A 70,321-nucleotide genomic window follows, 5' to 3' on the forward strand; every position below is an offset into this window, starting at 1 on the left:
GGGAGATCGTGAGCTGTGGCTTCAGTGGAGAAGGCCAGAAGTGAGGGAGCGAAGTAATTCATATCCCGGGGTAACAAAGAACTGGCCCCAGTCTGCCCACCCACACGAGAGGCTGCTTCCCCACTCCGCTTTTCCTGCAAGCAAAGAAGTTTCCAGACCAAATAAGGCTGCAGCTTTTGCTATGCTCCCAGCAGTGACCGCAATTCCTTTTAAGTGCCAGGGTTATAATGTGGGCCTAAAACCTCCCAAAGCAGTGCGGTGCCCATCAGCCCACTCCGGGATCCCTCTGGGCAGCTCCAAAGAAACCAAGGTAAACAGAGCAGGCCTGCCCAAGGCCCGCCCTTGGCCCACTCGGCACAGGGCGGGGGCGAGCTGTGTTGGGTGCAAGGAAGCCAGGCACACCTGCACCAGGGGACCCACGACCTCCACCAGCAGCCAACCGGCGGGCTCGTGGGGCCTGGGTGCTCTCGCCTCTGTCTCTGGTAGGAAAGGTCATTTGCTGCACCCCTTCTATGGGCGGCACGTGCCGTCTCGTTCCTCTCCATTCTGCTTTGCCAGATGACGAGGACGGCAGCACATTTGTTAGGCGCCAGGCGCCGTGCCCAAGGCCTTGTGTGTTTGATCATTTCATCTTCACAGCTGCCCTGAGACAGGTCGTTACTTCTCCATTTTACAGAGGAGGAAACTGAGGCCCCAAGGCATGCAGCACATCCCAAGTAAACTCAGGAGCAAAGCCCAAGGCAGGCAGGGGCTCCCACCTGTGCCCACTGCCCTGCCTGGCACCCCCAGAAAGGAGCACATGGCAGGGCTGCCTCAGGGGAGCTGCACAGGTGGAGGTGGGCAGTTCCCCTTGGGAGGGAGTCCTCCACTCTGGGTGGTTCCGGCCCAGCTGGGCTACAGCCTGCAGCTACCGTCAGCAAGACCGTACTCCGCTGGCCAGGGAGACGTTTGGCTCGGGATATTTTTTTCTTTTTTTGGGTTACCCTGTCCAGGCCAAACTGTAGGGTACTTTTCAAACAACCAGCTACAAATATTTTCCTAACAAGGTCTCTCTGGGATGAAAAATGGAAACTTTTTGTTTTGCAACCTTGGGTTCTGGCATTTGAACAATGCATCACCAAGGGCTGTGGTGGTCAGCAGTGGAGGAGAGAAGGCTCTATGTGGGGGGCTGGGGGGCACAGCCAGGGAGACCACGAACCCGGACCCAGGCCCTGCAAAGGCGTGATGCTGCACACCTCATTTCTTCCACTTCTCAGCACAGCTGGCGCGGCAGCAACTGTTCCCGTTCCACTTCACAGATGACAAACAGGCTCAGTGAGGGCAGGCAATTTGCTGAGGCCACACCTCAGGGGATGGTGGTGCTGGCTGGCGTTCAGACTCAGGTCCCTCCAATTCCAGAGGCTTCCACCCCGCACCCACCCCACCCACCACTGGCGCTGGCTGCCTTCCTCTACTTCAAGCTCCTCCTGGTGGGACGGTCCACAGAACACCTGGATAAAGGTACAGGCCTTCTCTAACAAGTGGGGCAACACTAATTCCGCACTGCCTCCATGCTGGGAGGGGTATACCCGATAAGATATACAGATGTGGGCATGACTGGGTCAGCAAAGATTCTTTGGCAGCAAGTGACAAAAACCCAAGGCAGATTTCTTCAGCTAAAAAAGGGGATTTACTAGTTCAGGACACCAGGAAGAATGGGGTGGAGGTCAGGCACGGCTACATCCAGGTGATCTAACACTGTCATCAGGTCACTCTTCCACCCCCATTTTTGGGTCTGTTTCTCTTTGGCCTCCTTCTTACCTGCAGACAGGCAACCTAGGAGGCAGGGAATGCGGCTGTCGGCTGTCTCCCACAGAAGAGCCAACATCTTTCGGCATCCGTGTCAACCCCGGGGCAGGAGTCTGATCAGCTGTTTGGATTCTGGGAAGTCAGGGAGCTTAAGCAGGCACCCCCACCCCCGCCCCCGCCCCCACAGGAGGAACACCTGTCCCCGTGTGCTGTGTCAACCGAGATGCTTCCAATGATGCCCTCATCCCCCATAAGCATCATTACACGCACGCCTCCCACAGCCACGGGTCCTCTAGGAGCATGAGAACTGCAGCCTCCTGTGCACGGTGCTCAGCCTGCCTGCAGGAGCGGCACTCTACGCTTACAGAAGCATCCAGATGAACTCTACCGCACTTGATACAAAATGCAGTAGAGTCCTGGTCCCCTTCCCAAACAATTCAGTCCAAAAGCCACTTGACGGGAGCAGGCAAGGCAAGCGTCCAGGACAGGGGGGAGGAGGAGGGGCCCGAGGGGCCCAGGGTGGGGCGTCAGCCCGGGAAGGAGGGGAGAGTGGCCCAGGACCAGCAAGAACAGGGCAGTCAAAGCATGCAGGCCTGGCTTGAGGACACACTAGCCGAATGCACTGCGTAAGTGGCCTCTGGGGGACAGTCACCCTAGGTGCAGGTCGGGGAAGCTCAACCTCACTCAGAACCATCGGGGACATAAAAGGACATGAATGGGATTTACAGAGAGAGGAGCCTGCACTGGGAGAGTCTGTCGCAGAGAGGTCAGAGGAAGACGGGGCTTGAGAGACGCGGCAGGGAGGGCACAGCAGCCGAGCAAAACCGGCAAAGGGTGCGCCCCTTAGACCCGCAGCAGACACACTGGAACAGTGCGCAACATTTTCATTTAATGTTTGAATAATTTATATCCCTCTGAAACAAAACCCTGAGGCTAAGGTACATCGTCTGAGGTTCTCTTAAATAGAAGAGTTGGTACAGGGCACCGGGGAAGGCCGGGAGGCTCTGGATCCGTAAGTGCTGATGGTGCTGAGGCTGTGGGACAGCCGGCTCACCTGGTCTCCATGGCGAGGCGCAGCAAGGAGGGGCTGGCACAGGCCAGGCGCCCTTATAAGCCAGAGAGGCGCACAGGCCAGAAAGAGGTGACCCCCAGACTCACAGGAGCCCTGTGGTGAGGGGGCAGGGGAACGCTGCAATCACCAGCGAATGGCGGACGGAATGAAAGTGGCCCTAGCCTCTGGCTGCACGGGGACATGGGGACGTGCAAGCCAAACGCTGCTCCCTGCTCCCCGCCTGAGCGCCATTCGCAGAGTCTTATTTCCTGTTTCCTCTCAGCACCCTCATCCTAATGGGCTGAGCTGGCAAGTACCAGACACTGGAGGAGTGACTTCAATAGTTTGAGGCCCTGGATATCCTCCAAGGGACTGGAACCTTCCCCAGGATCCAGATGCTGGGATGTGGGTTCTGACGGGGAGTGAGGAGAAGGGACGGGGAGTGAGGGGAAGGGACGGGGAGTGAGGGGAACGGACAGGAAGTGAGGGGAAGGGACGGGAAGTGAGGGGAAGGGACGGGGAGTGAGGGGAAGGGACATGCATTTCCCGAGCCCCACCTGCATGAGCACTGTTGTCCCCCAGGTGCTTTTCTCCACATTTTGACATTGGAAAAGTTCATCCCAGGGTCCAAAAACCCAAGCTTCCCCCACAGGCCCCTCCGCTCTTCCTCCCTGGTGTAGGCAGAGCGTGGTCTGGTGGCGCCTTGGGCTGGCATGGAGAGAGCTCCGCGGGGCCTGCGAGGATGTGGCCGGTCACGTCCCCCTCTCCTTCCTCCGGCTGGTCCTCTGGTTGCTGAGCTCGCTCAGCTTCTTATCCAGCCTCCTCTGCAGCTGGGCCCTCTTGGCTGGGTCCAGGGATCTGTCCTTGGTCCCGCTGCCGGCATAGAGGATCCCTTCCCGGATGATTCTCTGCCGGGCGTGGGCGCGAGCCCTCTCACCACAGCCATGGATCTGGGGAGGACACAAGAATCAGCGCTGAGCTCACTGGGACAAGGAGACAGACCCTGCAGCTCTGCCCATCAAAGAGGTGGAGGGCCACAGGCACCCCAACAGAGAAGACCACTCCTCCTGCCGTGTCAATCCTTCACCCTGCAGGCTGCTTGGCAGGAGGGCAGCAGGATGGTCTGTACCCTGGTGTGGCGGGAGCTCCCGAGTGTGCACACAGGAAATGGCACCACCCTGACTGACCACACAGTCCCTGCAGCCACTTCCCGCTGCCTCCCAGCCTCCACCTACCTAATCCATACTGCAGCCAAGACCAGTGACATCACAGCCCTGCTGACACCCTCCAGGGTACCCCACTGCCTTCAGATCAGGCCTGACGCCTGCAGGCAGCTTGCCAGGCCTTGCCTAGCTGCAACTCCAGCTATCCTGCCTTACACGCTACTCCCAACTCCCTGACTGTGCCTGAGGCCTTATGCATGTTCTAAGGGTAGATAGCCTGCCTGCCCACCCGCCATTGGCCCTGTTCTCCCTAGCCCAGATCCCACCTTCTGGACCACAGGTCTCAGCCCCAGTGTCACTTCCTCCAGGAAGCCCACCCTGACTGCTGCATCTGGGTTGGTTCCCTGCTGCCATCTTGGCCCTGGGTTTCCTTCCTTGGAGCACTCAATACCTGGTACTGTATACTGGTCTCTTACTGAGATCCCCCACCAGGCCCAGCATCCTCCAGGGTAGGGACAAGGCTGGTTCAGACCTCAGCTTCCCACAGGAGCCCACACCTGGTCCCGGGGGTTCTCATCGACCCAGGCTCAGAATGAACGACACAGCAGCCAGGCCATGGCCAGTTCAGACCACGGGCTGCAGGCTCTGCCTTCCACCTCCCCTATCCCAAACAGACCAAATTAGGCCACTGACAGAACCCAGGGACACTGGGACAAAATTCCCTCTGCCCAGAATTCCCACTAACGTGGCTGCAGCTCAGCAAATAAGGCATTTTGTTTGCTTATGCCCTGATGTGCTCAAAACAGATCATGAGTCAGTGTCTGATTTCTGTTTCCGAAGGTATCTGGAGCTCGTTAATGAGCTAATTGTTCCGGGAACAAGTCTGCCCAGGGTCTGCTTCCTGGAGACGCACCCCACCACCCCTCCCCACTGTCTAATCCCAGGAGCGGAGGCCGACATACCTCGGGCAGGTGGTGGCTGAGGCAGTAGCGGCGGCTGCAGAGCTGGCAGAACTGGCCCAGGGCTGTGACGCTGGCTGTGCACTTGGCAAAGCCACAGGTGTTATCAGCCTTAATGGCGGCAGAAACCAGGGTCTCAAAGTCCTCCTCCGTGGGCAGATCTATGGCCGGATGTCCTGAAGAAGACCCGTGTCACTCAGGCAAACGGAAAGACAACAATGCCACACTGACCCCTTGTTTAAGGTTTCAAAAGCAATTCACAGCTGCGCACAGTGGTTCACACCTGTAACCCCAGCATTCTGGGAGGCCGAGGTAAGAGGATTGCTTGAGGCCAGGAGTTCAAAACCAGCCTGGGCAACATAGAGACATAGTGAGACCCCGTCTCTATTAATTCCCAAAAAAAATTAAAAAGCAGCTCACGTGTCTTCCCTCTGCCACCCTGTGGGTGCCTGGGGGCAAGGGTGGCACCAGTCCTGTCCTCTAGCACAAAGCGCGGTATACAGTAGCCGCTCAGGAAGGGTTTGGAGTGAATTCCTCTGGAGCCCCAGGCTCTGGGAGGCCCCTTTCAAAGCCATGCATGTGCTGGTGGAGCTTCGCTTCAGGAATTCAATGAATCAATGCGAGCTGGAACTCCTGCATGGTCGTGCTGAGGAAAATGGCGGCAGCAGGAGTTCCCCAAGACCGATCAGGTCTACAAGCTCGGCCAGCGTATGCCTGGCCAACTCCCAGTGCATGCCTGGCCAGCTCCTGTGGGGTGGGCACAATGCAGGATGTGGGGTGGGCACAATGCAGGATGCGGCAAACGGAGCAGTGCCCACTCAGGGACTCCGCATGGCCAATGGGCAAGAATGGTTTTGCGCTCAGCCAGCTCCTGTGGTTCTGAGCATTTTGCCCAGGACGACTTCCAGGCAAAGTGCACCCCGTCACTGTGCAAGACCCCCACCCTCCAGGACCACCGTGGTACAGGAGCCCGTGACTGCTCCGTTCCCAAGGGGCTCCAGGGAGCCGTCCACGTCTGCTCTTCCAGGCCCCGCCCGCTGCCGTAAACATGCTCTGAGCGCTGCCTACTTGCCGAGTCCCACACAGGCTCCGGGACAAGAAGGTGCCTGTGACCTGATCGCCGACCTAGGGGGGCCCAGACGGAGCTGGGAGTGGCATGACTGAAAATAAAGCTAAAATGACACAAGCATGGTGCCACCCGGAGGAAGCCCTTCCTTCTGTTGATGGTGGCAGGCAGGTTCCAAGTGGGGCCAGCACCCCAGTGAGGGGACACTGCCCCATGTTCTTGTTAGTTGACTTACCTTTGGTTTCTTTTTTCTTTTTCTTTTCTGGAAGTTTCTGCTGCCCTGAGGCCTGCTGCTCCTTGCTGGCGGGCTGCCCCTGCACACTCCTGACCCTCTGCAGTCTCAGATCAGGCTGGTCTGGGCCACGCTGCTCTCTGGGAGGCTGCTCCGTCCGCGCAGGGCTGGGGGGCACTGGCTGGAGAGGGGCTGGGCCACCGGTCCCTGCTGGGGGTCCCGGGGCTGCTGGGGGTCGCGGGGCCGGCGGGGCCCTCTTGCTCACGGTGATGAACCTCCTCTTCCCTTCCCCGGAACTGTCGTGCCTCAGCCCGTGCTCCTCGGCTATTTGGTGGACCCGCAGCCTGTCGTGGGAATTGAGGGAAGGTGGAAACTCCAACTGCGTCTTATCACTGGCCATGAACTCCGCAATCATGGCCCGGAAGTGGTCCACGCCGTCTTGGCTCTCCACTCCCTCCAGGCTGCCTCCGTTGAGGCTGGGCTGAGATGGGGCTTCAGCAGCCAGAGACTTTCCAGCTGGCTTCTTCCGGCCCTGTCTGGCAGCTGCTGCAGACTCCCGGCCTCCCTCCTGCCGCTGGCTTCCAGTCCTGGTGGATGTAGCAGGGCCCTGGGGCTTTGTGGCAGCATGGCTGGGACCCTGGGAGCTCTCATGGGAATAGTTTTCTGGGACAATATCATCAAGATACTCAAAGGCTGTGCGTACTTCCCCATGCTGTGTGAAATACTCCACCAGGGTCTTCAAAAATGCATGGTTGTTGACAGTACGGGAGTCACAGATGACCGCCACGTGGCGCCGGGCACGGGTGACGGCCACGTTGATCCTCCGGTCCTCAGCAAGAAAACCAACTTCACCTACAAAAGGCCAGAGGGGAGTGAAAAGCAGGTTTCAGACTAAGAAACAGAGTCAGGCTCCTATGCTCTTATCAGTAACCACCACCAAAAGTGTGGTCCCCTGCACGTGGCCCACCATCTACACAGCTGCCCAGCCACGCATGGCACCGTGATACCACATCTCCCCTGGCATCTGGCTGCCACAGCTGACTGAGTGGGGCTCTGGGGAACCCAACTGGGTTCTGTCGCTCCTTTCCTTCCATCTAAGCCCAGACTCAGGGACTGTCTGGGGTGTGGCTGCAGGTGGCACCCGGGAGAAAGCACAAGAAACCTTCCAGCACCTTCCCCGCTTTCCCCCATAGCTTCTAGGCAGGCCTCATCTGCTTTCTGCCTTCTGAGAACGTCTCACAAAGCCCATTCACTAAACCTGCTTCTGGGAACAACCCTCGTCCCGAATGGAAAGCCCACAAACCACAGCAACACAGAACCCACAGCCACGACCACTACGCCCCGCGGCGCTGTGCACAGAGGCTAAAGGCCAGCTCTGGGCTGGAGGGGCTCCACCTCCTCAGCAGGGTGAACCGGTCATTCCCAGTCCACCCTGCGCCCCCAGCTGCCACCCCAGCCACCTGCTCCCTGACAGCACACTCACGCCTCGGAGCCTCCGCAGACTCTCTTGCCTATGCTTTGCCTGACGTGAGCTTACTGAGGACAGAAGCTGCACCATGAGTACGCTGGCAGAAACCAGTGTGGCACCCAGCAGACACCTAATATGCCCCTGAATTAATAAATTCACTTCTGCGCTGTCCCCAAAGGTCTCTGGCGAGGGCTCCATACCTTTCCTGTTGGACCTGACGAAGGACAGTATCACGGCCTCCTTCTCTCGGCCTTGGAAGCCATCGACGGACTTGATTTCAAGCTCGGGGTGCCTGTGCGCGAGGCTCTGTCTGAGCAGGTCCACCTGAAACAGCAGCCAGGCTGTGGCTTCCTCACCCCCATGCCAGCTCGGCAAGACCCTGCCCTTCAGCTCAGCAGAGGGACTCGTGCCGCCCAACAGCCAGGACCTGGGGAGGGGAGCCTGCAGGAGCCCCACGGGGAAAAGCTGCCCGTCCGCCCACCTCATGGGCACGCATGATGCCAACACGACACCCTGTGGCTGGCGTTTTATCATTTCTTTCGGCTCATGACAGCCGCCAGCCTCAGACAGCGCTGTGTGTGATGCCCGCACACCAGGAAGGGGTGATGGCCACTTCCACAGACCCTCCCCACACTCCCGCAGGTACGTTTTTCCTGCCAGATGAGACACGCATGGGAACACGACCTGAGCCAGACCAACAAGGTTCAAGGCTGAGGCCCCTGAGGGAGATGCCAGAAAAGGACAGGGTGTTCTGCTAGGGCTGCCTGTGGAAGGGCTGTGTCAGCCTGAGGCTGCTGGGGTCACCCGGGAAGTCTGGCCAGAACACAAGCCAGTGCAGAAGGCTGGGGCACTGGGCAGGGCAGGGCAGCTGGGGCAGGGTGGGGCGGGGCGGGGCGGGCAGACGAACACGCAGAACGGCCCCTGACGACATCATGTGGGTCCTGGATCCAGTCACAATAAGGTCGGCCCTACCCCTGAACTTTTCAGTCACCACAGCCAGCAAATCACCCTTTTCCTTTCAGCCTCTAGGTTGTGTGAGCCCCAGCTGCTCTGCAGAGGGACAAAAGGAGCCCCTCGCACCTGGAGGTTGTATGGCGAGACCACGGCAACGTCACGGGCTGGAACACCAGCGTCCACCAGAGCCTGGATGTGCAAACTGACGAGGCGGACTTCGCCTGGAGGGAAAGAAAAAACGGTCGAGGCAGCACAGGCTCGCCCCGAGCGGGCATCCATCACCAACACATGTTTCGGGCACGTTTCTGTCTATCATGGCCAGCTGATCCTCCACTGTGCCTCAGGTGGCTTCCTGGGAGCTAAACATCTGTGTCCCAGGGCCCCAGGACCAGCCATGCCCAGCTAACTTGAATTTCACATCAGCAATGAAGGCCTTCTGACTCCTATGGCCGTGCATCCTGTTCAACGTGGAACTGGGGAGATGGTGGTGTCAGCTGAGCAATGCCAGTTCCCATGGCCAGACCAGCCAGGCAGAGCTGGGCCACCATTCAGGAGAAGGCCATGAAATGCTGCCAGGCCCATCTCACCCAGTAGCGGGCTGCTCACCCTGGAGAACACAAAGCTGCTCAGCCTCTTGGAGTGTGGGGCTCTAAACCTTCCACCGCCATCAGCAACTGCTCTCAGCTCCTCCCGGAATTAGGCAATTAAAATGCCTTTAATTTTTAAAGAGCTCGAGGAACGTTTAAACAAAAAAGCTGGCCGTCTGCAAGCAAGCTCACCAGGGTTCCCTTTCGACTGTTCGTCCTCTTCCTCCAGCTCAAACAGCCCGCAGCCGGCGGTGTCCACCAGGAGCAGGGGCACACCCGTCTCTTCTGTGGCAGCCACGCCTGGGAGGTCCCTGGCACACAGGTAGAGAGGGAGCACATCAGGGGGGCCACAGTGCAGCACTGAGGCCCCACCCAACAGAACCGACCCCTCCCACGAGGAAAAGGCTTAGGCGGGGGAGGACAATGAGCACATCAGGACATCAGATGGGAGCCAGCGGGCCTGACCCAGCTCTCCAGGGCAAGGCCACCTTCTCTTCCAAAAAGCTAGCCTCAGAGTCGACTTTCATGCAGAAAGCTTCACTTTAGCTTGCTGTGTAGAAACAGGTGACGCAGAGGATTAGCCAGGGCAAAAGGATGGGGCGGAGGGTGGGGCCGAGCTACTCACCTCAGCAGGTGCCCCGCCACAGAAGGGTGGGCCGTGAGCTGCCCGTGGTACATGGTGTCAGAGGCCCAGCGCATGATGGCCTGGTGCATGCGGTACTGCACCGTCAGCGTCCGCACCGCCCTCGCGCCATACTCCTCGGCCAGGCGCTCCATCAGGCTGAGCGACAGTCCAGCCAGTGCGGCCCTGCACCCAGGAGGGAGAAACGGGGAAGGCAGGCCTGAGCCCCAGAGTCCAGGTGTCAACCACGGCAAGTGAGGAGGACAGGCCCCAAACCTCAGGACCCAACTCTCCCCTGGGTTCCAACCCAAAAGTCACCAAGGAGCGGAGTTGGCTGAATCACGGCCCCAAAGGCACCTATATCCAATCGCCAAGGCCTGGGAATGTTCCCTTATAGGACAACAGGGACGCTGTAGCTGAGCTGAAGTTAAGGATCCTGGGATAGGGAGGCAACCCTGGATGACCCGGGTGATAACCCAAGAGTCTTAGAAGAGGGGCATAGGAGGGTCAGAGACAGAGAAGGCCACTGAGGGGAGAGATTTGAGGACGCAACACTGCTGGCTTCATAGACAGAGGAAAGGGCGACAAATCAAGCAGTGGCCTCTAGGAGCTGGAAAAGACCAGGAGATGGGTTTTCCCCTGGACCCTCCAGAAGAAGCAACCCCACCCGCACCTCGATTTTTTTTTTTTTTTTGAGACGGAGTCTCGCTCTGTCGCCCAGGCTGGAGTGCAGTGGCCAGATCTCAGCTCACTGCAAGCTCCGCCTCCCGGGTTTACGCCATTCTCCTGCCTCAGCCTCCCGAGTAGCCGGGACTACAGGCGCCCGCCACCTCGCCTGGCTAGTTTTTTTTTTGTTTTTTTGTTTTTTTTTTTTTCAGACGGAGTCTTGCTCTGTCGCCCAGGCTGGAGTGCAGTGGCCGGATCTCAGCTCACTGCAAGCTCTGCCTCCCGGGTTCACGCCATTCTCCTGCCTCAGCCTCCCGAGTAGCTGGGACTACAGGCGCCCGCCACCTCGCCCGGCTAGTTTTTTGTATTTTTTTAGTAGAGACGGGGTTTCACCGTGTCAGCCAGGATGGTCTCGATCTCCTGACCTCGTGATCCGCCCGTCTCGGCCTCCCAAAGTGCTGGGATTACAGGCTTGAGCCACCGCGCCCGGCCCCGGCTAGTTTTTTGTACTTTTTTAGTAGAGACGGGGTTTCACCGTGTTAGCCAGGATGGTCTCGATCTCCTGACCTCGTGATCCACCTGTCTCGGCCTCCCAAAGTGCTGGGATTACAGGCTTGAGCCATCGCGCCCAGCCCGCACCTCGATTTTAACCCAGGGAGACTGATTGTGGACATCTGATCCCTAGATTGACGTTTCTGGAGGTCAGAAAATCTGTTGTCAGACACTAAGCTTGTGGTCATTTGTCACAGCCACAGTAGGGAACGAACACACTCCAGCATGCTCCTGCTGTCGGCAGTCCACTCCCAGCAGGGACGGCTGCAGCGGCTGAGCGCTGCCCAGCGCCAGGCACTGCTGGGTGCGCCAGATGGGGATTCACTCCCTTCCTCCTTGTAACAACCTCATGAGGTGGCTGCTGTTATGACTCCCCTGTTACACATAAGAAGGGTGAGACAGAGAGGGAGGCCACCAGCCCACAGCTGCCCCACTAGTGAGCTGCAGAGCCAGGACCTGCCCGGGCCGCCTGGTGCCAGAGCCCACCCTCTGCACCACTACAGCTCACCAAGCCCACCAAAACCCTGGGGCAGTGCCACCCCCACTTCAGAGACCTTCCCGCTGGAAACTTACAAGACCTCTGTGATTAACCTATTTTTAATTCCAACAAAGTGAGAACAGCACGCGATCATCAGTACCGACCGCAAACCCAAAACCCCCAGCACAACGCCACCCAATGTGTTCCCCAAAACCATCCTACTCTCTCCAGGGAACACCACCCAACATCTCCCCAAAACCATCCTACTCTCTCCAGGGAACGCCACCCAACGTCTCCCCCAAAACCATCCCACTCTCTCCAGGGAACGCCACCCAACGTCTCCCCCAAACCATCTTACTCTCTCCAGGGAACGCCACCCAACGTCTCCCCCAAAACCATCCCACTCTCTCCAGGGAACGCCACCCAATGTGTTCCCCAAAACCATCCCACTCTCTCCAGGGAACGTCACCCAACGTCTCCCCCAAACCATCTTACTCTCTCCAGGGAACGCCACCCAACGTCTCCCCCAAAACCATCCTACTCTCACCAGGCACACAACGGGGTCCCTGCCCAAGGGCACAGTTCCAAACTTCCTCCACCCAAAGGCTTTCCCGAGGACGAAGACCTCCTTTAAGGACATCTTGAGAACCTCTCCTTGGAAGAAGCCACTGAATAAGCGTCCTCCCACGCCTGTCCTCCCTGCTCCTAGGGAGGTTCTGATGGCAGTGGCTGTTGCCATCATGCCGGCGCAGCAGGGAACCCTGGCTGTGGCTGCACACTCCATGGAGCCAGTGGGAGCCCCGCCCCTCTGAGTTGGAGAGGTCACTGCAGCCCAGACAGCCCAGACCCAGGCCTCCTGCTCCAGGAGGGCGGGGCTACAGCTGCCCAAACTGCAGCAGCTGTGGATCTGAGCCTTCCCATGCTCTTAGGGGAGCCGGGAACAGGCAGGATCTGCCCTCCCGGGTGCAGCTGCAGCTGCCAGACCTGTGGCTGCAGACCTGGGCTTCCTGCTCCACGAAGCAGGCAGGAGCCGGGAACAAGCAGGAGCCCGGCCTCTTCTGAGGTGGTGGGGAGGGAGCTCCTGGGTGCAGCTGTAGCTGCCCTCCCACTCTGCAGCCCGTACTCTCAGGTGCCCCAGGAAGGACAACCCCCCACCATCCTTGAAGGCTCACGGGTGTCTGCTTCCACTGCCTGGCCTCTCTCGGCTCCCAGCACCCACTCCGACCTCAGAGTGGGATTGTGGCCAAGCCCCGGGGCCATGAGTGGCAGCAGGAGGCAGACAAGAGTCCTGGGTGGAAGAGGACGGTGGAAGGCCAGGGAGGGCCTGGGGGCTGAGCTGCCAGTCCTGTGGACCAGAGTGAGAATTCATGGTGCCTCTTCCAGGCCCGCCCATGGCCACCCGAGGACCTACTGGCATGTACTTCCTTCCCTCTGAGGTCCATAAAAGCCCTGGGCTCAGTCAGAGAAGGCGAGAGGATGGCCAGAGGACAGAGAGGGCAGAGAGACAATAACAGGGCACAGAGGAGCGAGACTGCAGAGATGTCGGAATGACGTGCCTGCAGACAAGAGCCGCCCTCTCCAGGGCTTCCTCTCTGCTGACAGCTGAACACTGGACAGGATGACCTGCCTACAGAGAGGAGCGGGCAGCTCTGAGCTGTTCTAACACTAAATAAAACTCTTCTTCACCCTTCCCTTATCTGCATACCTCATTCTTCCTGGATGCAGGACAATAACTAGGGCAAAGGTGCTGTGGCCACAGAGGTTTCCAGCCAGAAAAATCGACACCCGGAGATCCTGTAACATTTCCACTCTAGATCCCCACGTGTCTCCTGTCAGGACAATCCTTCAGAGCACCTTTCCCCAGCACTCCCCTTTCTTCCACCGTCTTTATTTCCAACATCTTCCTCCCAAAGCTCACTCTCAAGCAGTATTTTTGACACCTCTCTCTACATATCCACCAACGCCTGCGCCGCCCACTCCCCTTTGATGAGATTCTACTCCACAGGCTTTCTTGCACGTCTTTTTCTGGTCCTCAGAAACAGTGGAAGTTCTGAGTTCATTGCTTCTACACACCCACAGTGAAATAGAGAAGTGCTTCAAAAGGCAACAGAAATCAGAAGAAACCAATCTTCCCCCAGTGGAAGTAAGGGCCAGGATGCAGGAGTCTTGAAGTGTTTCGTTCCTCAGGGACAACTTTCTGAACAGGGACTTGTCCAAAGACAGCCCACGTACCAGGGCCTGTTCACAGGCCTCGTGTAAGGGCAGTCAAGGGATACCATGCAGAGGGTTCATGTGGAGGGAGGGCACGCCCACCACACCCAGGCGGGAGTGGCCCAGGCAGAGGGGCCAGCGAGGCCTGTGTGGCTGGAGCAGTGAGCGCAGGGTAGTACAGGGAGGGGTGAGAGGGGGCCAGGGGTGGGCAGCACTTTCTCCATCAGGACAGCCTGGGCCAGGCCACTGCATCAGGGCTCAGGTGTCTCCACAGGGCAGAATTGTGGTTTGCTGCGTCTCTGCCCTGGATGCCCTCCATCCAGGGATGTGTCTACAGATTGAAGACTAAAGAACCTAAGAACCCACATCCATCCAGAGGCCAGTTAGCCCAGCCCACGGCTCTCACGGCACTCTACCATCAAACTTGCCTGGTTCGTGAGGGGCTATTCAACTCAACAAGCAGGGATGGAGCACCAGAAACGTGCCAGGCCCTGTGTCCAGTTCTGACGCTACAAAGATGAAGGTGATGCGACCCCACCCTCAGGGAGCACATGACCTCACAGATCTGACGTCCAGATGAATGAATGCTGTAAGACGGGGTAGGAGCGGTGCCGAGAAACACGCCGAGGTGGCACCGCAGGGGCTCCTGGTGAGCCTGGGGCTTCTGGCTGAGCCTGGAAGGACTGCATCAAGGGGTGGCGAGCAGGGGCAGAGAAAGGCACGTGCGGCAAAGGGGTCTTACTTGTGAGAGACTACGGTGGGGGGCAGTTGCTTGTGATCGCCCGCCAGGATGCACTTTCTGGCCTTCAGCAGGGGGATCCAGCAGCTCGCCTCAAGGGCCTGGGCACACTCATCAATGACCACCACGTCGAAGTGGCTCTCGGGCAGCAACTTCAGGGGGCCGTCGGCAGACGCACCTGGTGGAAACAGGGAGCCAGGAGTCTCCAGGGGCACGGCTGCTTCCGAACAGCTGCAGCCACACCAGAGGAGACACCACCAAGCCGGGGTTTCATCGAGGCTTGTATTACAACTGTGTGGGATACATTTGTATCTTGTAATAAAAACTTGGCCAAGACATTTTAGAACTCATGGTTCCAGCTCACCTGTGTTTTAAGCAGTGGGTCCTCTGGCCACAGGCCCTTCTGACCTTCAATCGGCAAAATTAATCACCCTTCGGGGCTGCAACCCCGAGCCCAAGGGACGCTGTCTGAGTTCTAAATATTGTAACTCAATTATTTTCTAAATGTAGAACCTAATTCTCCTCTAAGGTGACTTTCTTGGACATACAGAACAATCAACTGCTGGCCGCTCACCCAGAGAAAAGCCTCCACGCATTTGGCAACACAAATCCACTGTGGCAGCTTTTCCTTCCTGGGACGTGGAGCGGCAGAGTGCAGAGTTCAGCCGGTGAGCAGGACTCGGGCCCACGCCATCTCCAGCAAACAGCGTGGGGCCCTAGGCGAGCCTCCCACCCCCAAGCCTGTTTCCTCATCCACAAACACGGACAACGGCTGCATGTCATGCGACTGCACCACAAAGGACAACATATATAAAGTGCCCGGCACAAGAAGGCAGGTTTCCACAAATGTGATCGATGTTAGTTCCCACCCTTTCTGTCTTCCATCTGAGTGATAATGATATGTACATAATGCCATGATGAAGACAGACACTGAGAAATTTCTGAAGATTGACTCTCCAGAGATGGCTAGCAAAAGCACCCACAGGGGAGACAGAACTTGACTGGGCTTTGGATAATTGAGAGACATGTTTAGGTCACAGTCATGACTTCACAGTCCAGAGAGAAACCAGACTTCGTGACGGAGAAGCACTTCCAGGAATTCACTCTAGCTCCCCAACAACCAGGAGGGAACAGAAAGGCCACACAGGCCACAAGCTGACCTTGTGGGGCTCTGGGGGTGCCTCCTGATTTCCAGCAAGTGCTGTCCTTGAAGCCAGAGAAGGATGTCAGCAAAGAGATTCTCACAAGCTCTGAGAATTCTCTCCTCCACGAAAGCAACACGACATCGGCAAATGGTCAGAATCAACTTTCTCAGAACTCTGGAAACTCGCCAAAGGCTTGCAGCAATCAGGGAAATGTTCATTCCAGAAAAGCGTTTGAATCCCCGTCAGCACGGGAGCTCCGTGACACTGAAACCTGCCCTATTCCCAGCCATCCCTCCCCATCCTATGGCAGCCTTGAAACCCTCAGCCTGAAGTCAGGGTGAAAATCAGCACTTGGCAGCCCCGGGGGTGCAGAACACGGTTGGCATTCTTGCAAATCCCCACTCCTGAAACTGTGCTTATCTTATCTGTCTGGGAATCCTCTGGTAGACCACACTCAAAAGACTTTATCTGAGCTCATGTGATGCAAACAGCCTTTTCCCTGGTGGTGTCTGTCAAAAACAACCAGAGGTAGCTGCTGAACATCACAGTTTTCTAAGAAAGGAAGTAATGGTTGGAGCAAATGATAGGATAACCAAACAAAGTTTTAAGCTGGGGAATGAGATATCCTCAGGGGGCTTTGAAAAGCTCCAACATATTCCTGGGAATCTAGAAGACCACACACATGCACAGGGCTCACGAAAGACCTCAGGAGGCCCTCAGCTCTCACCTGTGGCTCAGCTCAAGGCACTGCACAAACAGGAAGTGAAAGCTGAGAGTCACGAACAGCCCGGCTCTGTGGTGGGGGTATGCTCAAGCACACACACAGAGCCACTCAGCAAAGACTGGGGCATTTATGGCTCCAGGAGTTCAGGGGGACTTCTGTCTCATCACTAGCTGGCCACTAAGCTATACTAGATTTTAGTGGCCACAAAAGACAAAAAATACAGATTTTACAGAATTAGTCCAGAAAAGTCGCTAAACAAACAACAAGTGGCAATAACACCAAACCCTGCGGTGGGAAGAGAACCTGACCTCCAGAGTTGCCACACTCTATTAGTTAAATGATTCATTTTCAACAAGAAACTACAAGGCACGTAGAGAGTCATCAAAATATGGCCAATATACAGGGGAAAAAAGGCAATCAACAGATACTTGAGGCCAGGAGTGGTGGCTTATGCCTGTAATCCCAGCACTTTGGGAGGCAGAGGTTGGTGGATCACCTGAGTCGGGAGTCTGAGACCTGCCTGGCCAACATGGTGACCCCATCTCTACTAAAAATACAAAACTTAGCCAGGCGTGGTAGCAGACGCCTGTAATCCCAGCTACTCGGGAGGCTAAGACAGGAGAATCACTTGAACTCAGGAGATGGAGGTTGCAGCAGGCTGAGATCACACTATGGCACTCCAGCCTGAGCAACAGAGTGAGACTCCATCTCCAAAAAATTAAATAAATAAATACACCGGATACTTGAGAAAGCCCAGATGCTGATCTTACTAGACAAAGACTTGAAATATCAGCAATTCTAAGTATGTTCAAACAGCAAAAGGGAACCAAGTCTAAAAAAATAAAGTATGAGAATACTGTCTCACCAAATAAGAGAACATCAATAAAGAGACAGGAATAATTTTTTAAGAAGTACCACACAGAGGCCGGCATGGTGGCTCATGCCTGTAATCCCTGCACTTTGGGAGGCTGAGGTGGGCAGATCATGAGGTCAAGAGATAGAGACCATCGTGGCCAACATGGTGAAACCCCATCTCACTAAAAATACAACAATTAGCTGGGTGTGGTGGCACACACCTGTAGACCCAGCTACTCAGGAGGCTGAGGCAGGAGAATTGTTTGAACCTGGGAGGCAGAGGTTGCAGTGGGCTGAGATCACGCCACTGCACTCCAGTCTGGTGACAGAGCAAGTCTCCATCTCAAAAAAAAAAAAAAAAAAAAAAAGTACCGCACAGAAATTCTGGAGTTGAAAAGTATAACTGAAATTCACTAGAAGGATTCAACAGGACAGAACGATCAGCAAACATGAAGAGAGATCCATTGAGAAGATCCAGCCTGAAGATCAGAAAAAAAAAAAAAAATTGGAGGAAAATGAATAGAGCTTCAGACACCTGTGGGGCACTATCAAGTGAATCAACGGATTCATAACGGGAGTTCTAGACGGAGTGGACAGTAGAATAAGGGCAGAAAGAATACCTGAAAAAATAATGGCTGAAAACTCCCCAAATTTGATGAAAAACATGAATCTAAACATCCAAGAAGCTCCACAAACTCCACGTAATTTACTCACAGAGATCCACACCTAACACATCATAATCACACCCTCAAAAGACAAAAGACAACACTTGAAAGCAGCAATAGAGTAGCAACCTGTCACATATAAGGAGCCCTCAATGAGAGCAATAGCTGCTTTCCCATCAGAGACTGTGCAGGCAGTGGAATGACACGTTCAAAGGGCTGAAAAAAAAACTGTCAACCAAGAATTCTATACCCAGCAAGACTATCCTTCAAAAATGAAGGAGAAACTAAGACATGTCCAGATAAAGATGAGCTTAGAGAATCTGCCACAGCAAACCTGCCCTTCAAGAAACACCAAAGCGAGTCCCTTGGAGATAGTAACTCAAATCTACATGAAGAAATAAAGGCAACTATACATGGGTAAATATAAAAGACCCCATAAATGTATTTTCTGCTTGTGACTCTTTTTCTCCTGTCTGATTTAAAATACAACTGGATAAAGCAATAACTATAAAGCCAATTAGAACCTAGCCAGGTGTGGTGGCTCACTCCTGTAATCCCAGCACTTTGGGAGGCCAAGGTGGGCAGATCATTTGAGGTCAGAAGTTCGAGACCAGCCTGGCCAACATGGTGAAATCCTGTCTCTACAAAAAAATACAAAAAAAAAAAATTAGCTGGGCATGATGGCATGTGCCTGCAATTCCAGCTTCTCAGGAGGCTGAGGCACAAGAATCACCTGAAACCGGGAGGCAGAGGCTGCAGTGAACCAAGATTGTACCACTGCTCTCCAGCCTGGGTAACAGAGTGAGACGCTGTCTCAAAAAAAAAAAAAGAACCTGGACTCTGTTCTTTAGAGCAGTCCACCAGTTGAGAGGTTGTTGCAAACAGACTCTAAGGCAGGGATATGCAATCTTTTGGCTTCCCAGGGCCATATTAAAAGAATTGTCTTGGGCTACACATAAAATATGCTAACATTAACAATAGCTGATGAGCTTTAAAAAAAAAAAATCACACACACACAAATCTCATCATGTTTTAAGAAAGTTTACAAATTTGTGTTGGGCCACATTCAAAGTATCCTGGGCTGCATGCGGCCTGCAGGCCTTCGGTTGGACAAGCTTGCTTTAAGGTATGCCCCAGGATCCTGGCCACTGGTATTCACATCTTGCATATAATCCCTTCCCCTCGAGTATGGGTGGGACCTGAGACTTGCTTCTAATCCACAGAATAGGGCAAAGGTGATGAGATGTGGCATCCTCAATAACATTACATTAAGACGATAACCCACTGTGCTAGGAGACTGTGTCTCTTGCTGGCTTTTAGGAAGCAAGCAGCCACGTTGGCAAGGCCTACGGGGCAGGCAGCTAAGAGCGGCCTCCAGCCAACACCCAGCAAGAACCCACAGGGAACTGAATGCTGCCAACAACCACATGAGCCTGAAGGCAGATCCTTTCCAGGCAAGTTTCAGATGAGACTGCAGCCCCCACTGACACCTGGATCGCAGCCTCATGAGATTCTGAGCAGAGCACCACGTTCAGCCGGGCCTGGGCTCTCCGCCCAGAAAAACTGTAGAATAATAAACGTGGGATGTTTTCAGCTGCTACCTTTGTGGTACTATTATCACACAGGAACAACCCAGAGGTCTCACAAACACATTCCTAAACCCCAAAAGGGCAGCTGACAAGATTCCCACAACAGTCACAAGGCGCGCGGCTCTGTAACGGGAGTGCTCTCTCCCAGCTACGAGAGAGTGTGTGTCCTCCACCTCTGCCCTGGATGGAGCAGCAGGGACTGCATTTACTCTCCCATCTCAAATAACACCCCCTGCCCCCGCCAGCTATTTAACATTTTTTTAAATAACCGAAACCACACCCTTCAGGACACTAGACAACAGGTAACAAAGAAAAGTAACCCCTGACTAACGACAGACAAAGGAGGTGAGCCCTGGAGTTGCCCCCGTTTTCTGCCTCGGGTTTCCAGGAGAGAGTACAGAGAAGGGGCAGCCAGGTGGAGCCTAGAAGGCTCCCTGAGTTGAGGAGACAAGGCTGAGCATCTGTGGAGACCAATGCAGGCAGTTTCCAGGACAAAATGCCAAAGAGATTTCCACACAGAGAGAAAAAACCCTAGCGATCTGCAGACAGGCTCCCTCGGGTATTGTGATTAGCACATGCTTACAAGAAAACTACTCCAAGCCTGGGAAAAATACCATCCCAAACAATGAGAGAAAAGCGCCCAGTGCTCACACGAGGCTGGGAATAGCACCTAATCCCATGAGTCAGACTCGAAAATCTCATGATGCAGGGTGTAGTGGGGAGAAAACTCAAAGGGTCTCACCTAGGTACAGGGGAATATTAACCCTGGACTAAGCACTGATCCAGACCCTAACACATCTCAAAAGTTAAAACTCAAAAGGTTTAAACTGTTTACAAGCAAATTTACTGCTTCCTAAAACCAAGCGCAAGAATATTATAGAAGACTGTGCGTGGTGGCTCACACCAATGCCAGCACTTTGGGAGGCCGAGGCAGGCAGATCACTTGAGGTCAGGAGTTTGAGACCAGCCTGGCTAACATGGTGAAAACTCACCTCTACTAAAAATACAAAAATTAGCCAAGCATGGTAATGCCCGCCTGTAGTCAGAGCTACTCTAGAGACTGAGTTAAGAGAATCACTTGAATCCAGGAGGCGGAGGTTGCAGTGAGCCAAGATTGCACCACTGCACTCCAGCCTGGGTGACAGAGCAAGACACTCTTTCTCAAAAAAAAAAAAAAAAAAAAAATCTTAGCAATACAAAAATATTCGATACTCAGCATGCAACAACATAAAATCCCCAATGTCCGGTATCCAAACAAACATTAGCAGGCCGGCAAAAAGGTAGGAAAACACAACCACTCGAGGGGAACAGTTCATTGAAAGAGACCAAAAATGACACAGGCGATAGAAATAATAGTCTAGAACATTCAAAAGAGTTATTACAGTTGTATTCCAAATTTTAAGAAATTAAGTAAAAACGTCAAAGATATAAAAAGACTCAAATCTTATTTCTGGATGTCAGATGAAAGTTACACTGGATGGGACAGATGTTAGATTAGGCATGTAAGAAGGAAACGAGTGAACTCAGAAACACAGCAATAAGCAGGTATAAAGGTTCAGCTGTGCAAGATAAATTCTACAGATCCGCTGCACAACACGATGCCTGTAGTTAACAATATTATATTGTATACTTAAACATTTAAGAGGGTAGATCTCATGTTGTGTTCTCACCACAATTTTAAAAAACATGAGGCTGGGCACAGTGGCTCACGCCTATAATCCCACTACTCTAGGGGCCGAGGCAGGCGGATCATGAGGTCAGGAGTTTGAGACCAGCCTGGCCAATATGGTGAAACCCCGTCTCTATTAAAAATACAAAAATTAGCCAGGTGAGGTGCTGGGTGCCTGTAATCCCAGCTACTCGGGAGGCTGAGGCAGGAGAATCGCTTGAATCTGGGAGGCGGAGGTTGCAGTGAGCGGAGATAGCACCACTGCACTCCAGGCTGGGTAACAGAGTGAGACTCTGCCTCAAAAAAAAAAGCAAAACAAAAAAACAACCAGCCATGAAGCAAACAGCACCAGGGCAAATTGTAGTCAAATTGCTTAAAACCAGTGATTAAGACAGCATCATTTTCTTTTTTTTTTTTTGAGACAGAGTCTGGCTCTGTCATCCAGGCTAGAGTGCAGTGGTGCAATCTGAGCTCACTGCAATCTCCGCCTCCAGGTTCAAGCGATTCTCCTGCCTCAGCATCTGGGATTACAGGCACCCACCACCACGCCTGGTTAATTTTTTTTATACTTTTAGTAGAGACAGGGTTTCACCATGTGGGCCAGGCTGGTCTTGGACTCCTGACCTCAGGTGATCCACCCACCTTATCCTCCCAAAGTGCTGACATTATAGGCGTGAGCCACCGCACCCAGCCGAAAAAATCTTAAATGCCGACAGAAGAAAAAAGACACATTATATACAAAGGCACAAAGATAAGGATGACAGATTTCTCTTCAGAAATACTCAGGCAGATGACAGTGGACGACATCTTTAAATTATTGCAAGGAAAAGTGTTAATCTAGAATTCTCACCCAGCAAAAATATCTTTCAAAACTGCAGGTGAAATCAAGCTATTTTCAGACATATAAAAGCTGTTAGACTTCATCACTGGCTGACCTACACTACAAGAAATGATCATGGACGCCTTTCAGGTGGAAGGAAAATGATACCACATGGAAATACACCACCTAAACCAAAAAAAACAAAGTACCAAAAGTGGTAACTACATGGACAAATACACAAGATACTTTTCTTATTATTTAAATTTCTTTAAAGATAACTCACCATTAAAACAAGTATTTTAAGGTTTAGAATATACGTATAAGAAAAATAAATGACAAAAGCAAAATGCTAAGAGGAGAGAAATGTTAGCTTGCAATCATAAAGCTCTATACTCTATGTGAAGCGGCGTATGAATAGACTATGATGATTTAAAGACACATACTGTAAGGCCTAAAGTAACCACTGAAAGAATCAAATAAAGATATATAGCTAACAAGCCAACAAAAACAAAAATAGGCCAGGCATGACGGTTCATGCCTATAATCCCAGCACCAAGGTGGCCAAGGTGGGAGGAGCCCCTGAGTCCAGGAGTCCGAGACTAGCCTAGGCAACATAGCAAGAACTTGTTGCTACAAATCATCTTTTAAAAATAAATAAATAAATAAAAATAAAATCCTAAGAAATCTTTAATCATGGGGCATAGTGAGAACTTATGTGGAAAAAAAAAAAAAAGAAATGTTCAATTAATTAATGAAAAGAAAGCGGAAGAGGAGGAAAATGTAACAAAGAACAAACAGCAGACACTGTCAACTGGGTAACAGAGCAAGGCCCAGTCATATATTACCTACAGAGAAAGCAGATCAACAACTGAAAGATGTCTAGAAATTTCCCAACTATTTGGAAACTATACAACATTTCTAAAAAACCAAAAGGCAAATGAGATGGCATTTTGAAATGAATGCAATATAACATATTAGAATTTGTGGGATGCCACAAAAGCAGTACTTAGGGAGACATTTATGGAGCTAAATGCTTGTATCAGAAAAAAAGAAAGGTCTCAAATCAATGATCTCAGCTTCTACATTAGGAAGCAAGAAAAAGAACAAGGCCAAGAAAACAGAAAACAACAAAGATTAATGTGGGAATAAATGAAACAGAAAAACAACAGAGAAAAAGCAAAAGCTGGTTCTTTGGGAAGATCAATTGAAACCTCCAGCCAGGCCGGACGGGGTGGGTCACGCCTAAAATCCCAGCACTTTAGGAGGCTGAGGCAGGGGAATCCCTTGAACCCAGGAGTCTGAGACCAGCCTGGGCAACATAGTGAGACCCTGTCTGTTTTTTAGTTTTGCTTTGTTTTTTTGGTTTTGGGGTTTTTATTTTTTTGAGGTGGAGTCTCACTCTCCGCCCAGGCTGCAGTGCAGTGGCACGATCTTGGTTCACTGCAACCTCCGCCTCTAGGATTCAAGCGATTCTCCTACCTCAGCCTCCAGAGTAGCTGGAATTACAGGTGCATACTCCTGGCTAATTTTTGTATTTTTAGTAGAGACGGGGTTTTGCCACGTTGGCCAGGCAGGTCTCAAACTCCTGACCTCAGGTGATCCACCCACGTTGGCATCCCGAAGTGCTGGGATTACAGGTGTGAGCCACTGCACCTGGCAGAGACCTTATCTCTTAAAATACATATATATGTATATATAAAATCTAAATTAAAAAAAAAAAAATCCTCCAGCCAGAAGAGCAGGGAAAAAAGGAACACACAAACCAGTATCAGGAATAATACAGGTTATATCATGACAGATTCTGCAGATAGTAAAAGAATAAGGGCATATTAGGAACCACTTCATGCCTCTAAATTCAACAATTTAGATGAAATGGACAAACTTCTTGAAAGCTACCAGCTCATGGAAGAAGAGAACCTGAACAGCCCTTTATCTATTGAAGAAGTTGAATTTGTAGTTCAAAACCTCTCTATGAAGAAAATTCCAGATACGGAGGGCTTCACCAGTGAACTCTACCCAACTCTTAAGAAAGAAATACCAATTCTAAACAAACTCTTCCGGAAAACGGAAGAGGGAACACACCCCAACTCCTTTTCCGAGGCCACACGGGCAGGATGGAGATGCCCCTCACCTGTGTTTGTTGCAAGGACCACGTTTGCCGAAGTGAGGCTCTCGAGTATAGCTGCTTCTTCCCTCCCCTTCAGTTCTTTTCTTAACAGCTTAACTTCATTTCGAAAATTACTTTTTTCTCTCTTATCCTGGGTCTTTTTGTTTTTCACCTATAAAGAAAAACAAAGAAGATACACGTATTTCAATCCAACTTTGTACTTCTTCAACTCTATTTATGAAGTGCTTCTATTTACATCATTTGGTCTAGTTCAATAAGCTCCTTAAAAAACACTCAGAAACCTTCCTTGAAAAAGACGCAGATACACACACACAACTAAGCACCTTACATCCTTACTTGCCTTGAAGTCACAGGAAGGGAAATTTTAAGTCCTGGAAAGAGACCACGTTTTTAACTCCAAGGAGACCAGAAATGGGAGCAGCCCTGCCCTGCACAAAGGCATTTGATCCTGGGGAAGAAACAGTGCCTGCCCACCTCAGGATTTGGGTTGTAGGAGCTTACGAATGGAAGAGCTTCACATATTATTCCTTTTTTTTTTTTTTTTTGAGACGGAGTCTTGCTCTGTCACCCAGGCTGGAGTACAGTGGCCAGATCTCAGCTCACTGCAAGCTCTGCCTCCCGGGTTCACACCATTCTCCTGCCTCAGCCTCCCGAGTAGCTGGGACTACAGGTGCCCGCCACCTCGCCCGGGTAGTTTTTTGTATTTTTTAGTAGAGATGGGGTTTCACCATGTTAGCCAGGATGGTCTTGATCTCCTGACCTCATTATCCGCCCGTCTCGGCCTCCCAAAGTGCTGGGATTACAGGCTTAAGCCACTGCGCCCAGCCCTTCACATATTATTCTACATTTTTCAAGAGATTAAAAAAATTTTTCAACCCATAATCAAAACCTCACTTTAATATCTCAAAAAGATGGAACTGGCTGGACGTGGTGGCTCATGCCTGTAATCTCAGCATTTTGGGAGGCTGAGGCAGGCAGATCACGAGGTCAGGAGATCGAGACCATCCTGGTTAACATAGTGAAACCCCGTCTCTACTAAAAATACAAAAAATTAGCCAGGCGTGGTGGCGCGTGCCTGTAGTCCCAGCTACTCGGGAGGCTGAGGCAGGAGAATTGCTTGAACTCAGGAGGCGGAAGTTGCAGTGAGCCAAGATCATGCCACTGCACTCCAGCCTGGGTGACAGAGCAAGATTCTGTCTTAAAAAAAAAAAAAATGTAACCTTTCGTTATTTGTGATTTCTACTTTGGGGGATGGAGTTTTGGCAGGGGTGATAGAAAGTGTTTTACTGTGCATAATTTACAGAGAAAGAAAATCCCCAAAAGCACCAATTTCATCAGGAAATGAAATCACCTACATTCGTGATGAGCAAACAACATCACACATATTCCTCCGCCACCTCAAACCTGCGTGACATGCATCTATCCTTCCTCCACCTCCCAGTAGGTGGCCCATCCCCACGCTGCCACCCAGGCAGCCTCGACGCCACAGGCCCATAGCAAACACTGGCTCCCAGGACCCTCCCTGCTGCCGCCACTCCTCTGAGGATAGGACACTGAGGGGTGCTGGTGCCGACCGTGAGCACACAGGACAGGATATGAGCACAGACGTTACAGCAAAGACTGGCTCCCAGCACCCTCCCTGCTGCCATCACTCCTGCACCGAGGGGTGCAGGTGCTGACAGTGAGCACACAGGACAAGAAGTGAGCACAGACATTAGTGCAAAGACTGGCTCCCAGCACCCTGCCTGCTGCCATCACTCCTCCGGGGCTAGGATATCGAGGGGTGCAGATGCTGACAGTGAGCAGACAGGACAGGACATGAGCACAGATGCTACAGCAAAGTGTACACGGGAGAACCAAAGAGCTTAAAAGTGTTGGGCTGGGAGGAAAAGGCCCTCTCAAACGGAATGAACCCACCACCGCCCTACTTCTTCAGTCGACTGGCGTCCTCTTTCACAAGGAGGTGAAAGGTGAAATGAACGGAAAGCACTAGGAGGATGCCGGTTTTTTCAATGTTTATTTTCAAGCTACATTTCTCCCATTGCCACTACTAGGAAGATAACAGGACCAGACAGAAAGACACCCAGGAAAATGTTTGCTTGGTTTTTTTTTTTTTTGAGATGGAGTCTTGCTCTGTCACCGAGGCTGCAGTGCAGTGGAGTGACCATGGCTCACTGCAACCTCTACCTCCCAGGTTCAAGAGATTGTCCTGCCTCAGCCTCCCTGCCTCAGCCTCCCAAGTAGCTGGGATTACAGGTGCCCGCCACCATGCCCAGCTAATTTTTGTATTTTTAGTAGAGACGAGGTTTCACCATGTGGGCCAGGCTGGTCTCAAACTCCTGCCCTCAACTGATCTGCCCACCTTGGCCTCCCAAAGTGCTGGGATTGCAGGCGTAAGCCACTGCGTCCGGCTGGAAAATGTTTTCTTTACAATTCCTCACACCTACTAACCAAGTGCTCTGAAGACAGCTGAGTCTCTGTTAAATGCTAAGTATAATTCTCTATCAAACATGGGCAGCCCTGGCCAGGCGAAGTGGTTCACACCTGTAATCCAGCCCTTTGTGAGGCTGAGGCGGGTGGATCACTTAAGGTCAGGAGTTCGAGACCAGCCTGGCCCACAGGCGAAACCCCGTCTCTACTAAAAATTAAAAAATTAGCTGGGTGTGATGGCACATGCCTGTAGTCCCAGCTACTTGGGATGGTGAGGTGAACCCAGGAGGCAGAGGCTACAGTGAGCCAAGACAGCGCCACTGCACACCAGCCTGGGTGACAGAGCGAGACTCCATCTCAAAAAAAAAAAAAAAAGGTCAGGTGTGGTGGCTCACACCTGTAATCCCAGCACTTTGAGAGGCCGAGGCAGGCAGATCACCTGAGGTCAGGAGTTCAAGACCAGCATGACCAATATGATGAAACCCCATCTCAACTAAAAATAGAAAAATTAGCCAGGCATGGTGACATGCACCTGTAGTCCCAGCTACTCAGGAGGCTGAGGCAGGAGAATCGCTTGAACCTGGGAGGTGAAGGTTGCAGTGAGCCGAGATTGCACCAGTACACTCCAGCCTGGGCAATGAGAGTAAAACTCCGTCTCAAAAAAAAAACAAAAAAGGCAGCCCCATTTTTTAAATTATTAAAGGAATCGACGGAAGCGAGAGAAGAGCAAGAGGAATGTAGATAAATCTGCTCCTTCAAAAGACTGCGGATCAGAAGCCCATGCCTCACGCGGACACTGGCCATGACACCTACAAAGACCTGGTCGATGTCCTTCCTGATGTCGGCAACAATCTGGGCGCTGTCGCTCCGCGCTACAACCGCATCCAGGGAGTGCTGCTGAATGGACTCCAGGAGGCGGGCGGGGTGCCCCAGGCGCAGGATCCGCTGCTTACGCAGAGCCAGGCGCTCCACCAGATTGTCCACCGCGATGTTGGAGGGGGCGCAGCACAGAACCTGGGAACCGCAAGTTAGGATTTGGTCATTTACTTTCTAATCAAACCACTGACATTGACACTAAAACAACAAAAAGCCTTAAAGGTAGAGAGAAGGGCAGGGCAGGCACACGCGTGCACTCAATCAAACTTTGCATTCATTTTCCAAACCCACGTGTGATCCGATTCTTCCGGGACGCCAAGGCAAGAACCCGGGCTACAGAAAGCCCTCTGTCCTTGTGATAAGGAAGGGGATCTAATTGAGCTGATTAACATAAGCCGCCTACAGACGGCAAACTGAGAGAGCACCCTGTAACACACAGAGCTGTAGACATCCACCCCAAGACACTGCCATGAGGTCACAGCCCCACAGCCTGCCTGTCTGTATGCTTCCCCAGAGGTTTGAGCAGCAGGGCACTGAAGCAGCGAGCCACACCCCATCACACACCCTGAGACGGAGACAAGGGAACTTCCCGTTTCAAATGGACTCAGAGTTGTCTCCCGAACCTCCACTATATTTTTCTTTCTTTCTTTCTTTTTTTCTTTTCTTTTCTTTTTTTTTTTTTTGAGACAAGGTCTTGCTGTATGGCCCAGGCTGGAGTGCAGTGGCAGGATCATGGAGAAACCGGCTCAAGAGTCTCAGACAGTTGTTTTTGGATAAAGTGAAATTGACCATCTGCTGTTAAAGCTTCAAACTTATTTGTGTGAGTTCCTTCCTTAGAAAAGGACATTTAGGCCTCTCAAAAAAGTATCAAAGATCTGAAAATCACCAGACCACTACAGGTGCAGTGCCTCCTTGCCCTCCCTAGTTCCTGTTTCTTACACATTGCTACATTTCTTCCCTGCTATATAAACCCCTAGTTTTAGTCAGTCAGGGAGATGGGTTTGAGGATAAGTTCCCATCTCCTTGGCTGTACCATCTGATTAAAGCCTCTTCCTTGGCAATACTCGTCCTCAGTAACTGGCTTTCTGTGTGGTGAGCAGCAAGACCTAGACCATGCTCCTGGTGTTTCGTGACTTCCTGGGCTCAAGCTATCTTCCTGGCTCAGCCTCCCAAGTAGCTGAGACTGCAGGCATGCATCACCATGCCCAGCTAATTTTTTCTATTTTTTGTAGAGAATGGGTCTTGCTATGTTGCCCAGGCTGATCCCAAACTCCTGGCTTCAAGTGATCCGCCTTGGCCTCCCAAAGTGCTAGGATAACAGACATGAGCCACCGCGCCTGGCCACAGCTCCACTATTAAAAGTGAGATCCTGGCCAGGTGCGGTGGCTCGTGCCTGTAATCCCAGTACTTTGGGAGGCCAAGGCGTGAGGTCAAGAGTTCAAGACCACCCTCGACAACACAGTGAGACCCCACCTCTGGGGGGAAAAAAAAGAGTAGGTGGCAACCAGCAGAGAAGGCAGAGAGTCCCTACAGACCCTTAAGCTCAAGACAAACAGCAGCTCAGGAAGGAGGCTCAGACACCCACTCCCCACGCCTGGCATCACCTCCCAAGGCACATCTCCACAGAAGCAAGCACATAGGTGTGTCTTGGCTCACTCTAAGTGAATAGTCGGCACCCAATTAAAACCACCAATCTGCTCCCTTTCAATAAGTCATCTTTTCTTACCAGTTTTCGAACATGTGCAAAGACACTCATTCATAGGAAAACTGTTGGACATAATCTTTTAAGCAAGTGGCAGGCTTCCCTGCAGCTCTGCCCAAGTTCCACTGCTGGCTCTGCCACTTTGAGTGCTGGGCACTTGACCTTGTTTCTCAGTTTCCTCGTCTTTTTTTTTTTTTGGAGATGGAGTTTCGCTCGTTGCCCAGGCTGGAGTGCGATGGTGTGATCTCGGCTCACTGCAACCTCCGCCTCCCTGGGTTCAAGAGATTCTCCGGCCTCAGCCTCCTGAGTAGCTGGGATTACAGGTGGCCGCCACCACGCCCAGCTAATTATTTTGTATTTTTAGTAGAGACGGGGTTTCACCATGTTAGCGAGGCTGGCCTCAAACTCCTGACCTCAGGTGTCCCACCTGCCTCGGCCTCCCAAAGTGCTGAGAATACAGGCATGAGGCACCGCGCCCGGCCTCCTCGTCTACAAATTGGGGCCACTAACCACCTGCCTTGGCACAAGGTTTCAGTGAGGATTAAAAGGGTGCTCAGAAGGATGCCTGGTGATAGGCGGCACCCAGTAAACGTCCACCTACAAAACTGGCCATTATTCCAATTCTCATCATTATCCAACATTTTTATAAACCAGAAAGGTTTTTCAAAAAGCTCTCCATGTGCCAAGATCCATAATGACTCAAGCTGAGGCAGATGATGATAAAAGGTCCTTTCTCAGTCCTTAAAAATGTAACTGGGCCAGGCACGGCGGCTCATGCCTGTAATTGCAGCACTTTGGGAGGCCGAGGCAGGCGGATCACCTGAAGTCAGGAGTTTGAGACTAGACTGGCCAAGGTGGTGAAACTCCATCTTTACTAAAAATACAAAAATTAGCCAGGCATGGTGGCGCGCACCTATAATCCCAGCTACTCAGGAGGCTGAGGTAGGAGAATCACTTGAACCCGGAAGGTGGAGGTTGCAGGGAGCCAAGATCCCGCCACTGCACTCCACACTCCAGCCTGGGTGACTGGAAAATAAAAATAAAAATAAAAATAAAAATAAAAATAAATTTAAAATGTAAGTGAATAATAATGTACAGTATTATATTCCACATCTCAGAAAATCAGTCATCTGTGCACTAGACATGTGCATCATATCCATTAACCAGACTATCTGATTAGCCGTTAACCTCTCAACCAGAAGCTGAGTTCCTGATGGGCACAGACCAGGCCCGGGTCAACTCCGGGCCCCTGCATGGGCCTGCACACGGAGGACCGCGAGCACAGCAAGCATGGTGAGCAAATAAACCCCGGGCCAAGGCCTGGCCGACACTAAGGCTGCCACGCCTCAGAGGGCTCCAGGAGCCTTTCTCAACAACCCAGGCTGTGGTGCCTGTGCGTGCTCCCCAAGACTCACGGGGCTGCTGGAAACCAAACAGGGCCAGTCCAACGCTCCACCAATAAATGCTCAGCAATGTTCTCAACCCGTCCCACCAGAACTGAGCTGGAAGGCCGCTGAGCACCCACTGAACACAACAGACCAGGAGCTGACGGGCTCTGACAGGGAAGTGGTGCGCACTGCCCACCTTTAAGCCTTGTTTCACAGCTTGAAGAATTATCTCAACCACAGTCGTGGTTTTCCCAGTGCCAGGAGGTCCGTGGATGATGGCAAGTTCTTTCTGCGACAGCGCAAATGAAACCGCTTCTTTCTGGGAGGCATCCAAGGAGGGGTTGAAGAATGTCAGCGGGTCTGTGGAAAGAGAGCAGTGTGAGACTCAGGAGCTCTGGGGAGCTCTGTGACTGTTCCTCCTCACAGAGTGTGCGCCCCCGGGGATGAGTGATGCCTGTCAGGAACGTACTGGACCTCCCCAGGGGCAATCCAATCAACACAAAATTAAGTCCGCTTTATTTTCACAAGGTTTCTCCTTGAACAGGGATCGGCAAACTATGGGCCACATCCAGTCGGCTGCCTGTGTTGGTCAGTTTCACTGGAGCACAGCCACGCCCATTCATTTACATACCATCTACAGCTGGCTGCTGCTATGACATGGCCCACAAAGTCTAAACATTCACAATCCATCCCTTTATGGGAAAAGTTTGCCAACCCCTGCTCTAGAGTAACAGGAATGAAGGAAATGTTTCCTAGAGCATATTCGTGTCTAACATATTGTCCCTCTTTTAAGTGCTCATAAAATGATAAAGAGACAAATGACAAAAAAAATGATTAACAAATTCTAGGATCGTGTTTCTATTCTGAATCTTCCACAACCAAGACTAAAAACCTGCTTTTTTTTTTTTTGAGACAGAGTCTCGCTCTGTCGCCCAGGCTGGAGTGCCATGGTAAGATCTCAGCTCACTGCAACCTCCGCCTCCCGGGTTCAAGCGATTCTCCTGCCTCAGCCTCCCGAGTAGCTGAGACTACAGGTGAGTGCCACCACGCCCAGCTAATTTTTTGTATTGTCAGTAGTGACAGGGTTTCACCGTGTTAGCCATGATGGTCTCGATCTCCTGACCTCATGATCCACTCGCCTCAGCCTCCCAGAGTGCTGGGATTACAGGCATGAGCCACCGCACCTGGCCAAGACCTGCTTCTTATGCTGTGCTCTTGAGAGCAGGTGCTGTTGTGCTCAGCCCTGCAGCCACGGCATTCGCTACACGGTGCCCACCACACAAAGACACCTATTGGATGAGGAGCAGCTCATAAGCAAAGGGTGTTTGCTGACCCTGACTTGTGAGACTGAAGCCAACATGGAGGATGGCAGGGTGTGGAGCTAGTAACAGGCCATCAAACCCCATGTTCCCATGCTATAGCCAGGCTATTCCAGAGTCCCTAAGACACAGTACATACATTTCTAATTCAGTTTCTGACGCAAAGGAGCCCTTCAGTACATATTTCATAGAAATAAAGTGTTATTGAAATGTGAGTGCATTTAGAATTTCCAAAGGAAAATGCAAAAAGAAAATGAGTGTTTACAAAATAAGACATCTTGAGGGACTGCACACTGAAAGAGCGCTAGAAGTAGTCTTGCATGTTTGAAGCTAACACAACACTGGCTTGCCTAGCACAGTATGAGAGAAAATAGCTGTGGGGAAACCCTTGCCTGAGGCTTGGCCAAAGCCATTGCTTTACAAATGGGCCAAGTCCAATACTCACATTAAATCTGCCAAATCATGGGCAGTAACTGGATGGGACAACAAACTCCTCTCAAAAATGACATTCTCCAAGAACCGCGAAGGACATAAAAAGTGCACAGACCGGGCGCGGTGGCTCACACCTGTAATCCCAGCACTTTGGGAGGCCGAGGCGGGTAGATCACCTGAGGTCAGGAGTTCAAGACCAGCCTGACCAACATGGTGAAACCTCACCTCTACTAAAAAATACAAAAATTAGCCAGGCATGGTGGTGGGCGCCTGTGGTCCCAACTACTTGGGAGGCTGAGGCAGGAGAGTCACTTGAACCTGGGAGGCGGAGGTTGCAGTGAGCCAAGATCGCACCACTGCCCTCCACTCTGGGTGACAAAGCAAGCGTCCATCTAAAAAAAATAAAAAAATAAAAATAAAAAACCTCAATGGAATGAGCTACTTCATTAGGACTGAGTACGAGGAGGACAGCCCAATTCATACAAGGCCTTCCGAGACATTTCTACAAAGATGTTCAGGGAGATTTCTTCTAGTCATACTTTCTCAAACTCTTCTTAAAACGGCCCAAGGTCACACTGTTCTCTATACTTTCGGTAGCGATTTCAACCAAAAAAGAAAACTCAAAAGTTCTTACGTATTTCACTGGCAGGACTGGGAGCAGATCTGCCAAAGAGCACTTCTATGAGTGAGGAGGCTGGGCCAGAATGATACTTCTTTAGAGCAATCAGAGCTCTGCCGAGGGAGAAAACGAAAATTAGAACACCAGCAATTCAGTGGCTGAGCCTCTGCCCCAAAGGTGCCGCCAACTCACAAAAGGGCCACGCCCACACCCGGACCTGTCGCTCTCTTTTGTGCGACAGGCATGGTAGGAATGAGTTAGCTATGTTGAAGGAAGATGGTACTTAGGATTTCCAGTCACATCCACTTACTTTTTCAGTCGCCTGTAAGTGACATCATTGGCAAGTTTTAACAGTCTGTAGGAATTCTCTCGGTCCAAACTCAACTGGAAATCGTGGGACTCATCAAAGGCCACCGTGACCGACTTCTGGGTGACCCGGGTCAGGATTCCGGTGGCCAGCTGACTGCCCTCATTAGCAGCATCGTACAGGCCCACTATATCACCTGCGAAACACAAAGACTCAGTTAGGCAAGACACTGGGGAAAGGTTCAACACCATTTTATGTAATAAAATCCAGCATACTTCAAATATTTTATCTTTGTTACTTTCTTTACTAAATGCAATCACAAACAGTTAAAAAAAAAAAAAGTTTAACACCTAAATCATATAAGAAACTCGACTTGAGATCAATGAACTATTCAAACCAAGCAAGACACTCAGGAAAATATTTAAAGTGCCTACTGTGTACCAAGCACTGTTTTGGCTCTGGTCAGTGCTACGAGTAAGGACAGTCCCTGCCCTCATGTCAGGGAGGAGAGAAAGAACAAACACAGCTATCTATATCAGCGCTAAGTGCTCTAAGGAAAAATAAAGCACAGGAAGGGGATGGAGAGGGATGAGGACACTATTCCAGAAAGAGTGTGCAGGAAGGGCCTCTGTGGGGAGCCGGGTGGACGTAGAAAGCAGCAAGGGCCACAAGCACATCTGGAAAAGAACATTCCATGCAAAAATGGCCACGCAGCACAGCCCTTCCTACTGTCTATGACAAGTGTCTTGCGTCTCCCATCTGTCAGGTGAGTCACGGGGTTTCCCCTGATCCACGCTTCAGCCATTCAGTGCTTCACATGCCCCCTGGCCACAGTGACTGCTTCAGGGATGGGCATGTGGCCAAGTCAGAGGCCTGAGATGTATTGAGACTTGTGCTTGGTCATCTGGATAGAGATACTCAGTCTCTCCAGTGAGACCGGAGACCTGAGAGGATTAGGGGCTAGAACTGCTACCACGAGGCACCTGAGACAAAAATCAACACAAGCCAGGCACAGAGGCTCCCACCTGTAATCCCAGCTACTCAGGACACTGAGGCAGAAGGATCACTTGAGCCCAGGAGTTCAAGGCTGCAGTGAGTCAAGATTGTGCCACTGCACTCAGCCTGAGCAGCAGAGCAAGACTTGGAGTCTAAGAAGGAAAAAACCAAAAAAACCCAAAAACTCAAAAGACGGCAGAGTCAAGAAATGGAGAGAAACTGAGTCCTGGCGCGCTCCTCTGGGTCCCGAAGTCAGCCTTCAAGTTACAACAACTGATGCGTTCCCTTCTTGCTTAAGCCAGCTTGACTCAGATTTTCATCACTCAGAACACAGGCAGTTATAACTGAAACAGAATCCACTCTGAGATAAAAGCACGGGTCACCCACACCTGTTCACATTCCATGTATTCCCCATGTCTGAAATCTAGACACTGAGCTTCACCTGTACATCGAATCACGTTTCCTTTCCTAACTTTACAAAGAGTAGGTGGCAACAAGCTCGCGGGACAGAGGCTCTGTGCACAGGGGCCGCTACGGGCCTAGACAGAGGATCCCAGCCCTACTGCAACTTTTCCACAAGCCGCCTTATATAGAGCCCCACATTTCTGGATGTCTATTTCTGAGCTACTGAGACTTAAGCCTGCTCCTCAGAAAAGGAACAGATAACCACTCTACCTGAATCTGATCAACAGCTTTATCAACAACCAAAATTTCAGCGTGCTACTTTTCTATATAAACGCTGCTTCTTCTGACTTACTGTTTATGAACTATTATTAACCTCTTAGGTCATGCACTCCACACTTATTGAATAAATACACATTTTTACCTTTGCATTTCAGAGTTTTCAAACCACCTGCACACACCTTCGATCTTGATGGCAAAGCTACAAGGTACTGCTGTTCCCAGTCTTTGGAAGGTGAATAACTAACTCTAGGTCACATAACTAGTAAGCATAAGATCTCAAACTCAGCCGGGCACAGTGGCTCACGCCTGTAATCCCAGCACATTGGGAGGCCGAGGCGGGCAGATCACAAGGTCAGGAGTACCAGACCAGCATGGCCAATACAGTGAAACCCTGTCTCTACTAAAAAAATACAAAAATTAGCCGGGCGGGCCGGGCGCGGTGGCTCAAGCCTGTAATCCCAGCACTTTGGGAGGCCGAGACGGGCGGATCACGAGGTCAGGAGATCGAGACCATCCTGGCTAACACGGTGAAACCCCGTCTCTACTAAAAAATACAAAAAACTAGCCGGGCGAGGTGGCGGGTGCCTGTAGTCCCAGCTACTCGGGAGGCTGAGGCAGGAGAGTGGCATAAACCCGGGAGGCGGAGCTTGCAGTGAGCTGAGATCCGGCCACTGTACTCCAGCCTGGGCGACAGAGCGAGACTCCGTCTCAAAAAAAAAAAAAAAAAAAAAATTAGCCGGGCGTGGTGGCAGGCGCCTGCAGTCCCAGCTACTCGGGTGGCTGATGCAGGAGAATCACTTGCATCCAGGAGGTGGAGGTTGCAGTGAGCCAAGATTTCACGACTGCACTCCGGCCTGGGCGACAGAGTGAGAGTCTGTCTCAAAAAAAAAAAAAAAAAAAAAAATCTCCAACTCTGCTCAGGTCTGACTCCAACCTGCAGGTTCCCCTCCTGGCCCTCTCCTCTCTCAGTACCCTCATCTCATCTCCAAACCCAGTCGGTATTCCAGTAATTGTTGGGCAAAAGTCTATGGAATAAAAATACGAAATTTAAAACTCTGTCACCACCAAAACAAGGCAGAGACACTTTCACAGTAAAAAGTACGGCCCTGGCACCGCTGCTTCCTCCAGGCTTCCAGGGTCGTGGTTGTCCAACACAAGCGTCCCAGGGGTGTGGTTAAGAAGTTTCTTCGAACTGCCCCTCCTTTCCAACCAGGCTGGCACAAGTTTAGCCAAAGCATGCTTGGCACAAGAAAGGGCTGGGAATACAGAAGTACACACACTGCATGTTTACCAGCTGGACCAAGGCTGCCCATTACATAGAAATATAATGAGAGTCACATGTAGTTTTTTCTTGTTTTTTGTTTTTTGTTTTGTTCTGTTTTGAGACAGGGTCTCACTGTGCCTCCAAGCTAGACTGCAGTGGCGTAATCTCAGCTCACTGCAGCCTCAACCTCCCAGGTTCAAGCGATCCTCCTGCCTCAGCCCGTCAAGTAGCAGGGACTAGAGGCGCACACCACCACGTCTGGCTAATTTTTCTATTTTTTGCAGAGATGGGGTTTTGTCATCTTGCCCAGACTGGTCTTGAACTCCTAAGATCAAGCGATCCACCCACCTCGGCCTCCCAAAGTGCTAGGATTACAGGCACCCAGTCACGTGCAGTTTTAACTTTTCTAGTAGCCATACTAAAAAATTTTAAAGAGGCTGGGTGCAGTGGCTCACGCCTGTAATCCCAGCACTTTGGGAGGCCAAGGCAGGCGGATCACCTGAGGTTGGGAGTTCGAGAGTAGCCTGACCCAACATGGAGAAACCCTGTCTCTACTAAAAATACAAAATTAGCCAGGCGAGGTGGCGCATGCCTCTAATCCCAGCTGCTCGGGAGGCTGAGGCAGGAGAATCACTTGAACCTGGGAGGTGGTGGTTGCAGTGAGCAGAGATCACGCCACTGCACTCCAGACTGGGCAACAAGAGCGAAACTCTGTCTCAAAAGAAAAAAAAAAAAGACAGAAATGGGTAAATTATTTTAATAACAATATATTTTATTTAACCCAATATATGAAAACTATTATTTCAGCATATAATCAGTATTCAGAAAAATTACTCAGGATAATCCCAATTGTTTTTTGACATACTCTTCCAAATCTGGTGTGTATTCTGTATCTACAGCAATCACGAGCCACACTTCAAACATTCGGTGACCACGTATGGCTAATGGCTACCGTTTTAGACAATGCTGATCTAGACAACTAAAACCCACATCAATTGTTGGACTTCTGATTAAGAGCTCTTCATTGCAATGCTTTATTCTCCAACTGGTCACTGTAATCCAGTCTTTATGAGGGTACAATTCGTGGTCTGAATGCCAGTAAATTTCAATGTCTGTCTAGGTCAATACGCACACACCAGAAGTAAAGCTGTTACTGGGAAGAGCTGCCACAGACCCGCATCGCCTGGGCTCAAAGGTGACCAGCAGCCGTCCATACAGCCCAGTGCGCTGGCTGGATACCTGCAGCTTCAGCAAACACACGCCTCGGCTCTGGAGCTCTTTCAGAGAGACGTTCTCCTGCCAGGACCTGGAAGATACCCGGTATTGATGCTTCAGGATTTTCACCAATTTCTACTTCCACCCACCCGAAAAAGTAAAAGGGAAAGAAACACAGAAAAAGATCTACTCACGGGCACTAAGTATGTCCCAATGGAACTCTGAATCTGCCCCACTCCAATCCCGGTCCTCCTACATCCCCCTAGGGTAGTTAATGCCGCAACCCTTCTCCCAGGTACCTGAGACAGATCCTTCAATCGGCATTCCCCTCTCTACTCCCATCTGTCACTAAGTCCTATCAGGCCCCTCCCATTTCCACCTGGACTTCTCTGCCTCTCATCCTGGCCGCCACAGCCCCGGTTCAAATTCGCATCACTGCTCACCTGGACTAAACGGAACCTCTCAACTACCTTACCTCTGGCTTCTCCAGGTCCAGTCAAAAGCAGGAGACCCAAGAGATCCTCCTAAAATGCATATCTATTCGCCTCCCTCGCCTGCTTAACCCCATCCTCCACACACAGAACAGAAGGCTAGCTCCTCAGCCAGGCCCTTCCCAGGCTCGCCCTGCCAGTCTGCTCAGCATGCTCAGAAAGAGCCACTGCCATGGGGGCTGACTCTGTCCTTGACACCGTGCTGAGCACCTGACTGACAGGGGATCGTTTCATTCTCAGAGCAAGGCTGTGAGGTGGGAATCATCCCAGTTTTACAGTTGAAGTAAGGCTCAGAGAAAGAACCCGCAAAGTCACACAGCCATAAATGAAGCAGCTGGGATTCTAATAAAGTCAACATAACTGCAAAAGTTCTCTATTGCCATGATCAAAAGCATCTCAGACAAATCCTACCGACGGATGGCTGACTGCAAACTCTGGAAGCAGACTGCCTGACAGCAAATCGGGCTATAGTGTGTCACCCTGGGGCAAGTTACTTAACCCCTCTCTGTCTCCATCTCCTTAGATGGAAAATGATAGTAATAGAAACCTACACTGTGGCCGGGCGCGGTGGCTAGCGTCCCTAATCCCGACACTTTGGGAGGCCAAGGCGGGCAGACCACGAGGTCAGGAGATCAAGACCATCCTGGCCAACATGGTGAAATCCATCTCTACCAAAAATACAAAAAAATTAGCCGGCCCTGGTGGTGCGTGCCTGTAATCCCAGCTACTCAGGAGGCTGGGGCAGGAGAATCGCTTGAACCCGGGAGGTGGAGGCTGCAGTGAGCTGAGATTGTGCCACTGCACTCCAGCCTGGGCGACAGAGCGAGACTGTCTAAAAAATAAAAAACCTACATTGTAGGGTTGGCATGGGATGAGGTGTAAAGGAATTAACGCATGGAAAGTATATAAATGTTAGCTCTGATTGTTTTGGACAAATAAATAGTCCCATTCGGAAACAAGCCCGGCTTTCACTTGGCTCCCCACCCCACCCCGCATCCACCGGCTGAACTCCAATTTTCCTTCAGGCTCCACTTCCTCCTGAATCCACCTTGGCCCTCCCCAGGGAAGAGCGTTCCTCCTCCAGGCTCTTTCCCCGCCACACGCACGCAGCCGGCCCTGGACGCGCTGGAGGGGAAGGGACTCTGCTCATGCCCAGCCCGCCGTTGGCCGCATCGGGGGCAGCCAGTGCACCTGACTCACGCTGCCGGGGCCTGGCCCAGAAGGGGCGCAAACCATGTTTACTGAATGAATAAGGGAAAGGGCTGCTAACCCGCTGCGGGTGGAACTGGGGTCGGGGCCAGGGCCCAGGAGTGTTAGCTTAGGGGGGTCTCGGGTCGAGAAATGAAAGTGCGTCTCCTTAGGCCCAAAACGGAACGCGCTGCCCGGGAGGTGATGAGACTGACAACTCGGGAGGTGGCCAAGCAGGGGACAGACGGTCCCTGACCCGGACTCCAGGGGTCGGAGACGAAATTCCCGCCCTAGACTGTGAGGCCGAGCCCCTCGGAGACCCTGCCCGGGGCACGGCGGGACCAACCGCGAGGGAGCGGCGCCGGCGGCCGCCCGTACCTGCGCTCCTCCACCTCCGCATCTCTCTCGAGCTCCAGCAGGTCCAGCTGCTTGGTCACGAAGCTCTCCACAGCCGCCGAGGCCATCGCCGCCGCCAGTCTGGGCCCCGGTCGCCGACGTCCAGCTTCCGCGCCGGGCCGGTGTTACAGCGCGGCAGGTGTTACAGCACGACCTGTGTTCCCCGACGGGCCCGTGAGTTACGCTCGCGCTTCGCGTCATTTCCGTTTCCGGCCGAGGCTGCGGGAAAATGGCGGCCGCCATGGCAGCATCCCCCTTGACGGTCACCTTAGGGCGGCTGGTGTCCGCGTGCAGCCGCAGCATCCTGAGACCTTCGGGGCCGGGAGCAGGTGAGACCCGGGATAAGGGGGGAAGGGAGGACGCAGAGCGAGCGCTGCTCCCTGCGGTCTCGCCACGTATGTGCCTGGGTCCGACCTGGTGCCTTGTGTGTTGATCGCATTTGTGGTGAATATAGCACGGGTTTTGGAGTCTGGGTGTAGCAGGAGGAGCCGCAGACAAAAGTCCTCAGACACCGAGTTAAAGAAGGAAGGGGTTTATTCGGCCGGGGGCATCGGCAAGACTTCTATCTCAAGAGCCGAGCTCTCCGAGTGAGCAATTCCTGTCCCTTTTAAGGGCTCACAACTCTAAGGGGGTACGTGTGAGGGGGTCGTGATTGATTGAGCCAGCAGTGGGTACGTGACTGGAGGCTGCATGCACCGGTAATTAGATCAGAACAAAACAAAATAGGGATTTTCACAGTACATTTCTGTACAATGTCTGTAATCTGTAGATAACAGAACCAATTAGGTCAGGGGTGGATCTTTGACTACCAGGCCCAGGGTGCAGCGCCGGGCTGTCTGCCTGTGGATTTCGTTTCTGCCTTTTAGTTTTTACTTCTTTCTTTGGAGGCAGAAATTGGGCATAAGACAATATGAGGAGTGGTCTCCTCCCTTAGGGGAAACCCAGATTCAGATTCTGACTCCTTCAGTTAGTAGCCTGAATACTGGCAATAGCCCTTGAACTTTGGTATAGCTCCTATGTTATGGGGGAGCAGAGTGAGGCTCAAAGGAGCTAGGTAACGTGCCCAGGGTCACTCAGCGGGGAAGTGGAGGAAGAGTGCTTCAGGCTCAGTCATTTCGGCTCCAAAGCATGTGCTTGAACCACTGCCCCCAGGCTGCCAGCCGGTCTGAAAAATGATGATGGATATCCTCGCCTAATCTGAACTCATTCAGCAAAAGAAACAGCCGTATTTAAGGCACTGGGCTGATACGAGGCTCCAAAACGGTTATATTCGTTAAAAACTCTATAAATCTCTGCCTGAAAATGGTTGGAGTGTGTGTTTGTGTGCACGAGTATTTACGTATGTTTTAAACCTGGGTCTCATGTCTCACCATGATCCCAAAAATGAAAAACTGGATCTAACTCTATATTGGACAATATTAAAAGAATTGTTCCATAATTCCCAAAACTTGGAAGCAACCCAGATGTCCTTCAGGAGATGAATGGTTACATAAACTGTAGCACATGCATACAGTGGAATATTATTCAGCAATAAAAAGAAATGAGTCATGAAGAGAGATGGAGGAAACTTACATACATGTTACTAAGTAAAAGAAGCCAACGTGAAAAGGCTACATCTTGTAGCCTTTGACATTCTGGAAAAGGCAAATCTAAGGAGACAGTAAAAAGATAGATGGGGCGTAAGGGGATTGGGGGAGAAAAGGATGAATCGGTGGAGCTCAGAGGATTTTTAGGGCGGTGAAACTATTCTGTATGATATAATGGTAGATACATGTCATTATAAGTTTGTCCAAATCCATAGAATGTACACCACCAAGGGCGAACCCTAATGTAAACTATGGACTTTGGATAACAATGATGTGTCAATGTAGGTTCATCAATTGTAAGGATTGTACCACTCTGGTGAGGGATGTCGATAGGAAGCTATGGGCACATGGACAGGGGACATATGGGAGCTCTCTGTACCTTCCACTCAATTTTGGTGTGAAACTAAAACTGACTAAAAAATAAAGTCTGTTAAGAAAGTAATAATAATCAGAGTTGGGCCAGAGGCAATGTAGATGCCAAAATGGGCCGTGAGTTAGTAACTGTTGAACCTGGAAAGGGATAATTGAGAGAGAGTTCACTATTCTGTTCTCCTTACTTTTGTATGCTTGACATTTTCCATAATAAAACTTAGGTTTAAGTAGGCAGGAAAGTTTTTACAAAAGCAGTGGGGCTTACTCCATTCTGCCTACCTACATGAAACCATCCCTGCAATGCTATGTTCAAGTATAGACTTACGCGTTAAGAGAGAAAGACACACAGTGAAGTGAGTAGAGACAAGATGACCAAAACAGTGAGCAGCTGAGGCCTTGAAGAGTGAGCAAAGGAGACAGGATGGAAGTCCACAGTCACAGTCTCCAGGACGATCTAAAGGAAATCCTGTGGGAGAGTGTTTGTTCCCTGTGGACCCAAAGACAAAGCTAGAAGCAAATTAGGTACAGAAGCCTACTAAGTCTTTAATAGTGAGATGGATTTGCTGAATGGGTTGGCTGAGTAGTGTGCAAGAGAAGGGTCAAAACTGATGGAGGTTTGGGGCCTGAACAACTGGGAGGATGAAGTTGCCGTCATGAGAGAGGGAGGAGTGTGGGAGAAGCAGGCATGGGAAGAAATGAGGAACCTCTGGAGGTGTGAGGTGCACGTCAGACATGAGTGGCTAAGGCAGATAGACAGGTGGGCATGCAAATCCAGGAGAGACGCCCTGACTGGAGTTGTAAACTTGGGAGTCGCCAGCACATTGGGGGCATTTAAATCCATCGGACTGGATGCAGTCACCAGAGGAATGGCTGTGGGCGGAAAAGAAGTCAAGGCCAAGGGTTGAGCCCCAGGAGCCCAAATGGGAGAGGAGAGGAGAAAGCAGCCGAGGAAACGCAAATGGGGAGCCAGTGCTAATGGGCGGACTGTAAAAGGGTGGTTTTTATGGTGTGTAAATTATAGCTGAGTTAAAAGTGATTATTGAGAAACCGTTCTCTGCTTTTTACACCTAAGCACTTACTTTGAGCCCCTGTCTTCTCAGTAGACTGAATGTCTTTGTTTCCTGGTGTATTCCTGGTATTCGTTATCTACGGTTACATCAGAAATGACCCCACAACTTAGCAGCCTAAAACATTTATTAACTCACACCAGTTCTGAGAGTCAAGAACACAGGAGCAGCTTAGGTGGCTGGTTCTGGCTCAGGGTCTTAGCTTGCAGCAAGCAAGTCTGCAGGGGCTGTAGTTATCTCAAGACTCCGCTGCGCCAGCGGCTGGAGAATCCACCTGCAAGGTCGTTCCTGTGGGTGTTGGCGACAGGCCCAGTTCCCCGCCACGTGGACCTCTAGGTAGGGCTGCTTACAGCAGGGCAGCCCTAGGGCCAGTGATCAGAGAGGGTGAGCGCGGGCATCCAAGATGGAAGTCCCAGTTGGTTATCACCTAATACCAGAACCCATGTGCTAGCACGTCTGTCACAAGCTGTCGGACACACAGACCACTCCCAGTGGGCCGATGGGGTAAGAATAGCAGGAGGTGGGGCTCAGCAGCGCCATCTTGGAGGCTGCTCCCACACTTGGACACAGAACAGGGTCTGAACCTACTGGGCAGTTAGTCAAGGCATGGTTAGTGGGCAGGAGGTTCTGGTCTGAGGCGCTTGTAGATGGTGTGGCAAACTGATCTCAACACATATAACCAGTAGCTGTAAGCGATGTTCTTGTACTTTTGCTCACCTAGGTGTTTCTATGGGCAGGCTGTCATGCAGTGGTTTATACCACATACCAGGAGCAGCAGTCATGCATTTAGCATCGTAAAGGGCAATTTGCATTTGTAGTATTAATAGTAATGATCTGTGTTTCTCTTCTTCCCTCAGCCTCCCTTTGGTCTGCTTCTCGAAGGTTCAATTCACAGAGCACTTCATTTCCACCAGGGTAATATCAAAATGTGGGTTTTGGTGCCGCTTTTCCTTTCATTTGTAGAACCGTCTTTCTGAAGTCAAAACTTCCTACCTTTTGGTTCTCAATAATATTTAAATTTCCTCTTTTGTTTTTAAGACACAGAATTTCACTGTGTTTCCCAGACTGGTTTTGAACTCCTGGCCTAAAGCGATCCTCCCACCTCGGCCTCCTGAGTAGCTGGCATTACAGGCATGCACCACCACTTTCAGCTTTAACTTTTTTGACGGTATTTTTCTCAGATCCTTAAAATAAATAAAGACGTAACTGCAAGAGACCAAAGAGAAATTCCATATGTGTTTGCTTTCTTTTATTATGGAGGAGCTTGAAGTCCTAACTCAATGAGTTATGATGAGGAAGGTTGTATCAGAGTCTCTAAGAGAAACTCATTATTTGAAAAAGCACATTCAGTGTTAACATTTTATACTTGAGAAAACATTTTTAAGGTATTATAAACTGCAGGAAACATTTGACAAAGTCCCCCTCACTGGTGGGAGACAGTGGAGCAGTGCAGGGATAGCAGTTACTGTAGGGACCCCCCGGCGTGCAGTTCCGGCTGCCCCTCACAGCCTGGGGCACCAGCTTCTGCAAGATGGAAGTAGTGTTTGTTTCGATCTGCATGGGTGTTGGAGAGGATTAAGTAAATGTATACATTTAAAGCGCTTAGAACAGTGCCTGGCATACAGTCAGCACTCACAAAATGTTGGCTGCTGTTACTGCTGCTGGGACTCCAGGGATCCTCTGCAGTGGGGAGATGCGGGAGCCTTTTTTGCTTCTCAAAGGAAGTGGAGAAACATTCTGAGCGTAGGAAGAAGTTGTAAGTGAGCATGTGGGTAGTAGGTTGTGCTTACTCCCCTGTGTCCTGTGTGAGAGGTTAGCACCTTCCTGCCAGCATGTTCTTCTCACACTGGGCACTGCTGGACCCATGTGGGGAGATCAGACATCAAACAGGTCAAAGACATTTTGTAGATAGCAGCACCTTCCATGTCCTCCTTGTCCCTCAAGGTCATTGACCAATCACAGACCACGGAGTTCACGTTTCTAGGAGCTCTGAGCCCTACCCCACTGGGAAAATATTCATTCCTCTCCCAGATTCGTGTGGAGCCCGTCCTGCGCGCCGGCCAACAGGACGGGTGGACCTGGTCCTTGATGTGGAGGCCAGTGCATTTTACGTATGGAGCAAGTCGTTTTCTTCCTCCTGATGCAACTCTGGAGTAGAAAGGCTGAACTTTTACTTTGCAATGGTAGCAGCAATAAAAGCTTAAAAACAGTTCTGAATAATTCGGCTTGGGATCTACCTACCTTCCCTCTTTGTAGACTGCAGAAAGAAAGACCCCCGCTTCCTTTTGAATCTAGGTCCCCCCTTTCTTTCCTCCCTTCTTCTCCGCTTCACCTTCCTGAGGCTGAGCAGGCAGGGGAGAGTTAGGAAATAAGATGTTGGGCTGGGCACGGTGGCTCATGCCTGTAATCCCAGAACTTTGGGAGGCCGAGGTGGGCAGATCACTTGAGGCCAGGAGTTCGAGACCAGCCCGGCCAATGTGGTGAAACCCCATCTCTACTAAAAATACAAAAATTAGCCAGGCGTGGTGGCATGTGCCTGTAATCCCAGCTACTCAGGAGACTGAGGCAGGAGGATCGCTGGAACCCTGGAGGCAGAGGTTGCAGTGAGCTGAGATCAAACCACTCACTGCATTCTAGCCTGGGTGACAGAGTGAGACTACATCTCAAAAAAAAAAAAGGCATTGCCTGCAGCAAGCTTGGCATCCTGAGGGTTGGGAGGGGAGGTGGTTGGGGACCGCAGTGCTATAGCTGCTGGGACTGAGCACTCCTAACACCCGACCCTCACTGGCCATGCTGGGGCCAGCTGTGAACAGTAGCCCTCCAATCCTAACAGCCCTTTCAGGCGGGTGATTGTTTTCCCATTTGCTCAGTTGCAGACCGCAGGACACAGAATTGTCTGGGGTTCCAAGCCAGTGCTGCCTGGCACTCACCTGGGCGTGAAGGAAGAGCGGGCACCTACCTGGGAGGAGGAGGAGGTGGAGGTGGAGCAGGGAACGTTGTGGTCCTGTTTGAGCAGGATGTGGTGAAGGGTCATTGGAGCTGCCATTCCAGGGCCACTAGATGCCAAGGGAGGCGGGAGGGCTGCTGGCCCTGTGTCCCGGGTTGTGGGGAAGGTAGAGGGCTGGGCATTTCAGCCTGTGCCTCCAAGATAAATGTGCCCCGAGACACCACAAGCCCAGCCTTCTTGGATGGGCACCCTTCTAGCACTGAGAAGTACCCAAGCAGGGGCTCTTTTGCAGAACGCTGAGAGTTCCTGCTTTGATTATTGAATGATGAGCCATTGTTCCCTGTGGCTCTAAGAGGATACAGGGAGCCTGTCCTCGGGGTTACCCCGGAGGGGCGAGGCCTGTCCTAAAGAGGGAGCCTTTTTGTTGCCTGGGGTCCCTTCCTAACATTTGTGCATGGCCATTTCTTAGAGGATTTGAGCTGCCTTTTCAAGTGTGTGTGACATTTGTCTGCGACATGTGTTTTACAGATATGTTCCTAGAACATCCCTGAGTTCACCACCTTGGCCGGAAGTTGTTCTGCCAGACCCAGTTGAGGAGACCAGACACCATGCAGGTGAGACTTCCCTAGGAGACAGAGCTAGAGGGCACCACCCAGACCCTGCTGCAGTCACTCACAGAGGCGGTCACCGGGCCGCAGAGCAAGCGAGGGCTTCATCTTTCGGGGTTCTCCCACACACTGCACGGTGCCCGCACTCATGCCCATTTTCTCCCGTTAACACCCGAATTTCAGATGTTTTTCATTAACTGCTCCCTGAACACCTGCCACACGGCAGGCAGGTGGCATAAGTGAGGGCAGGGCCCCGGCTCCATCTCGTCTCCCGCTGTTGGTGGGCGCAGAGACAGCTCTCGCCAGTTAGCACAGTTAAGCACGATTACTGGAAGCCGGTGCCCCCTGGGCTGTTGGAGAAACATGCAGGGGTGTCAGGACTCATGTCAGCCTGGAGCCCGTGTCAGAAGGGACGGAATCATTAGCCACTAGTGCCATGATCTTCACCTGCCAAAATGCTGGAAATCAACATCCTCGAGTGGAATCTCCTTGTATGTTAAACACTGTTTCAGATACCGCGCAAGTGAAACAAGTCCGCCGAGAGTTTCGCCCTCGGTGCTGGTGCTTCTGGTGTTGCCAGTGTTTCCGGGGCAGGCACTCTGTCATCCCTTCTGTGTGTCTCGCCCTCGCTCAGGCCGGGGGGTCGGTGCCCATTAAATGCTTGTTCAGAGTAAACAGTGCAGGAGAGAGGGGACTGTGACCTGAGTCCGAGCAGCAATAACAGGAACTGAGTACAGAGCCCGTGTGGGCGCAGGCGTGCAGAGGGAACACGTCCTGCCCTGGGGGTGGGATATGGGGATGGGATGCGCGGGGGGTTCCTCATTGCAAAGGCCTCTCCTTTGGCTTCTCAGGGTTTGCACACTCCTGGTCTGCTGGCTCCTCATTCTCATGAGAATGAACCAAGTGGAGGGTTTCGCCCACCCTAGAGTTGTAGAAACCTAGCCAGACATGCCGAGTGCTTAGGCGAGGGCATCACAGGAGGTGGTCTGGGCATTCTCCGCAGTCTTGGGGAGCTTCCATCTGTGAAAGCCCCCATATGCCACGGTGCCCGTGCTCCTGAAGCAGCAGATTGGCCCTGTGCCTGCACTTGTGCCTGCAGGGGGTGGGGCAGGAGCTGGGCCGCCAGCAGTGAGGTGCTCATGAGGGGTGCTGGCTGTCACGTCCACCCTAGGGCCCTGCCGCCAGGAGCTGCACATCACACTGCAGTGCGTGGGGGAGCAGGTGAGGGTGACTGGCCGCCCCCGCCTTCCCCTGCAGAGGTCGTGAGGAGGGTGAATGAGCTGATTGCCACGGGGCAGTATGGCCGGCTCTTCGCCGTGGTGCACTTTGCCAGCCGCCAGTGGAAGGTGACCGCTGAAGACCTGATCTTAATTGGAAATGAACTAGACCTTGCGTGTGGAGAGAGAATTCGACTGGAGAAGGTGAGGCCGCCGAGCTTCTCTGGATATTCAGGGGCTCAGCCACCAAGTGTGCAATCCCCACACCCCAGCTCACACTGAGGAGGAACCCCCCACCCCAACCCCGTCTCAGGCAGAGGACAACAAAGCTGAGGCCCAGAAGGGACTGTGGGGGGCGCCCACGGCGGGGCTGGGGTCCAAGGGCAGGGCAGGCCTCTGCTGCTCTGAGGGCGGCACCTGGCCCGGCAGGTCTGCTCCCTGGAGGAAGGGAGATGGCACATTAAACAGTGCTGAGGACAGATACATGTCTTTATTGTGTTCCAGTCTTATTAATGTATTCCCAGAGAAAAATGCTTGATTGCAGAGATAATAAAAATGCCGGCTAAGGATGTAGTGCACTTTCTAGCCCCTGTCAATGAGGAAAAACTGTTAAGTTTCTGCTAAGACACTACTCTGCCATTAGCTTTGACAGCTGCTGCTGTTTTTAAATAGTAAAGACTGGTTGACAGGCATTTCCCTGGGTACTAATTTACCTCACTGACCATTCATAGTGCATGGTCTAGGCCAGGCATGGTGGCTCACACTGGTGACCCACCGCATTGGGCGGCCGAGGTTCAGGATTGCTTGAACTCAGGAGTTCAAGACCAGCCTGGGCAACATAGCGAGACCTCAGAGACCTCGTCTCTACTAAAATTCCAAACAATTAGCTGGGCACGGTGGCACACACATGTAGTCCCACCTATATGTGGGGCTGAAGTAGGAGGATCACTTGAGCCTGGGAAGTTGAGGCTGCAGTGAACCGTGACTGGCCACTGCACTCCAGCCTGGGCAACACAGTGAGACCCTGACTCAAAAAACTGCATGGTCTGTTTATTATTATTTTTCAGACTGAATCTCACTCTGTCACCCAGGCTGGAGTGCTGTGGCAGGATCTTGGCTCACTGCAACCTCCGCCTTCTGGGTTCAAGCAATTCTCCTGCCTTGGCCTCCCGAATACCCAGTATTACAGGCGTGCGCCACCACACCTTGCTAATTTTTATATTTTTAGTAGAGATGGGGTTTCACCATATTGGTCAGGCTAGTCTTGAACTCCTGACCTCAGGTGATCCACCCGCCTCAGCCTCCCAAAGTGCTGGGATTATAGGCATGACCCATCACGCCTGGCTGGTCTGTTTATTTAACTAGACATTTCTAGCCTTCAGCTATAATTCTGTTTGCTGGGAGCGTCTATTTAGTTTTTGCCTACTCTTTTCTTTTTCTTTTTTTTTTTTTTCTTTTCTTTTTTTTGAAAAAGAGTTTCTCTCTTGTCTAGGCTGGAGTGCAATGGCGTGGTCTCAGCTCACCGCAACCTCTGCCTCCCGAGTTCAAGCAATTCTCCTGCCTCAGCCTCCCTAGTAGCTGGGATTACAGGCACGCGCCACCACGCCCGGCTAATTTTGCATTTTTAGTAGAGATGGGGTTTTTCCATGTTGGTCAGGCTGGTCTTGAACTCCTGACCTCGGGTGATCTGCCCGTCTCGGCCTCCCAAAATGCTGAGATTACAGGCATGAGCCACCGTGCCCAGCCTGCCCACTCTTTTTATAAAATTATAATTACCTCTGCAACAGGTAATTTTTGGGATGCTTAATTATTAATATAAGATACATGATTTTCTTTATGAATTTAAACTCCTCTGGAGGCAGACCTTTGCTTTTTATTTATTTATTTATTTATTTTGAGACAGAGTCTCGCTCTGTCTCCCAGGCTGGAGTGCAGTGATGCAATCTCGGCTCACTGCAAGCTCTGCCTCCTGGGTTCACACCGTTCTCCTGCCTCAGCCTCCCGAGTAGCTGGGACTACAGGCGCCCGCCACCACACCCGGCTAATTTTTTTTGTATTTTTTTTAGTAGAGACGGGTTTCACCATGTTAGCCGGGATGGTCTCGATCTCCTGACCTTGTGATCCACCTGCCTTGGCCTCCCAAAGTGCTGGGATTACAGGTGTGAGCCACCGCACCCGGCCTGACCTTTGCATATTTGAAACATTTCACATCAACAAAAAATTCTAGAAAGCCCCTCCTAAGCAGATTGCTTTTTATAACAGGAAACCCAGTGGGAGTGAGCATGTCATGCTGAAACAAACTCTAAAAATACTTATTTTGTTATTTGTCTCTATCTAATATGCATGTCCGCTGAGTTTGTTATATGATATACTTAGTCTCTAGACATTTAAGTTTAGTATGATTGGATTTTTTTCTTATCAGTAAAGTTTAAGATGATCTCCAACATCTAATAAAAACACTGTAGGCCGGGCGTGGTGGCTCACGCCTGTAAATCCAGCACTTTGGGAAGCCGAGGCGGGTGGATCACCTGAGGTCAGTTTGAGACCAGCCTGGCCAACATGGTGAAACCCTGTCTCTAATAAAAATACCAAAAAAATTAGCCAGGCTTGGTGGCAGGTACCTGTAGTCCCAGCTACTCAGTGGGCTGAGGCAGGAGAATCGCTTGAACCTGGGAGGCGGAGGTTGCAGTGAGCCAAGATCACGCCGGTGCCCTCCAGCCTGGGCAGCAGAGTGAGACTCTGTCTGAAAACAAAAAACAAAGCCCACTGTTGCATTTGGAAGGCAAAGGTGTCTTCATCTGCAGCCACACTTGGTGTCGTGATTTCCCTGCATTGAGAATGGTTGCCTGGCTCTTGAGAATTTTGCAGTCGTTAAAAGAATACAGTTGAGGCCGGGCGCGGTGGCTCAAGCCTGTAATCCCAGCACTTTGGGAGGCCGAGACAGGTGGATCACAAGGTCAGGAGATCGAGACTATCCTGGCTAACATGGTGAAACCCCATCTCTACTAAAAATACAAAAAACCTAGCCGGGCGCGGTGGCGGCGCCTGTAGTCCCAGCTACTCGGGAGGCTGAGGCAGGAGAATGGCGTAAACCCGGGAGGCGGAGCTTGCAGTGAGCTGAGATCCGGCCACTGCACTCCAGCCTGGGCGACAGCGAGACTCCATCTCAAAAAAAAAAAAAAGAATACAGTTGAGCCTAAATCATTGCAAGATTAGCAGAACTGTGAACCGTGCCAAGAGACACGATGGTATGATGTGTGCTTTTTCTCTCTGTGTTATGCTCCGATAGAAAGGGTTTTTGAAGTCACCGTTAATATGAGGGTTACAGCACCTATCTGGATGCATATCCATGGTATGTAATCATGAAATTGTACGTCTCCTGCCTCTGAGGGTTGGAGCGTGTCCCTCAGGCAGTCCCATGGCTGTGCAGTGCTGCCACTTGTCAGCTCACAAGCCGGTTGTGGAATATTAAAGAGATCATCAGACAGCAGATGAAATTCATATCACAACGTTTTCAGTCTTTCTCATTTTGTGTGGCGTTCACGTCACTACCTGTTATTAGCGACTGTTCTCTTACTTATTGTAATGAGCCACTGATTAAACACAGCTGTTGAATTTTTTCAGGTCCTGCTGGTTGGGGCAGATAACTTCACGCTGCTTGGCAAGCCACTCCTCGGGTAATGGCTGTGAGGTGCTGGGCTTTGTCTGGGGCTCCAGGGCTGGACATGCCGACAGTGGTCACAGTGCAATTAGGTCATGTGGGGGGTTGCATTCATCTTCTCTGTTGACACCAAACACAGCATTTATACTTAATAATAGTGGACATTTAAGGCCCATGAGAACATCCAGGCCAAATGATTGGTCTCTGGCTATTTCATGATAGTGTGGTCCTCTTAAGATTTGTTCAGATTCCCCGGAACTGTTCTTTGTGGTCCTTTTTCATGGTTTTTGAAATGTTTCCATTGAGGGCATATTACTTTTATAATCCACAAAAGAGAAAGTATAACTTCATTTTAGAAATTCTCACCTAAGGCATTTGAAAAATAATCCAAAAGATGCATTATTATTGATTTTTCTTCCTTCTAGAAAGGATCTTGTTCGAGTAGAAGCCACAGTCATTGAAAAGACAGAATCATGGCCAAGAATCATTATGAGATTTAGGAAAAGGAAAAACTTCAAGAAGAAAAGAAGTAAGTTAGAGAAAGTATCGCTGGGCCCTGCTGCACGGTGCTGGTTGCCCAGGCTCGTGCAGACGGAGGGTGTGGGGCACCTGGGTCTCAGAAGAGGAAGCCCAGGCAGGTCTCAATCCAGCTGCCACTGCCCACTTGTCACCCTCATCCTAGAGGGAGCACCCAAAGGACCCAGCCTCACTTCCCTGCTCCTCCACCCTCCACGTGTGAACCCATGACGCCTAGCCCTGCCCCCAAGGCAGCAGTGAATCCGAGAGCAGGCCCAGGGCTGTCCCAGCAGCCTGCACTGAGGACAGCCCCCACAATGGGCATCCTGAGGGATGGCACCCACAGGGCATGGGCCACACAGATGAGCAGCCTGCACTGAGGACAGCCCCCACAGTGGGCATCCTGAGGGATGGCACCCACAGGGCATGGGCCACACAGATGAGTGGCTGCAGAAGTCTGTCCCTCACAGCTCTTGTTACTACTGCAGTTGCCGGCCTAAACCACCAACAGTGGGCATAGTTAAATATACCCAGAATACTGATATTGGCTGTCACCTTAGAGTCAGCTGGGTGGGGGAGCCTCTCGTGTACCTTCTGACACTTCCAGGTAGCCTCAGGGTCACTCAGGTGGGGCCATCCTTCCACGCACTCCACAGGTCACAGCATAGACAGTGTGGGAGGAGAGGTGAGGTGTCCAGCCTCTGCACCTGCCGACAGAGTGAACGAACAAGCTAGCAAGGCAGTCAGTGCACACCTGGCGATAACGTGGCCGTGTGCAGCAGGGGACGTTGCCAGGGCCGCGCTGGCTGGGGAGGGCTGTGTGCAGAGCCCCTGCAGTGACTGATGACAACAGTCAGTCTGTGGTCAAGCCTGTGACATCTTTCCTTTCAGTTGTCGTGACCCCGCAGACTGTCCTCCGGATCAACAGCATTGAGATCGCTCCGTGTTTGTCGTGATTACCCAGTTAATACTTACAAAAGGGTAAAAATAAACTCCTGCTTTCCAAGGAGACCAAGTTTCTGTGTTCTGGTTTGGAGCCATGCGTGCCTGCTGTAGACAGTTTAACTGGAGCAGCGTGTCTGTAAGCACCGGCCCCCCGAGCCAGAGAAAACAGGAACTCAGAGAACAACAAGCATGGCCCTCCCAGGGCTGGACAGATAGTGTTCTCGGCAGCGCTCCACCCCAGGGCCCAAGGGAGCGGGGCAGGGACACAGCTGGGACTTGGAACTGACTTCAAGAGAGTCGCAACCTAGATTCCACGAGATGGACGAGAACAGCAAATTCCATCTGAGTGATCGAAATGGACCTGTCTCCAGCAGGGCTTTTGTAAGGCTGGGGTTCAGAGCAGGTGGCCTCAGGTCCCTGATCCTGGCCCTTCCACCTCATGCAGTCGACCACGTGCAGGGATCACAGTGCAGTAGGGGGCTGGGGGGGGGTGGCACAGCGCAGCAGGGACCCAGGAGGGCTGGGCGGGACAGGAGGAGGGACAGCTGGGGAGTGGGCACAGCACGTTCTGGGAACTGACAACAGCAGGAATAGAGCAGAGGCCCAGGCTCTGCTGAACTCAGTCTTGGAAGTAGTGGGCAGTCTCAGAGGGCCTGGGCTGCTGAGATCGATAGGGATGGCTGAGGCGGGCAGCAGGGCCTGCTGGGAGCTACCCAGGTGAGAAGGGACAGGGTCCTGGAGCCAGAGTGGCGAAGGAACCAGCAAAGGGAAGGGCCTGGGCGTGGGGATCAGGGGTTCTCAGATGACGCCAGGCCCGTGGTTTGGTTCATTCACAGAGACGGGGCCATCCCCCAAAAAAAGAGTTAGGGCTCCAAGTGACAGATACAAACCTGTCATCCAAACGTGCTAAGTATTTTCCCCAGGAGTCCCACGGGGCGTCACTGAGATCTGGAGATAAGAACCCTCAGGGGCCCAGCGCCCTGGTGGATGCTGGCCCAGCTCCCCCGTCGTGTCCTCCACGTGCAGCAGGGGGCGCCAGGCCTGCCAGCCCAGCGGGCTGAGAGCTCCCGGCCCCGCCCATCCCCGGCTGCCTGAATTTGGAGGCGTGAGAACCCAGAGAGTCAGGCCTCCAGGGCTCTACATTGGTTGCAGCGAAGCTGGGGGTGGTGGGAGGGACCTGGGGCTGTGGTGTGCTTGTATCTGTAATGCAGCCACATCTGGAAGTAATAACTTTCTAAATGCGGTAGCTTGTGCTAGCTCTATCTGAAAGTGATGCCTCTGGAATCATGGGGCCTCGCATCCTTTCCCCTTACCCACCCCCTCTCTGGGTTCTCTCCCCGCCAGTCCAGCAGCGTCTCCTGTGGTCGCTGTTCTATGTGCAGGATATAGGATGTTTAAGACAGGAATCACTGGCCTATTCCATGTTCTTTGACATAAACACATCTCCGTTTCTTACTATGCTTGAAATAAAGAACAGGTTCTGGAGACACCTGCTGCAGTCAGGCAGTTCAGCTGGGTGGTGGGGTGGGGTGTATATATGGGTTCTGCAGCTAGAGAGCTGAGTGTGAATCCCAGACCCACCCCCGTGAGCTGGGTGTGATCTTGAGCAAATTACCCAGCCCCTGTCTCATCTGTCAAATGGGAGTCACACTAGCACCAACCCTGCTGCGTTGCTGTGAGGAAGCCAGCAGTTAGCAAGCCACCCACAGCAAGGGCTCAGTCAGTGTTCACTATTTGTATTACCTACAGCCACTGCCGTCTGGGGAACTGTTTGGTGACATGCCTATAAAATATTACCAATATTGGCCGGGCGTGGTAGCTCATGCCTGTAATCCCAACACTTTGGGAGGCTGAGGCGGGCAGACCGCTTGAAGTCAGGAGTTCGAGACCAGCCTGGCCAACATAGTGAGACCCTGTCTCTACTAAAAATACAAAAATTAGCCAGGTATGGTGGCACGCACCTGAAATCCCAGCTACTGGGGAGGCTAAGGCAGGAGAATTGCTTAAACCCCAGAGGCAGAGGCTGCAGTGAGCAGAGATTGTGCCACTGTACTCCAGCCTGGGCTACAAAGTGAGACTCCATCTCAAAAATAAGCAAATACATACATACATACATAAAATATTATCAATATCAAACTGGTGAAAGTAAACTCATTTTAAAAACTAGACAAGTTTCCTCAAATTATCATGTGATCCAGCAGTTCCACTTCTGGGGCTATACCCAAAGGAACTGACAGCAGGATCTTGTTTTTTTTTTTTTTTTTTTCCAGATGGAATTTCGCTCTCGTTGCCCAGGCTGGAGTGCAGTGGTGTGATCTTGACCCACTGAAACCTCCGCCTCCTGGGTTCAAGTGATTCTCGTGCCTCAGCCTCCTGAGTAGCTGGGATTGCAGGCACGCATCACCACGCCCAGCTAATTTTTTGTATTTTTAGTAGGGACGGGTTTTCACCATGTTGGCCAGACTGGTCTTGAACTCCTAACCTCAGGTGATCCACCGCCTCAGCCTCCCAAAATGCTGGGATTACAGGCATGAACCACCACACTCAGCCAACAGCAAGGTCTTGAAGAGACATTTGTACACCCATGTTCACAGCAGCACTGTTCACAATGGCCAAACGGTGGAAACAACGCGAGGGTCTGTCCATGGATGGAAGGATCAACAAAATGTGGTTATCATTCCACAAATGGAATATCATTCAGCCATGTAAAGGAAGGAAATTCTGACACATGTCACAACACGGATGAACCTTGAAGACAGTGCGCTCAGTGAGAGAAGCCAGACACAAAAAGACAAGCATTTGTATGTTTCTGCTTATATGAGGTCCCTAGAGTAGTCAAATTCCTAGCAACAGAAAGTAGTAGGATGGTGGGTGCCAGAGGCTGGAGGAGGGAGGAGTAGGAAGTGAGTGTTTAATGGGGACAGAGCAGGTCAGGCGCTGTGACTCATGCCTGTAGTCCCAGCACTTTGGGAGGCCAAAGTGGGCGGATTACCTGAGGTCAGTTTGAGACCAGCCTGACCAACGTGGAGAAACCCCATTTCTACTAAAAAGACAAAATTAGCCAGATGTGGTAGCGTGCACCTGTAATCCCAGCTACTCAGGAGGCTGAAGCAGGAGAATCACTTGAACCCAGGAGGCAGAGGCGGTGAGCCAAGGTCATGCCATTGCACTCCAGCCTGGGCAACAAGAGCAAAACTCCATCTAAAAAAAAAAATTCTAAGGGAAAAGCCCTGAACTACAACCATTTGCTTCCTTTTTTTGGTTGGTTTTTGTTGTTGTTGTTGTTTTTGTTTGAGATGGAGTCTTGCTCTGTCTTTTAGGCTGGAGTGTAATGGCGCAATCTTAGCTCACTGCCACCTCCACCTCCCAGGTTCAAGCGATTCTCCTTGAATCAGCCTCCCAAGTAGCTGGGACTGTAGGTGCGTGCCACCATGCCAGACTAATTTTTTTGTATTTTTAGTAGAGACGGGATTTCACCATGTTGGCCAGGATGTTCTTGAACTCCTGACCTCATGTGATCCACCCTCCTCAGCCTCCCAAAGTGCTGGGATTACAGGCTTGAGCCCCTGCATTTTGACATGATTTTTGCTGAGAAAAATGTAGAATTTCACTTACCTTTTAGAAAACTTAAAATTTCCCCAAATTTGCTCTTCTAAGACTCCTTCCTTTTGCCATCTTTGACACCACATGAAGAAATCTAGAGGAGACTTCTAGCAGCCCTGAGACCCCTTGAAGAACATAGAAAAAGGTGCCATGTACGTCCCCTATTTAGGGCCTTCTGTTTTCCTTGTGGAGCCCCAAGAGTCATGAGCTCCCAAGACCCTCAAGTCTAAAGCACTGTTGTCTTCTGCGTTGAGCTACCAGATCTCTGGCTTTTGAGATACCCAGGATTATTTTGTACTGTGAGAGAGTGCTTGACCTCAGTGTCACTGGCAAGGGCTACAGGCTACAGTTTTGGAGGTGGCTGAGCGTGGTTGCAGTGAATAGTTATTACTGCAGGGGCTTCTTGTTTCTTTGTGACTTTCTATAAGAAAGGCACGGTTTGAGGCCAGGCACGGTGGCTCATGTCTGTAATCTCAGCACTTTGGGAGGCTGAGGCAGGCAGATCACCTGAGGTTAGGAGTTCGAGACTAGCTTGGCCAGCATGGTGAAACCCTGTCTGTACTAAAGATACAAAAATCAGCCAGGCATAGTAGCACGCGTCTGTGGTCCCAGCTACTTGGGAGGCTGAGGCAGGAGAATCTCATGAACCTAGCAGGCAGAGGTTGCAGCGAGCCGAGATCACGCCACTGCACTCCAGCCTGGGTGACAGAGCAAGACTCTGTCTCAAAAAGAAGAAAGGAAAGGAAAGGAAAGGAGAGGGGAGGGGAGGGGAGGGGAGGGGGAAAGAGAGAGAAGGAAGGGAGGGAGGGAGGGAGGAAAGGAAAGGAAAGGAAAGGAAGGGAAAAAAGGGAAAGAGAAAGGAAGGAAGGAGGAGGAGGAAAGGGAGGGAGGGAGGGAAAGAAAGGAGGGAGGGAGGGAAAGAAGGAAAGAGAAAAAGGAAGGAAGGAAAGAGACAAGAAGAGAAGAGAAAAAAGAAAAGGGAAGAGAGGGGAGGGCAGGGCGGCTTGAACACTGTTTTTAACTGGCCAGGTGTGGTGGTGCACACCTGTAGTTCTAGCTACTTGGGAGGCTGAGGAGGGAGGATCCTTTGAGCCTGAGGGATGGAGGTTGCAGTGAACCAAGACTGCACCGCTGCACTCCAGCCTGGGTGACAGAGCGAGACTCTATCTCAAAAAAAAAAAAAGGAAGAAAAGAAAAAGAAAAAAGAAAGAAAAACTAAAACTAAAACAGGAACGAGAGTGTGGTGCCCAGTGCTTCTGGGTCCAGTGGAGAAGGAAGGTCCCTGACCACCGAAGGAGCTCACGGTGATGTTTGTTGAGCATTTCTTTGTGCAGAGCGCTGGACCAGGCACAGCCTGGGCAATTCCCCTAACTCCCTTCCTAGGAAGGGCCTTGTGACAGAGGCTCTGGGACTTTTCACATCTTACACGTGAAGAAACTGAACGGCACAGAGGTTCTGGTGAGTCTCACCCCTGGCTGCACTTTATTTTTATTTATTTTATTTTAGAGATGGTGTCTTGCTCTGTCACCCAGGCTGGAGTGCAGTGGCACAATCATAGCTCACCATTAACCTCCAACTCCCGGGCTCAAGCGATCCTCTCGCTTCAGCCTCCCGAGTAGCTGGGACCACAGGTGTGTACCACCAGGCCTAGCTAATTTTTGTATTTTTTTTTTTTTGTAGAGATGGGGCCTTACTGTGTTGTCCAGGCTTGTCTCAAACTCCTAGCCACAAGCAGTCCTCCCTCCTGGACCACCTAAAATGCTGGGATCACAGGCATGGGCCACCGCACCAGGCTCCTGACGACGCTTTAGAATCCCTTGGTGTGTTTGTTCAGGACAGGGTACATTCTGCAACCATAACGAATAAGCCCTAGCCCTTGGGGGCTTTACTCTGTAAGATTTTATCATTTGCTCACAAAAATAAAACTGGCTCACATTAGACAACCGTGGAATAATGTGAAATGTACTGGGTCTTTGTCCCCTGTTCCTGACATGGAGCACCTAAAACTCTTGGAATTTCCAGAGTCATAGGATTGTCTTTTGTGATTCATACTGTGACCTTTTGATCACAGCTGAGTTTATGCTAATGAGATAAATTAGGGTAGGGCCCCCCAATAGCCTCAGATTGGGGAGGGTCTGCAGTCACCAGAAAGACCAAAGGACTCCAGGGCTGGAACTTTCAGCGCCTCCTGCTAGCCTCCAGGAAGGAGGGAGGTGGTGACTAGAGATGAAGCTCTATAAAAACTTTGTTTTGGCTGGGCACGTGGCTCAAGCCTGTAACCCCAGCACTTCGGGAGGCCGAGGTAGGTGGGTCACCTGAGGTCAACCTTGACAACATAGTGAAACCCCATCTCTACTAATAATACAAAAAAAATTAGCTGGGCGTGGTGGCGGGTGCCTATAATCCCAGCTACTCAGGAGGCTGAGGCAGGAGAATCGCTTGAACCCGGGAGGCAGAGGTTGCAATGAGCAAAGACCACGTCATTGCACTCCAGCCTGGGCAACAGAGCGAGACCCTGTCTCATTTTTTTACTTTTTTTAAATTTTTGTCATCCAGGCCCACCACCTCACCTGGCTAATTTTAAATTTTTTTGTAGAGAAGAAATCTCCCTATGTTGCCCAGGCTGGTTTGGAACTCCTGAACTCAAGGGATCTTCCCGCCTTGGCCTTCCAAAGTGCTGGGATTGCAGGCGTGAGCCCCTGCCCTCAGCACTACAAAAAATCTTGAACAACTAGATCTTTATGAGCTTCCAGGATGCTGAACAGGTGGAGGTGCTGGGCAGGTGGCAAGCCCAGAGAGGGGATGGAAGCTCCGTCCCAGCCCCGCCCCAGTACACCCTGCCCTGTGCATCTCTTCCATGTGCCTGTTACTGAGTTTGTGTCCTTTATAATAAATCGGTGAAGTGTTGCCAAGTTCTGTGAGCTGCTCTAGCAAATAACGGACCATTAGGAGAGTGTCATGAGAACCCCCCATTGACAGGCAATGGGTTCGAAGTGCCGGAGGCCTGAGCTTGGGCCTGGGATTGGCATCCGAACTGGGGGCAGTCTGTGGGACTGGATGCTTAACCTGTGGGGTCTGTACCAATGCCAGGTCGACAGGGGCAGCATTGGACTAAATTGTAGGACTACTCAGCTGGTATTTGGAGAACTGCTTGGTGCAGGAAAAAACACCCACATCTGGTGTCAGAAGTAGAAAAACACAGTGTGTTTTCCCCGAATTGGTGTCAGAATTGTGAAAGGAAAATAAAACTTGGAGACCCCAAACCTGCTATGCCAAAGGGAAGGGCTAAGCTGGGAAGCCAAGTGACACAAAACCTGACTTTCCTTTTGTTCCTAAACACAGAGCAACACAGTAAGAGACTACTCGTGGAGAGATGCCATCCTGACAATGTCAATTAACAGCTTATCTTCACAGGCATGGAGCAAGAGGAGACTAGAAATGGGTCCCCCTGGCCGGGCGCAGTGGCTCACGCCTGTAATCCCAGCACTTTGGGAGGCTGAGGCAGGCGGATCACCTGAGGTTGCGAGTTCGAAACCAACCTGACTAACATGGAGAAACCTATCTCTACCAAAAATACAAAATTAGCCAGGCATGGTGGTGCTGGCCTGTAATCCCAGCTAGTCGGGAGGCTGAGGCAGGAGAATCGCTTGAACCTGGGAGGCGGAGGTTGCGGTGAGCCAAGATTGTGCCACTGCACTCCAGCCTGGGCAACAAGAGTGAAACTCTGTCCGAAAGAAAGAAAGGAGGGAGGGAGAGAGGGAGGGAGGAAGGGAACAAGGAAAGAAGGAAAGAAGGAAATGGTACCTGCCATCACCACCCACCTCAATGCATATTTGACTTCTTTCTCCTCTCCATATTTATCTTATGTAAAGTGTAGTTTTATTGAGCTCGAGAAGAATACATAATGGACCGTTCCTCTACCTCCTTTTCACATACAACCTGTGGATTCAGTAAGTGCTAACCAAAATGTCAAAAGAATGTGACTATACCCTCCCTCTTTTTTTGTTTTGTTTTGTTTTATTTTGTTTTGTTTTTGAGACGGTGGCTCTGTGGGCCAGGCTGGAGTGCAGTGATGCGATCTCAGCTCACTGCAAGCTCCGCCTCCCCGGTCCAAGTGATTCTCCTGCCTCAGCCTCCAGAGTAGCTGGGACTACAGGTGCCCACCACCACACCCGGCTAATTTTTGTATTTTTAGTAGAAATGGGGCTTCACCATGTTGGCCAGGCTGGTCTCAAACTCCCAACCTCAAATGATCTGCCCACCTTGGCCTCCCAAAGTGTTGGGATTAGACATGAGCCACCGTGCCCAGCCATGCCCTTTTTATTTTTAATTTTTTAATTTTTTTTGTAGAGATGGGGATTTATTTTGTTGTCCAGGTCAGTCTTGAACTCCTGGCCTCAAGCAATCCTCCCACCTCAGCCTCCCAACGTGTCGGAATTACAGGTGTGAGCCACCACGCCCAGCCTTATAGCTCACATTTTGATTAAAAGAGCCACATTTCACTTCATTTTAAGGCCAGAGCCCCACCCCAAAGCGAGTTTACCCATCGCACGTGCACTCAACCCCCATTAGGAACAGATACATCTTTTCCTCCAAACCTGCTGAAGACGTGTGACTCTGCTGTGGGATACGGGCCCTGTGAGGCATGAACGCCACCTGCCCTTTTTCCTCTTGGGAGACAGCAAACCTTCAGTCCATGCCAGAGACGACCCCTCCCTGATCTGCAAGCTGAAATCACCAGTCCTGCTCTCCTTTCTACGATCTGGCCATCCTGGTGGCCTTTTGGATGACAGGCCGCTAGCCTCAAAGCTGACTCCCAAGGGCAAAATGTCACAGGAAAAAAGGAAAGTGCCTCTGAGAACTCTAGTCACCAACAAGGTGGTCCGCAGCGGGAGGACAAAACCAAGCAACTGCTGGAACCAGGCTGTGGCGTGTGAAGGAAGGCTTTCATTGTGGAGCTCCGTATTTTCTGCTTCCTGGGGAGCCTCTGGGAAAATGGATTCTGGCAGTAACTGATTTAGGAGCAGTGTCTTCGGTTTTAAATGCTGCAGGGTGGAGGAGCGTGTTTGGGTTGACACAGCACCCGCGGCTCACCATGGGACGATCACGGGGAGCTGTCCCTGATTCAGACACGCAGGAGGTGACTCCCGAGGGGACAGCTGGACTGCTGTACTGGGTAAAAGTCACTGTGGGGTCTGTGCACCCTGAGAAGCGTCCCTGTTCCTTTCCCCCTCTAAGTGCCAAGAAGAATGTCTCAGACAGAGCAACTGATCAGATTTGAACACAAGCCATTTGATGCTGGCTTTGTGATGAACAGAATGTGTTTCTACCATACAAGCCCATTACCCAGGTCATGGAAAATGCTGTGTGTAAGGGGGTTTTTTGCTTGTTTGCGTTGTTTTTTGGTTTTGTTTTTTTTGTTTTTTGTTTTTTGTTTTTTTTTTTGAGACAGAGTCTCTCTCTGTCACCCAGCCTAGAGTGGAGTGACTGATCTTGGCTCACTGCAACCTCTGCCTCCTGGGTTCTAGCGATTCTCCTGCCTCAGCCTCCCAAGTAGCTGGGACTACAGGTGTGTGCCACCACACCAAGCTAATTTTTGTATTTGTAGTAGAGACAGGGTTTCACCATGTTGGCCAGGATGGTCTCAATCTCTTGACTTCGTGATCCACCCGCCTCGGCCTCCCAAAGAGCTGGGATTACAGGCGTGAGCCACCGCGCCTGGCCATAAGGGGACCGTTTCTGCATGGGCACCTCATGTGACCTCAGTGCTGTAAATCCAGCAACAGTCCAAGAAACCTTATTGAATTTGCTCTCAGCTTCACCTCATGGGTGTTACAGATACTAATAAAAACAATTAATAAGAAAATGGGGAAAGGCAGAGGGGAGGAGAGTCAAAAGACTCAAAGGACAAAGTTTATTAAGAAATAAAGTAGCCAGGTGCCATGGCTCAAGCCTCTAATTCCAGCACTTTAGAAGACTGAGGCAGGAGGATGACTTGAGCCCAGGAGTTCAAGACCGGCCTGGGCAACATAGGAAGACCCCATCTCTATAAAAATATATATATATAAATTTTTAAAAAATTAGCCAGGCGTGGTGGCAGGAGTGCACCTGTGGTCTCAGCTACTCAGGAGGCTGAGGCAACATAATTGCTTAAGCCCGGGAGGCCAAGGCTGTGCAGTGAGCCATGATTGCACCACCATTGCACTCTAGCTTGGGTAACAGGGTGAGACCCTGTCTCAAAAAAAAAAAAAAAAAAATCATCATGTGCATGTGTAATCCCAGCACTTTGGGAGGCTGAGGCGGACAGATCACATGAGGTCAAGAATTCGAGACCAGCCTGCCCAACATGGTGAAATCCCATCTCTAATAAAAACACAAAAAAATCAGCTGGACATGGCAGGTGCCTGTAATCCCAGCTGCTCAGGAGGCTGAAGCAGGAGAATTGCTTGAACTGGAGGTGGAGGTTGCAGTGAGCTGAGATTTCACCACTGTGCTCCCTCCTGGGCAACAGAGTGAGACTCCATCTAAAAAAAAAAATAAATAAATAAATAAATAATCAAATGAATAAAGGAAACATATATAAGGGTATATAAACTAGAGGAAAAGAAAGAGGAGACAGGGTGGACATCTTTAGATGATTATTAGGAAATTAGATGAATGATGTGAACATTGGTGGGTTACAACAAAGGTCTTAATAGAACACTATGGAAGGTTGGGTGGGCCAAAGACAGCCTTTGCTGCTGCCTCAACATGAAAGGCCTCCAAACTTGTTTGCAGTACTTATCTCAGTTTGAAGAAATTTTAAGTCAGAGGGCAAAGATTACAATGAGAAATATGATCTGAAATTGCCCAGTATGATAGGCAGATTAATAAAGATAAAAATTGATGAAAGAACCAGGGTCCCTTGGGTCAACCCCCTCCTGGGAACCCAAAGCCTTTTGTACAAGAGAAGGTAAAATAGTCAGGGGGTGAAGAGAAGTTTCCAAGACACCTTGATAGAGGAACCCCATGCACCATGGTACCAAAGCCATTGGTGAGTCCCTGACTCGAGCTGCAATTAGGCTGAGACAATACAAAAAGTAAGTGCTGCTGCTGCTGAAAGTCAGAATGTTTACACAACCTTTATGTAAAGAAGTTGTGTCTCCTTTATCTAATATTTTTTTTGAGATGGAGTTTTGCTCTTGTTGCCCAGGCTGAAGCACAGTGGTGCAATCTTGGCTCTCTGCAATCTCCGCCTCCTGGGTTCAAGCAGTTCTCCTGCCTTGGTTTCCCAGGTAGCTGAGATGATAGGCATGTGCCACCATGCCTGGCTAATTTTGTGTTTTCAGTAGAGGCAGGGTTTCACCATGTTGGTCAGGCTGGTCTTGAACTCCTGACCTCAGGTGTTCCACCTGCCTCAGGCTCCCAAAGTGCTGGGATTTATAGGAGTGAGCCACCGCACCCAGCCTTATCTGAATGTTTCATGGGAATGGATATTATGTCTGGCTGGGAACACTTCGCCTACCTAGTATTGTAAAATCAAAACCTGTTATTAAAGTCCTAAAGGAGACTACAGTTAGGAAAGTAAGGGTTGATGGAATTCAGGTAAAAGTTTGTAGGAAGAACAGTGTGTTTAAGCAGGCTTTATGTGAAGTGGCTGCTTCTGTTTTACCTGATTATATTACGGGGATGGACACTGGCTCTGACTGGGGAATCTTTCCCTTACTTTCTTAGTCCATTTTATGCTGCTGTAAGAGAACACCACAGATGGGTAACATATAATAAATAGAAATTTATTTGGCTTATGGTTCTGGAGGCTGAGAAGTCCAAGATCAAGGTGCTGGCATCTGGTAAGGGCCTTCTTGCTGAGTCATCCCATGGTGGATAGCAACATGGAGAAAGGCAGACAGAGAGAGACAGAGAGGACTTGTTTTGATAACAAACCACTCCCAGGATAATGATATTAATCCATGCCTGGGGGCAGAACTCTCATGATGTAATAACATCTTATTAGGTCTCACCTGCCAACACTATTGCGTTGGGGATTGTGTTTACAACACATAAGCTTTGGAGGACACATGTAAACCACAGCACCTACCTAGCATTGTAAAACAGAAGACACATAAATCCGCCCTTCAAGCAATTTTACTTGGACATGCTAAACAGGCACAAGTGAGGTTGCTCAAGCCACACAGTGTGGAAGAGAAGCTGGAGTGCTGCTGGTGACAAATTCTCTGCGTAATATCTCCAGGTGGGGCATAGCCTGGGGATTGGGGCCACATCCTGAGAGCACTTCCCACCAATGACACCTGGGCCTTTTTTTTTTTTTTTCCCCCAGTCAGGGTCTCACTCTGTCATCCAAGCTGGAGTGCAGTGGTGTGATCTCAGCTCACTGCAACCTCGACCTCCTGGGCTCAAGTGATCCTCCCACCTCAGCCTCCTGAGTAGCTGCGACTACAGGTGCACACTATCACGCCCAGCTAATTTTTGTATTTTTAGTAGAAATAGGGTTTCATCATATTGCCCAGGCTGGTCTCAAACTTCTAGACTCAAGTGATCCTCTCACTATGGCCTCCCAAAGTGCTGGGATTACAGGCATGAGCCGTCACACCCAGTCCACCTGGGACTTTGGACTAGAGGACTTCCATTGGAGGGGCATTTACTAACTTGCTGTTATACATTAATTGAAGCTACCTCATGACTGAAGGACATAAAATAATCTTGAAACCTGAAATACCTACAACACCTTGGGCGACATCGCAGAAACTCTCTGATGAAGATGACAGCGCCAAGAAAAGTTCCATAACAACATGAAAATGGTTTATATAGGATGGTGCCACCTGGGGAAGGCAAGGAGGAGACTCACAAGCAGGGAGAATCCCCTAGGACTGACTCTGGAACTGTGTGAGGAGCTGCTGGATTTTTTTTTTAAACTTTTATTTTAGGTTCAGGGATACATGTGAAGGTTTGTTACACAGATAAACTCATGTTGCAGGGGTTTGTTGTACAGATTGTTTTTATTTTTTTGAGACAAAGTTCTATCCCCCAGGCTAGAGTTCAGTGGCATGATCTTGGTTTGCTGCAATCTCTGCCTCTTGGATTCAAGTGATTCTCCTGCCTCAGCCTCCCAAGTAGCTGGAATTACAGGCGCCTGTCACAACGCCCAGCTAATTTTTGTATTTTTAGTAGAGATGGGGTTTGCCATGTTGGCCAGACTGGTCTCGAACTCCTGACCTCAGGTGATCGTCCCACCTCAGCCTCTCAAAGTGCTGGGATTACGGGCTTGAGCCACCACATCCGGCCTTTTGTACAGATTATTTTATCGCCCAAGTATTAAGCCCAGTACCCATGTATCTCATGCTGTTAATAAAGACATACCCGAGACTGGGTTATTTATTTATTTATTTATTTATTTATTTATTTATTTATTTATTTACTTTGAGACAAAGTCTCCCTCTGTCACCCAGGCTGGAGTGCAGTGACATGATCTCAGCTCACTGCAACCTCTGCCTCCTGGTTTCAAGTAAGTCTCATGCCTCAACCTCCCGAGTAGCTGGGATTATGGGCATGTGCCACCACACCTGGCTACTTTTTGTATTTTTAGTAGAGATGGGATTTCACCATGTTGGCCAGGTTGGTCTTGAACTTCTTACCTCAAGTAATCCACCTGCCTTAGCCTCCCAAAGTGCTATGATTACAGGCTTGAGCCACAGCGCCCCAGGAGACTGGGTAGTTTATTTTAAAAAGAGGTTTAATTGACTCACAGTTCAGCATGGCTGGGGAAGCCTCAGGGAACTTACGATCATGGTGGAAGGGGAAGCAAGCATGTCCTTCTTCACATGGCAGCAGATAGGAGAAGTGCCAAGCAAAAGGGGGAAAAGTCTTTTATAAAACCATCAGGTCTTGTGAGAACTCACTCACTCTGATGAGAACAGCTGCATGGGGGTAGCCCGCCCCATGATTCAGTTACCTCTCACTGGGTCCCTCCCACAACATGTGGCGATTATGGGAACTACAATTCACGATGAGATTTGGGTGGGGACACAGCCAAACTGCATCAACCCGATAGTTATCTTTTTTGCTCCTCTCCCTCCTCCCACCCTCCACCCTCAAGTAGGCCCCAGTGTCCATTGTTTGCTTCTTTGTGTTCATAAATTCTCATTTGAGCTGCTGGATTTTATCATCGCCTGAGGAGTGCCCGCCCCCAACAGCTGTCAGCGGGCCAGGAAGGAGCTGCCTGGTTAGTGGTGAATGGGAAACATCCGGTGTGGAGGGACGCCACCCTGATCAAAGAAGGTGGAAACAAATCAGCCTGGTGGGCTGAACTGCGCCGTGTTTTCCTGGCAGTGGTGGAAGAATTGAAAGGTGGGCCGGGCACAGTGGCTCACACCTGTAATTCCAGCACTTTGGGAGGCCAAAGTGGGTAGATCACTGAAGGTCAGGAGTTTGACAGCAGCCTGGGCAACGCTGTAAAACCCCATCTCTACTAAAATATACAAAAATTAGGCAGGATTGGTGGCAGGCGCCTGTAATCCCAGCTACTCAGGAGGCTGAGGCAGGAGAATGGCTTGAACCCAGGAGGCAGAGGTTGCAGTGAACCGAGATTTCGTCACTGCACCCCAGCCTGGGTGACAGAGCAAGACTGCATCTCAAAAATAAAATGAAATACAATGAAATAATAATTGAACAGTGGTGGGAGCCGCTGTGTCTGTGTTTTTACTGGCTCCTGGGCAGCGGCCACATGGTCAGGCAGGAGGGTGGTGGAAACCTGGCTTATTGAAGGGGTGGTCACGTGGGGTGCAGCCCTGTGGAAATGTGTGGGTTCCTTCAAGTAGGACACATTGATGCCCATCAGAAGAACTCGTGTGTACTGGCTTAACATGGCCACCACTTGGGACCACGAAATGAGTGGGTGTGGGGGGAACTGCCACCACGCAGGGACGGGCTGAACTGAGCACTGCTGATGAGTAGGCTGTCTTCCCCGGGGGGCACCATCCTGTATAAACTATTTCCATGTTGTTAAGAAACTCTTCTTGGCACTGCCATCCCCACTAGAGGGTTTCTCTGATGGCACCCAAGATATTTGTAGGTATTTCAGGTTTCAAGATGATTTTATGTCCTTCAGTCATGGGGTAGCTTCAATCAATGTATAATTGTTGTGGTAAACTGAGGAACAGAGAGACCAATACGGAGGACAGGAGGATTTGTTTATTTTGGGTACGTACCGGCTCAGAGGATTCACATCCGAAAGCTGAGCCCTGAACAAAGACAGAGCAGGGTTTTTAGAAGCAGCCTTACAGAAGCAAAATAAAAGCAGTTCATCATACAGTAACAGGTCACGTAATCTATAGCATCACATAGTTTGTGACCTATCCGGTGGCCTTGTACCTGCATTAGAAGAAAAACAAGAGCTGGCTAAATACAGACATTTGTAAAACATAATCATGCTAATCATGCTTAAGAAGCCTGGGAAAAGAGTAACAGTAAAAGAACTTGTCTTTCTCTTTTATCTTTCAACTTTGCTCTGGAAGGGAGGTGAGTGTCTGGAGCCCATTCCTTTGGCCTTGGCTATTCGAACAGCATTATCTTCTGTCATTGAAACGAGCTGCTAGGCAAGAGGAAAACTTGTTCTTTTCTTTTTAGCCTTTGCCTTGCCATATTCTGGGCCTTAGCTTTTACTTTTCTTGGAGTGAATAAATGCAGTATTTATTATTATTATTTAAATTTCTGCCTCAGTGTCTCCCCTTTGATGCCTTTTATGAAAGAAGTTTAATAAAAGGCATCACTACTACTCAGTTCTACCTGAAGAGAGACGTTTTCTTCTTTAGGCAAAGATTGATATTTATACGGAGCTATTAGCTGAGTGGTAGTTTGCCTGGCTACTATTGCCTCTACAGTTGATTGAATACTTCTAACAAGGAAAGGTAAGAGACAACGGGGTAGTATGCAACTTCCTAGTATGGCCAGCACTACTCCTATTAAAGTCTTGAACTCTCCAAAAAATGAAAACCAGTCTCCAAAAAGAGAATCTGGGGATCACCTTTTTAAAATTTGAACCGGACCGTGGGCTAATTTTCTCATTCTTGCAGTTATTTCTATAATTGCTTTGCCATTGTCATCGATTTCCAGTCAACAATTAGATTGAATTTTCCACGTCCTCCTCCTTCCTGGGCTAGGAGGTAGTCGAAAGCTAATCTGTTCTGATAGGTAGCGTTTCTCATTTGTGTGGTTTGCTGGGCCAGGAAATCTAATGCATTTGTTGTTTCATTAGTGATGATTTCAAGTACTGCCTGCAATCTGATGGTGCGATTAAGTGTGTAAATAGGAGTGTGGTAGCCCTATGACCTATCTTGTACCCAGGTAGCTGGCCTATAGTATTGAATTATTTTTTCAGGGAGCTAATCTGTGTCTTTTCAATTTCTTATTTTTATACTTCTTTGTGTCTGTATCTCTTTTGCGTCTTCTTCTAACTTCATCATAGACAGGATACCTTGAAGTTTTTCCCTGTTGTAGTGGGAGTAGGAAGAAAGATGGTCTAATTGTTCCATGCACACAGGCCTCTGTCCATTTAACTGGCAACTGTCGATATGCCTGTAGCCTACAATAAAGACTGGGGGCACTTGCTAAGTATTTGGAGCTTCAAGTTGATACCAAGTGTGGTTGAGATTTGGATGAGGTGCTTTGCAGTCATCTCTGCCCTGCCACAAAGTTTTCCTTAATGTTTCATTATAATATTGCTGTCGTGAGCAGGTTAGTTCTCTTACTGGGTCTGTAAAAAGTTTTCCCTAGCGAGCAACACAGTATCTCCTAATAATAGAAGTTTTTAAGAGCTAGACACTTGAACCTGTGGGTGTCTGTTTGGGGAAAGAGGCAGTCAGAGTAAAGTCATCTTGAGGCATTAACTATTTTGCTTCCCAAGGCTTTGGTCTCCCTTGTTAGTCCTTCCACAAACATAACATGAGGAAATGCCTAGGCTGCAGGCAATGTTTTTGGCCAGCTGAGCAAATAAGTTTTTGACTAAAGGAGGAGGCTCTGGTAACTTTTGGTTTATGTGCTCAAAGAATGACTTAAAGACTCGGATTGCTGCTGGGCTGACCGCTTGGTTTGAGTCCTCTTTAGAACATACAAAGTTATTTCAGCTTTTTGACCGTAGCTTTGTAATGCAGGAGTAACCTGCAGTCTATACAGGTAGATCTGGCTCTAAGACAGTCAGATTTACAGGATTGCAAGTGCTTGTCTTACAATCCGGTTTTGCTGGCCCTTCGATGAGCAAGACTGGTTTCAGCCGCAGTGACGAACGGTCAATGAACTGCGCTGTGCAATTCCAGCAAGCTATCGCTAGGGCCTTGGAGGGGCAAACAGGGCATGCACATACCATTTTGTACTGGCAGTTTGTACAGTACCCTGTAGCACCAGAGACTGTGATAGGGTGGGTTCATGAATGTTAACTGACAAATATCAACGTATATGGCTATAGCACCCCACCCCCACTCCGGGAAGACAGGCTTGGGTTTGACTTACAAAACTTCCTCCCTGGCCGGGCGCGGTGGCTCAAGCCTGTAATCCCAGCACTTTGGGAGGCCGAGACGGGCAGATCACGAGGTCAGGAGATCGAGACCATCCTGGCTAACACAGTGAAACCCCGTCTCTACTAAAAAATACAAAAAAACTAGCCAGGCGAGGTGGCAGGTGCCTGTAGTCCCATCTACTCGGGAGGCTGGGGCAAGAGAATGGCGTAAACCCGGGAGGCGGAGCTTGCAGTGAGCTGAGATCCAGCCACCGCACTCCAGCCTGGGCAACAGAGCGAGACTCCGTCTCAAAAAAAAAAATAATAAAAATAAAAAAAATAAAGGGGTGTCAGGCTTATAGGCATTTTCATGTACCTAGTTATGAACACTTTGTATGGCTATTTCTAAAACCTGCATTTGTTTCTTAAGGTTAATTCCCCTGGTTCCTGGAGGTCACCTTTAATTTGACCTATGATGTGGGGTGGCCGACCGAACAAAATCTTATAGGGCAAATACCCAGTTTGTTTGGTGGGGGTGCACCTGACTCGGAGCAGGACCATAGGCAGAAACCTGATTCTATCTTAAATGAATTTCCCGGCAATATTTCTTCAGTAGCTGCTCAAGTGTCTGCTTCACGCATTCCACCTTCTCCTGAACTTTGCAGCCGATAGGCTGTGTGTCTCTTCCATTTGATTTTTGACAGTCCTGTTAAATCTTGCACTATTTTAGCTACAGATGCCGGCCTATTGTCTGACTTTAAAGTTAGAGGCAGTCTACACCTGGGGATAACGTCTTTTAACAGTGCTTTAGTCACTTCTTGTACTTTTTGTGTCCTGGTGGGGAAAGCTTTAACTTATCCTGAAAAGGTGCAAAC

The 70,321-nt window shown here is 50.7% G+C and overlaps 2 protein-coding genes across 3 annotated transcripts; one reads left to right on the plus strand and one right to left on the minus strand.

Moving 5' to 3' along the window:
* Window positions 1–3,341: 3,341 nt before the first annotated feature.
* On the minus strand, window positions 3,342–39,645 carry IGHMBP2 (immunoglobulin mu DNA binding protein 2). Its single transcript, XM_025356853.1, has 15 exons — window positions 39,421–39,645; window positions 37,285–37,454; window positions 33,208–33,400; window positions 32,913–33,010; window positions 30,724–30,887; window positions 27,375–27,575; window positions 24,135–24,282; window positions 14,540–14,714; window positions 9,894–10,076; window positions 9,461–9,579; window positions 8,808–8,902; window positions 7,928–8,051; window positions 6,263–7,111; window positions 4,965–5,137; window positions 3,342–3,789 (listed from the first exon to the last, which is right to left on the minus strand). The coding sequence occupies exons 1-15, from the start codon at window positions 39,504–39,506 to the stop codon at window positions 3,592–3,594; spliced, it is 2,976 nt and encodes a 991-aa protein (XP_025212638.1). The 5' UTR covers window positions 39,507–39,645; the 3' UTR covers window positions 3,342–3,591.
* Window position 39,646: 1 nt separating this feature from the next.
* On the plus strand, window positions 39,647–52,421 carry MRPL21 (mitochondrial ribosomal protein L21). Of its 2 annotated transcripts, none has more exons than XM_025356854.1 (7): window positions 39,647–39,767; window positions 43,321–43,378; window positions 45,939–46,024; window positions 47,276–47,439; window positions 50,860–50,912; window positions 51,322–51,425; window positions 52,304–52,421. In XM_025356854.1, the coding sequence occupies exons 1-7, from the start codon at window positions 39,668–39,670 to the stop codon at window positions 52,366–52,368; spliced, it is 630 nt and encodes a 209-aa protein (XP_025212639.1). In that variant the 5' UTR covers window positions 39,647–39,667; the 3' UTR covers window positions 52,369–52,421. The 2 variants fall into 2 exon arrangements, with proteins under 2 accessions (XP_025212639.1, XP_025212640.1); XM_025356855.1 differs by having other exon boundaries at window positions 39,655–39,767; window positions 43,321–43,345.
* Window positions 52,422–70,321: the final 17,900 nt, after the last annotated feature.

This window comes from Theropithecus gelada, chromosome 14, assembly GCF_003255815.1.
Source record: "Theropithecus gelada isolate Dixy chromosome 14, Tgel_1.0, whole genome shotgun sequence".
Lineage (NCBI taxonomy): Eukaryota > Metazoa > Chordata > Mammalia > Primates > Cercopithecidae > Theropithecus > Theropithecus gelada.

Excerpts from the sequence above, each read along its gene's own strand:
- IGHMBP2 (XM_025356853.1), bottom strand. The coding sequence starts at position 39,506 with ATGGCCTCGGCGGCTGTGGAGAGCTTCGTGACCAAGCAGCTGGACCTG. Across the intron at positions 9,580-9,893 it reads GTGGCGGGGCACCTGCTGAG|GGACCTCCCAGGCGTGGCTG; the intron begins GTGAGTAGCTCG and ends CCTGTGTGCCAG. Across the intron at positions 7,112-7,927 it reads CGTCAGGTCCAACAGGAAAG|GTGAAGTTGGTTTTCTTGCT; the intron begins GTATGGAGCCCT and ends GGCCTTTTGTAG.
- MRPL21 (XM_025356854.1), top strand. The coding sequence starts at position 39,668 with ATGGCGGCCGCCATGGCAGCATCCCCCTTGACGGTCACCTTAGGGCGG. Across the intron at positions 47,440-50,859 it reads AGAGAATTCGACTGGAGAAG|GTCCTGCTGGTTGGGGCAGA; the intron begins GTGAGGCCGCCG and ends GAATTTTTTCAG. Across the intron at positions 50,913-51,321 it reads CTTGGCAAGCCACTCCTCGG|AAAGGATCTTGTTCGAGTAG; the intron begins GTAATGGCTGTG and ends TCTTCCTTCTAG.